At 33.0% G+C, this 72,089-nt stretch overlaps 1 protein-coding gene across 1 annotated transcript; it reads left to right on the top strand.

Annotated features, from left to right (window-relative positions):
- The first annotated feature begins 32,455 nt into the window (after nt 1-32,455).
- On the top strand, nt 32,456-58,649 carry LOC125056211 (homeobox protein B-H1-like). The gene is made up of 4 exons (XM_047659219.1): nt 32,456-32,799; nt 45,704-45,929; nt 57,312-57,533; nt 57,838-58,649. The coding sequence occupies exons 1-4, from the start codon at nt 32,661-32,663 to the stop codon at nt 58,076-58,078; spliced, it is 828 nt and encodes a 275-aa protein (XP_047515175.1). The 5' UTR covers nt 32,456-32,660; the 3' UTR covers nt 58,079-58,649.
- The last annotated feature ends 13,440 nt before the right edge of the window (nt 58,650-72,089 follow it).

Raw genomic sequence — 72,089 nt, 5'->3', positions numbered from 1 at the left:
TCACTGTCATAAGAACCTCCTGCCCGTTTGCCCCTGTTCTATATAAAAAAATCGAATGTAGGATGGAATATAAATTCTAATTAAGCTGTTTTTTTTTTATAGAACGGGGGGCAAACGGGCAGGAGGCTCACCTGATGTTAAGTGATACCGCCGCCCATGGACACTCTCAATGCCAGAGGGCTCGCGAGTGCGTTGCCGGCCTTTTAACCTATAAAACTAATATTGCTGCTAATAAAGAAATATTAAGATTTATGTCAGATAATATTTAAAACTCATGAAATGTTAAAACTTCTCCACACTGGACCATTGTTTTCAATAAAATTAACTAGGTACTTTAAAAAATATACCTACCTTTTATATTGATATTACTACCTTATATATATTGATATTTCCTTCTGTCTTTCTTCCGTCCTTATCTTAATATTCTCGCAGTTTTTATGTGTTGGTTCATTATATGTGTACTAACAATTAAATTTCCATTTAACTAATACATAGATAGACATTTTTTTAAACAATTTCATGGTGGTATTTCTTCATTGAGTAAGCATAGACGCTACACTAAATATAGGTTAATAACAAAAACCGTTTCGCAAAAGCTGGGCAAATTAACCAAATGCTTTCAAAAAATACATAATTGTTTGTGGTTTCGTTCGCATTATAAATGGCTAAGCAGACTGCGCACAAGCATTCCGACACCGCATAATTTTAGCGGCGACCCACAATAATGACAAACTGTCATTATTATAATATGTCATTTAATGATATTCAATAGCTCTTCCGTTGCTTCGGGCTATTTGTTTCAAAAGTAGTAGGTATAGAGAGTTGTATATTGTTAATTAAGTTAAAATTGGCCCAATTTAAAAATAAAAAAAATGTATTGGAGTATCTTCTTACTTATTATTCATTTCTTCAACAGGCAAGAGCGTTTTACGTTATTCGAAATTCTCGTACTACGATAGCAAAATGACCTAGTGAATAATCAACCTACCCTTTACCAAAATACCAGTGCGGTACCACTTTTTAGGTCTGGGCCTCAGATTTCTGTATCTATCCCGTGATCATTTGTCTTTTCTAACTTCTGCACCTGACACACGCCGTCGACTTTCTTCACGATGTTTTCCTTTACCGTACGATACCGTAAGATCGAGCGGTAGACACCATGAAACAAAAGAGCTCAATTCGGACAAAAAAGTTTCAGATTCAGCCTGCGTTTTATTTGGGGAAAAATAATGGGGTAATGCTTCTAATTTTTGCCAAGCAACGCAACCTCTACCCTGAATTGTTAAAGCAACCGACAGTAAGTTGACATCGTTTATAAAAACCGTAACCAGACCATCACGGTCACCACCACCATCACCCAGTTGTTTTTATCTGGAACCATGTATGGTTTCTGAACAATCCCTAATATTAAGGTTCCACTCTGTCAAACTCTGAATTAAAAAGTCTTGAGCACTCGCAAATTAGTTAAGGTTAGATTGAATTAAACGTAGATCCATATAATAATCATCAGAAGGTCACCCACCACTTGCAGAAGCACTACTGAGCATTACAAATGTAAAAAGACACGCAAGCGCTTCCAATTCAGCGCAAAAAATATGTGCTCAACAGCGGTCGTAACCGATTCAAAAACTGAACTGAACACGCCCTGAGCCCACCAGTTTTGGTCCAAGTCAGATGTCGGAAGTCCAACCGGTACCCACGCGGGACCCTTATTCGCCATCCGGGGTCGCGATCTATGGAAGTCTGGCAACTCCACAAGTTTCAAGAACAGTGTGTGTGAGCAGTGCTCTTGATATTCACCAACGCCAGATAAACAAGCTGGACATCCCAGGTGCGCAGTCAAACACACCTCTTGCCTGTAAAGGTTACTACAAAGTTCGGACCATACATTTATCCAAGGTGCTGGCTTGCACCCCAGACAACATGATACACCAAATGTCGAGCAAAAAACGCTGGCTTTGCAAGCCGGCCATCCCACGTGCGAAAATAGATGATGCACAAGGTGTGCCCTTAAAGAGCACTAATTCTACGTGCTTCACGGACCTGTTGTTCACCGAGATCCATCTATTTTAACAAGCCTACTGGGAAATGTACCATCGGTCCAATCGGCTTCCCTAAATTGCTAGCTTGTACTCAAAGTTTTCGAGCCCCCCCGCCACGAAATCGCCATCGAAAAGGGTTCAAACCCTTGAACGCAGAAGCCACTAGGCCAACACTGATCAACCTATCTCTTAAAGCTTATAATAATCTTTAATAAAACTGGACGAAAAGAATAAAGCCATGTTTGTGCTTAAATTTTCTTTTAATTAAAATATTTTAAAAGCTCTTCATAGTAGATACGCCAAATATATTAAAACATATACTACCATATGAGTTATAGTTACGACGCAAAAGTATTACAATACGTAAAAATAATATGGCATGGCTTGTAAAATACGAAAATAAAAATTCAGCCTCGTAACAAACTCATCCATAGCACAATTCAAATTTGGAACGCAATCTCCAAGGTGGTATATTACGTAATTAGTCGAAAATACCTAGATAGCGATACTGTTTATCTCTTATGCATCGTTTATAAAGTTATAGCGGTGACATCGCGTGGGCGGCGACATGTACAACCCATTTGTTTCGATGACGACCAGCACGCTTTTATTATAATTCATTTACCGTGTTTGTAACGGGTAATATTAAATCATCCAAATCAATAGGCTGTGACAATGCTCGTAGCGTCGTCTGGATTTTGATGATAAGGTTACCGCCTCTGTGGCTCACGCAGACGTTTAATTATTTTAAAATAAAATAAATTATTGTCGCGCGGTAGCTGGAACAAGAAATACGATTTAATACTAATAGCGGGGTATCACTAGAGAAGGGTACCGGGTGACAAAAGAATAATACCTAAGTGGAAAATGTAAGAGGTGGAAATGAATTATAATATGCCTGAATAAAAGGACGCGTCATCAAGGACGATTAATAGTCATGCATGAGTTTTAGATTTAATTGATTTTAAATATATTAATAAGTATAAAACAACATAAATTAAAATTAAATTAGTAGTTCGGTGAATCAAGCTTTAGTTTCATACTTTAGTTTTTAGTTTGAAAATTCTTATATTAATAAACCAACAAAGGCTGCCAAGCAGCTGTAATGAATTTCGAAGTTTAAATTATAGTTTTTTACATATATTAAATATATCAGAATAATTAAAGATCTTTGTGTTGATTATTGTGATGTGATAAATATAAGAGTCAGGCAGTATGCGCAAGATATCAGCTTGAGAATTTTAGGCGGAAATATTAAGTAACAATAATAGTTGTTTTGTGAGTCTTTATACAATTTTATTATATAGAAACCCATTTTGCGTAAGGTTAAGTAATTATAATAATAACGTATGAGTGTTATTTAAACAAAGCCTTTGTCTATATGTCCGCAGAGTAATATAATTAGCGTGTAGAAAAATAGCGGAAGTCATTAGTGGCGGTGAACGGTCACTATTCCATGACACTTATACACGCACACGGACACACTAATACACGTCATTCGCACACTTATACGCTTTACTCGCTCGTTTATATACGTACACAAAACATTTGCACACTAACATTTTAAACATTTGACATTATACCGGGATGTATATTCTGTAGTTATGACAATCCTTCTATTACACCGATTACATGTTTCTTTATTAAAAGGCTGACTTTGGCAGACATTTTATAAGCTGATAAAGGCTGAATCAGTTAGTCTCTGAAATAATTTTTTTCTTGTGCACTTTTCACTTCTAGAAATGTTTGACGCATACAATCACTTTTTGAGTATTTGACAAGGGGTCAAGGGGAAGGGGGGTTTGGTTTTAATCGATGTCAGTATCGAATTAACTACTGTAACGTCAGCGAATTAAACTCAATACCTTCCGGTATTCCGGTTTGCGCCCAACGAAACCAAACAACACAAAATCTTCTTAAATGTTTCAAAGAATTGAATGTAAAAAGGTTTAGGACAACGTTTTAACCATGTTATTTAAATCCAGAACAGTTTTGCGTCATCATTTATTCGTTTCTTCATTTGTTTAAATCATACTTATAATATACTTTATTTTTGATATACATTATGTACGGTGTAATGGGAGACAGTTTAATAAGCCACATGCCCTCGCAATTTGACATTTTAGACAATTTAATTCACTTTTAATTCGCGGCCTGAATGGCTCTTTTACGCAGTTTGTATCATTTTATTCATTAATGTTATATTATTACGGCTCGTTACACACGCACAGTACGTGTATTATATGTTGTGTAATGTATAGTAGACAGCTAATGGAAACAGTTATCTGGAATATATATCTTTCATAGTTGAAAAAAAAATTGTCGAAAGATATCTTACAGATATTAATTCATTTATATGAATATTATTAATGATTCATGGAAATTATGAGATCTTGAGACCTGATTTGCAGCAAAAAGGTAGTACCTAAATGTGAATGGTCCGATTGATCGCTCAGTGCGTCATACATTCAGAAACACATAAAACCTTTATGATTAGTCAAACCTCTAGCGAGGACGATTCATTATGGCCCATTATGCGTCGTGTTTATCGACTTTACTCTACAACCCAATAAAATAACGAACGAGCGAGATAAGAGCCGGACAGTCCTGTAATCTCTGGAACAAGGGACACTAATTCGATTGTGGTTTTGGTCGAGGCTTTTTTGGGGTTTAAGGCACAAATTGAAGTGTTAAAAAAACTACAAATTGCCTTTTTCGTGGGTCATTCATTAGTTCGACGCTGAATGGCGTGTTGTGTCGTTTTCGCTCAATTAGTTAAACGGAAATCGAGCCTCGATGGTCACACACGGCGCTGTGTGCTTGTGTGCGTGTATGACTATAAGTGTTCTACACACCTCCATCCCGATAAACAAAATCCTAGCTCTAAAAAGTAACAAGTTCATTATTTAAAAAAGATCTTTCCTAATTAACTCCTTTACAAAGACGATCTTGACACAGTAAATAGCTATAACCAGTTTTTTGATTGTATTATTGTATATCGGCACAAATGCATATTAGTTTATAGAGATTAACTACTATACATAATATGTTAGAAATAAAACCGATATGCCTGCTAGTACAACTTGATGGGTGAGATACTGTAGTATGAATAAGTTTAGTAACCTTACCATGTTACTATAATTCATGTATGTATTAATATTTACTATGAAAAAATATGTATTCATGAATGCTTTTACTGATTACACCTGATAAGACGACACACACTTTAACAAAATACTACTACGAATGCTGATTTTGATCGAAATCAAGTAAATAAGATTTGTTTTAGTGTAACACAAAAGATCAAACCAGTAATGTATAAACCACTTATCTTTATTATATAATAAAAAAGAGGATTTTTTTTACTGATAGGTGATTACGGATGATTCGTCTGACAAAGAACCTTGATCAATACAATATTTCAGTACAGTTTACCAAGATTGAAACTACTGCTGCCCACTGAAGTATTTCCGAACCAATTCGACTTAGGGTATTTTAAAAGGCCGGCAACGCACTCGCGCGCCCTCTGGCATTGAGAGTGTCCATGGACGGCGGTATCACTTAGCGTCAGGCCAGAGCCTCCTGCCCGTTTCCCCCTGTTCTATAAAATAAACTGCTTTTGAAAAATGTTCACCTTAACATATCCTGATTAATTATTATTATTAAACTTTAAAGCTGAAACTTTATTTTGGTTTTACCTAATATATTTGTGATGGTCCATTTACAGAGGAAGGCAATATAACATTATACCACGACCCAATAAACGCGTATAAAACCACACAGCTAGTAGAATACCGAACCGAATATTACGAAAATCAATTACATTAAAATTTAAGCAATCTGTCAAGCTAATGAGCGTTTATTTGTTGAGTGTCGTGGAATGTCAACGAAAGGCACAGGTGTGTCATTTCGAATATTCAAATGTGTTTTATTGAAGTGTTTTACAAGCACCTTTGAATCGCTAATATAAGTGAAACCTGTCATGTGACATCATAGACAATTATAAATTCCATTGAGATTGTTTTGAACTTTGGCCCATTAGGATAATTTACTTAAAATCCATTATAAGCTATTTGTTATGAAGATAAAAATGCACGGATTGTGCAATTTAAAAAGTGGTGTTATGATGCCATTGGAATCACACAATACTATGTTGTATTTTAAGTCATACCAATATGTCAGCGATGCAGATGGCTCAGCTTTGTGGTCATCTGCCACAATGGGACTTACTATACTTCCGACGAAGCATCATGAGAACATGATTATTGTGAAGGAGTTCTATTCGACTATTAATATCTTGTCCTTACGTATTTTGTTTTATCTTGCGCTTGAAACCTAAGCAGGTACCTACAGTATAGGACCTGCATTGCCTTTTTAAGCAAGGACAAATTTAATTTGATAAACGTTGTAAACATATTGCATTGTTGTTGTTTAAATGTATATCTATTCCGTGGTTTTGATCTTAGATGGTTAAAGCTTAGTAATTAAGTTTTTAAGAGTTGTTCGGTCTAATACCTGCAGCTGAGTTTCATCATCGGACCTCAAGGCAAAATACAAAATATCATCCGTATCACCTCGACGTCCGTCGTTCCACAACTGAGCGTTTTCTAAGGCAGTTTTTGCCGCGCACCACCACTATGTGGAACCAGCTGCCCACTGAAGTATTTCCGAACCAATTCGACTTAGGGTCCTTCAAGAAAAGAGCGTACCAATTGAAAGGCCGGTAACGCACTTGCGAGCCTTCTGGCATTGTGAGTGTCCATGGGCGGCGGTATCACTTAACATCAGGTGAGCCTCCTGCCCGTTTGCCTCCTATTACATAAAAAAAAAAGAATAATAGAGCAACGTTATTTAGTGATGTCTCAATGTTAATTCTAGTTTACGATATTCTGGAGATAGACTTTCTCTGCATTATGTTGTCCACAAAAATCAAAGATATCAATAATAAGTGATCTCATAAATAGCGACACTACAATCTCGGGACATGTTTGCGATACTGTAAAATGTAAGATGTGGGCGACCGTACCTCGCTAGACATTGTATTTTCATAATTCAACTCAATAACTTCAATAACCGCCTACACAGTTTTAAATCAATTAAAACCCAAAACCACTAAACCATTATTTTATCTTAAAAAACACAATAAGGTGATTTTAAACACATTTAGCGTATCGCGAGTATAGTTAAAAGCAATAATAGCCTTATCTGTGAGGGCCGGTACTAAATTGGGATGTCTCGGCGAGGCGCGGCACTTCTTATCAGTTTTGTCGTGTTCATCTTGAGTTGTGTTAGGTTTTACTCGGTATATTTACGTCCCTACACCGGGGTGGCAAGCCTACATGTGACAATGTTTCTAACTTATTGCATATACGTATAGGGAATCTTAGAGTTTTTGATGTACGCTTAACTTGCGTTAGACAATTGACATTGATAGTTTGCATTTTGCAATATGATGTAAATCTATATATTTATTAAAATTAATTTCTGTTCTTTTATGGAAATTCAGGGAAGGTTTAAATGGTGGAAAAAACAAATGATAAATAAAGAAAAGTATTAAAAACAAATATGTTACTTTCCAATAAAAACTGTTCCCAGCTGAAAAATATCTAATTTATTTGCTCTTTTTATAAATAAAAAATTGTCACTTGTGGTTATCATACCTTCAGAAATTTGTGTTTCATAGTATGATATTCGATATCATTCGTCTATTTAAAAAAAATTCTATTAATGTTTGACAAAACTATATGTAGGCGATACGCAGTTCACTGGGTCATCTATTATCAACTAAAGAGGGATTTTATTACTAAAGTGGTAATAAATTTGGTTCAACATTAATATTGAAAGCCTGTATGATCTTTCGCGAGAATGAAGTATGGTACATAGTTAGAACCTTATGTATTGATGTTTTTACAGATGTGAATCTTATAATTTTTAAAGATCTAAATAATGTGTCCGTACGAAAGGATACTAAAAATCCATATAATATTAAATGTTATATCTATGGCATCTTGTCATAGAATATTGTAGATAGAATGTGCAATGCTTGTCGCAGGCTATATACGATTACAGGATATGTAATATCATAACACTAGGGAGCAGTGTTTATGGCTTATCCATTTTTTTATCAGTGTCGCTACAACCTTTTTAGGTCTGGGCCTCAGTTTTCTGTATCTGTTTCATGATCATTTATTAATCTAATAGGCAAGTAGGTGATCAGCCTTCTATGCCTGACACACGTCCATTGTAGCACAGCCGAGGATCGAACCTACGACCTCAGGGATGAGAGTCGTACGCTGAAGGCACTTGGCCAACACTGCTCATTCAATATCAAACCATTTAGTCAGATATTTTTACACTATTAGAATTCTACCTGATTTCAACTACAACACTATGTAGATTCACAATTTATACATTTATTCGTGACCTTTAAAACGCCTTTTTAACAATATAATTCAGAGTTCTTGGTCCGTTACCAGATGACAAAATTATTATTGTTTGGTAAGTAAAAAAGGCTGATCACCTACTTGCATGACCAGTGTAACAGATGCTGACATGTGTTTTCCCGATGCCTTGATGTACTTCAACAACATTACGAAAAAAATACACTTTCACTGGAGGAAAATGTGTTTAATTACGGGTTCCATCAACCAAAATGTGAGTATTTATGGCAAAATATTGGCACATATTACTTACTTACTTTGACTTATTTTTCTGGTGGGGCAGAGAGAATCCCCAATGCTTCGCCAATATTCTTTCTTGAGCCACGCACTTAACTTCAGACTGTCGGCAGAATTGTTTGGGGCGGCCTTTTTTCTTGGGGAGTCTAATCTGATCTGATGTGGTTGGACTCCCTTCGAATTGGGACATATTGGTAATTTGAATTAATGTTAAACGTTTAGTGCGGCATAGTTAATCATTGTAGTTCAAGGCAGCCGTAGCTTGTTCGGTAAATTACAAGGTAATCGGAGTAATCGAAATATTCATATGTATTTATTTAAATTGTGAATTATATTTTAATACGAGCGCGTTTATTATGTACCGTTAAAATACATGTGTAATGTGTGTGTGTGCTTAACTTGGTCGGTCCAGCGAGTAGAGACTCGGCCTCGAGGTCTTGTACCTTCACCACAAGCTTCTCTAAGACATTGGGATCTCTGCATGCTATATGTACAAAAAAGCTCAGGTTCCATTGGGAATACTTGGGTCACTTGTAATTGATATACATAACTACTTGATAGTACTAAAATTATGAAAATTTCTATGACACGAAGTGTCGTTAATTGAGAAATGATTTACGAGAGCAGGACAACCCTTCCCGGACGCAATTGATAAAGCACTTTGATACTTCGTCTTTTTGTATTTTTTCTCGGTCCATTGATAAACGAACAGGTATACGTACTCAGACAGGCGCCAACATTCCTCGTACCGACCTCACACTCGTGGCGCTATAAAAACACACTTTTTTTATTAGGACTCCTTTGTTCGTGATTGTTTGTTTTGGGTATTAGAGCCATAGGAAGTGGACGCGATAAACCTATTCCTAAGCGTTTTATTGTACCAATTTCATATATCCGTCTCTTTTGAAAGATAACTAGAGATACTCCATTAGCACCTTGTCTGACGTTAAATTGTCACGTAATTTTTAAATGTGTCATATTATGTCTATAGCATAATTAAGAATATCGATTATTTTTATACGTAAGACGTTTGTTAGAAGTTATTCTTTATAAAACACTAGATGAACCGGTGAACTTAGTATCACCTACATATTATTTGTGTCAAAACTTAATACAAATTTTTTAAAACAGACCAAAGAGATCGGATCTCATACTCCAGCTATGAAACACAACCTTTTAAAGGCATCTACAAATATATGACAAAAAAGTGACAATTTTTTATTTTAAAAAAAACAAAAGACATCAAAAATTTCCCACCTAACAGTTTTTGTTGGCAAATTCAATTGTTGTTTTTAGCATTTTTATTTACTTTAGCGTACCTATACTCTGATACCTACGGAGGTTTGATTCCGGGCTATGCACCAATGGACTTGTCTGTCTGTGTGTTAGATGTGCAAGACTCGCTAGTACTGCGAAGGAAAACATCGTGGAAACCGGCTCAAATCTAAAAATCTTGTCTATGAATTAAAAATGATCTGATGCCAACAAATAAGGCTGTAGGGCCACTAGGTTATTATTATTGTCAAATATACCAAGATACCCTTATAATAAATTAGCTTATAAACAAACTATAATTTTGTTAAATCAAATTGCAACTTTAAGCTGAGTAAGAACGTATAGTCAGTAATGGCAATCAATTAAAGTCTACTAGCAAAATTATTAAATTAAAAAACGCTCATACACATCAGTAATGGTATTAAACAGTTTGATTCAGTTTTAACGACTAGGCTAGTTCAACAAATTGTACTTTCACATTGAATTTTGTCATGTGTTAATTACCGGTAATGACAAGCTATAAATGTTAAGATCGCTGACCGATATTGGCGAGTATCCGGATTAATTACCATTTACTACTAATACACATTATACTAACAACTTTGCACGACTTGACACGTTGTGTGAATTAAAGGAAGATTTATATAAAGTCATGTAATCCCTTAGTGAGTAGAGTGCGTGGGACAACATCGGGCGGTGGAGGCTTATTGGTCGGATACCAGTAGGTCGGCTTATGTACCGCTGAATCGACAGTATAAAGGTGGGCCTGCTGAAGCTGAAAGCCTTCAATTGGCGGGAGGTGGCACAGGACTGGCTGTTAGACTCATTTTGGAGACCAAGTCACTTTTTGGGACGCAGAGCCAACGGAGTTAGTTAACTGGTTTAACCCTTTTATTGGACAGATTTCTGTGTCTGTTTCATAGATTTTTCTTTTAACTTTTATTTGTATACAAATTGTACTAAGTGTGTGAGTTGTGATAAGCTAAAATAACTGGGGTTTTTAGGTTAGAGACATAGAATTTTAGATCAGCATCATGATGCTACAGCCAATCGGACGATAGTCTGGTCCAGCAAGAACCAGCTAGTTCTGTTCTGTGCTTAATTTCAGACCGCCTAAAATATACGCTATAAAAAAGTAGTTGACAGCTCATGAAACTAGATTCTAGTAGGTACGTAGGTGATCTAGAATAAAGACCTGAATGCATGTAAATAGTCCCCTATATACTTCAAATGAGAGATTATCACTAATTTAGATACAGACATTGGTTACAAAATAATTTTAAGTATATACATATAATCTAAATTTGAAAGTTTTAAATGGATCGTAAAGTTGACAAGTCGAGCTAGTTGAACATTGATTGAGCACTTTCATATTTTAGATAAATGCTAATCACCTTATTCATAAGATTATTACGAACAGACTAATTTTATTTTATTATATTTTATACTATAAGCTAGAATAAAAAAAAGTCCTGCTTTGGTTTTTTTCAAGCCAATTAAAAAATATGGGATAACATTTAACAATTCTTGTTCATGACATTTTGGCGTTCACTTAATGGGAAGCGAAATGGTTAACAACGTCATCCATACTTGAACATACTTATAATAATTATAATCTTAAATTATTAATTTATTGAGATGAGAATTCATAGTTTAGTTAGTGTTTAGTAAACGTTCAACGCGATCTATTTGCTAGATATTAGGAAAGCAGTCAGATGTCATTATAAATAGTATATAATGAGGTTGCTCTCGTAAAATTTTTATGAATGGACATTTTGGGATCGTTTCCGCAAATTTTGTGGGAGTTTGTGTAAGTAATTGGTCGTTTGAGGAATTAGTTACGATTAGCCAAATTATGGTGCCAAGTCATTTTTGGTAATTGTGTCGGCACCTTTGTCTATGGCCGTTGAAAAAAGTGCAATTTTGATTTATTTGGCGATAAGTTGTGGCCATTTCCGGCGCTTAAGTGATTCCGGCTTTTAGATTTTATATCGTTTTAAACTATGCATAAGTTTAGTAATTGGTAAAAATGGTTTACGTAAGCAATGTAACATCTTTTATAATAATTCATTTATTTAATCAGATATTAATTGTGGTAGTTTCTATATTGTCCTCAAATAAATAGTAAGGTTATATTAAAATTATATACACAAACACAATTTTACGTACACGTTACTTAGCCTATTGCAAGGGCATTTAAAAGGGCAACAATACCTACTCGTAGTAGAACATTAAAAATGTTAAATCTAAGATGTCATTCCCTTAGATGTTTTGAGTTTAGGCAGCGCTTACTTTGCACTTAATGTTTTGAGGGGTAGAACAGTCTGCATGGGCAGCTTCTGGAATTGCTTAGATATGAAATATTCTTATATTCCGGCATTATAAGGCATGCTCTGCTGTTTGCGTGGAGCTCACGAGCTCCTCCGCCAGCAATTAACGATTCCGGTTATCATCTCACTGCTTAACCGTTACAGTTCTGGTACAGAACTGAGGTGACAGGTTTGGGATGACTAAAAGATCAATGTAGGTTGCTTTATTTTTAAGAAACAAATTTTGTTAGAAGTTTAACGTAGTTTGTAAGTTAGTCTATTACAATTGGTGTTTGGAATCTATACTGTAAATGAATAAACCTATATTATTCTATTTGACGTACGTCATTCCAAGTCTCGACTCTGAATGTTGTTAGAGTCAACTTGTCTTTGGTAAAGCACAGCACTACAATGAGCGTTAACTTCCACTAAGAGGCGGCACGAAACCTCTGAAAAATAGTTTTGTTCTAGTTCCACGCCAATATGGGGACCAAAAATATATTGGTTTAGGATATCAGAGTTTAAATATTTTTTTGTTTTTAGCTGACGATCAGTCAGTAGGGTTTTGTTTGTGCGCGATTTCACATTATGACACTGGTATGCAGTATTTGGAGGTCAACTGAATATTTTTATACTAATGCAAGGGCAAATATTTCTTTTATTTATTCTAAGGGTACACAATAGAAATGATAAGGAAATGTACCTAGTGACGGTGTTATGAGGTATTCACGATATAACAATTATATGTAGACACCGCAAGGTGTAAAGCGTTATTAAACAAACCAGTTTACGTAGTAAATAGTTAATTCTAATATCATGTAAAAAAATAGTTTTTTTATATAGAATAATAGATCACTAGCAAACTCGGCGAACTCCGTTTCGCCACCAGATGGCTTCGTTTTATGTAACATTTCGTTTGGTGATCCCGCTTTTCTGATGAAATTTTTCCTGAATTTTCTTTGCTATAAACCTCACGGAGCCCGAGACCTTTCCAACGAATGCAAAACCGTGGAAGTCGGTTCGTGCGTTCTGGAGTTATAGCGTCAGGAAGGAAAACCCGACTTATTTTTATATAGTAGATTAAACCGCGTCCTGAGAAGAAGAAGAATCTCAGTAGGTCGACCATTAATACGTTAATAACGTTATAATATATTATAGATCCTCTCAAGAACTACCTTAGACTGTCTTAACTTGGAAGATGTAGTACAAAAAGGATAAAATCTATGTCTTTTAGTTTACGAAAAGTTTGTGTATACACGAATTTGTGCTTGCATGACTAACTACATGGTCATAAATAAAAATAAATAAATCAGTGGCTACAATCTATTTAGGTCTGGGCTTTAGGTTTCTGTATCTGTTTTATGATCATTTGTCAATGAAATAGGCATGTAGGTGATCACCCTCCTGTGTCTGACTCATGCCGGGTTGGCAAGCCGGTTTCCTCATGTTGTTATCACCGCTCGAGCAAATGTTAAATGCGCACATAGAATGCGTCCATTGGTGCACAGCAGGAGATCGAACCTACGATCTCAGGGACGAGGGTCAAACGGTGAAAACACTAGGCCAACATTGCTCTAAACACATCATCATACTCAAATATAAAATTCAACAAAACTTATGAATAACCTCCGTTTTCGCGGCTGATAAAATAACTTTTGATTAGTAGGTACTTTCTATATATTTCAAAGACAATTAATAGATATTCTAACATATGAGTATATAATATGAAAAACCTCTAAAACTGCGATAAGGTTAACAGCAAATATACCCACTTCATTTTACGCTATAATAATTAAGTCAGGTTTTCGTGGCAATAAACAGACAATAAAATTAAAAGGTTGCCAACGTTTTAAAAGTCTCTAAAACAAAACATAAATCACTGAATGATTTTAATTAGATAAAATGTATTCGGAAAGCCGTAAAATGGTCATAAAATGAAACTGTGATCGCGGTAATAAGTTTGATTTGCTCATGGAATTTTAATAAAACTAGATACGGACACTGTTAATTTTGGTACAAAACGTCTCTTTTTAATTTTGATACCGTATATATAAAGGTGATTAATATAAATTGCACATCAACAATGCTAGGTATAAATACATATTTTCCGTACCTAGTACAAGATTCAACCAAATGACTTATTTAGGTATCTATTCTGTGGTAATCGCGAACAAATGCAAAGACTAAATAATAAACAAGAAATATCGTGTTCATGGAGAACTCTGAACTATTTTAGGTTACGGTTCTGAAACTGGGTTTTCCGGCAAAACAAAATTGTTTTCGGATTAACATCGGACTGTTTGCCTTAAATGTTCAATGACACAACAAAAAATGTCCACACTCCATTGGGTGAGTTACTGGTTCCAAATAATCTAAAATGAACTTTTATTTAGGCTTGTAGATAATAATTTACGCTAGGAATTTTACTTATGTTTCAGTAGAAAAAGCCTACTATGCCTATGTACTACTATTATTAGTATGTTTTAGGTATGTAAAAAGGTATATAATTGAGGAAAACCGAAAGGTCGACTGTTGTGTAAATTATAAATAAATCTATTATATACCTACATTTTAATGTACGATTGTGTTAAGAACCGCCTTAAATCTATTTACTTATCAATAGATCTCTACATTGTTTGAATATATCTACTACATCATAGTAATTTCGTAAATATAATAAACAAACAATAATTATTTGGAACTTTATTGAAAATTGTATTGTCCGAAAACAAACGGAGAGAATTGAACTAAACTTATTCCTACATTGCATTAAGTAAATACTCTGTTTGAATACATCATAGTTTTTATTAAATATTTTAAACAAACCCTTATTTACCCATTACATAATTTCTGAACATATTATACTTTAATGAAAATTGTATAGTCGAAAAACAAACGGAGAGAATTAAACTAAACTTATTCCTAAATTGAATTAAGTAAATACTCTGTTTGAATACATCATAGTTTTTATTAAATATTTTAAACAAACCGCTATTTACCCCTTACATATTTCTGAACATATTATACTTTAATGAAAATTGTATTGTCCGAAAACAAACGGAGAGAATTAAACATAACTTATTACTAAATTGCATTAAAAATGTTCTTTGTTTGAATTCATCTCCAACATCATAGTTTTTTATTATATATTATAAACAAACCGTTATTTCTGAACTTATTGAACTTTAATGAAAATTGTATTGTCCGAAAACAAACGGAGAGAATTAAACTAAACTTATTTCTACATTCCATCACGTTCGCATAATAAGAAGTTCTCACAGGCATTTAATAATACGAATGGTATAATGCGAATCAAACGATTTATGTGTAAGCGCATCACGTAGGAACTAATCACCGACGGCCCGAAATACATCACTCCTATTAGGCTTTGGATCTAAATCGAATAAATCGAATGAAATCGATTCGTATCGAATATAAATACTACAATCAAGCAGTTGCAGCTGTTAGTTCGGCGTCATCCACTAAAATAATATGACACAGCCTTTTTTGAAATGTCTGAGGAACGGGCGATTGCAAATAAATTTTTTGATGCATTGAACATATACAATCCCAAGCTGAACGTTTACATTTATTTTTATTATTTCTTAATTTGTTGACAATTTCATAGTAATTTAAGAAACGCTTTATAATCTTTAGTACAGAATAATTTAAATAAAATATGTATGAATGAAACACTCCGAAAATAATGTCTATATCACGACGTATATAACTATTTTTTAAATTATTTTATTATTATAAAATAGGTGACAGGTGGTGGAGGAGTAAAATGATACCGCCGCTACACTCAAATGAGAGAAGACTCGCGGTTGCATTGCCGGCCTTATATGAATTCATATTGGTACCTACTTTTATGCCTATTTACAAGACAGATACGGGTGGAAATAAGTCTCTTATTTGTATCCAAGCCTTTTCTTGCGAGTTATAAATATTTACCATATGAAATTTAATTTAAAAACGGTTCACCCCTTTCGTTGCTATCGCTACTTTGAAAAACGACAGAGCTCATAAGTGGTTGCTCATACTCCAGGGTCTATAATTTGACAATATTTTGTGTCATTTGGGCATTATTGAAGCCATTACAGCTCTGTGCGTTAACTCAAGATACGATTAGGGTCAAAATAACCACAGGGTCCCCTAATTCAATATTAAAAGCATCCTATCGGCAACTAATAATAGGCTAATTTGAGAAAATGTCTCAGAAACGGCTGAATGTCATCCTATTTATTACTTTTTATTGCTTAAATTGGGCATTTTATTCGGTTCTGGCTGTAAAAAATTATGAAACAATTGCTGAGAACGGTCTGATATTTTCTCATCAAATACAGACGTTTAAAGCGAAGCAAACTTTATTAAAACACCTAGATCTTAGTCGTGGCTTGTTCGTAAGAAAAATAGTTACAAAAATATACATGTACTACAGAAATGTACTCTTTAAAATCACATAAACAAGGTTTGTTTGCTCATTAATATGCGATTTTACAACAAAGTAGTTGATTCGAAAACAAGCCAATCTAAATAATGGCGGTGCAAGGTTTACTAGATACTTGTAAATTGCGGCATCGTTTATGTACAGCCATAATGCGGGATGAAGGGCCCAGGGATCCCAGTCCATGCATACTAACGCGCTCCGTAATAAGTAGTCTGATTCCATGTTTATCCCTGCTTGACTTGCCTCCCTCGCGGTCTGTAGTCTGTGCTCTTTATAGTATCTATAGCTATCGACATTCTATTTTCAAATAATTTTGCGCCTAATACAGGTCCAAGAGTTTATTGTTTCTGTAATACTATGATCGTAATTTGTATACCTATGCGTAATATAAGAACCTACCTCCCCAAAATATATTTCTATTAAACTTTAATTCATTTTAATATTAATTCGATTAATTTACTTACTATATATTATTTTTTTAGTTCATTTATTTACACTTTTTGTACACTATTAAATAATAATATGAACAATAAACTTTAAATCATGTTGCAACGGACGGTGTTATCGCTACTAAGCGATCTCTTCCAGTCAACCCTAATTAAAGAAAACATTATAAAAATCAAAAGAATTCTGAAGTAATGCAAGACTGCGGAAGTTAATTTATAAATACGAAATTGTATTAGTAATAAGTTTTTAGCGTTAGTATGTAAATAGTAGGTAAAAGAGACATTGTTAATGGACGATGGATGGATGACAGAAATGGCCATCAGCTTTCTGTAACTGCCGACCTGGCAGGAGTCGCAACAAATTCATTTAAAAACCTAACGAATTGAACGCATCCACGATGGCAATATAGATAAAGTACTTACATATAAGTTCGCTCAAGTATTTGGTTATGTATTTTCATTCCGTTAATTACAATAATTGCTTTAATTAGAAACCACAGGTAGTTAAAATCAAACGTGAGTTTAACAATTAAAATTATCAAGATGAGCAAAATGTCGAGTTAATTATTTTTGATTACATTTAGTTTACATAAATGCGGAAATAGACAAAAACAATTTCGTAAATTTTAACAATGGGCAATGTAAATTTACATTAAAATTGGATGTTTATCGTTGCTTAGTGTAATGTTAAAATAATTCCCATTATGTAAGCTACACGCGGCATCACTCGCGGAACTTTGTGATTTTGATGATATTTTTGCATGAACTTAATAATATGACGTTGGTAATAAACGAAAGAAAATTATTTACTTGAACTAAATTTTTCAATTGCATATGACAATCACCCTAGAGATATTCTTGTTTTGAGAAAAACAGTTCTTACACAAAACGATATTCAAAAGATCAGAAACATAATTCTACTCAATTAATTTACTAATTTATAATAGTTATTCCGTAAAGCAAGCTGCAATTGAGAAATAAGCTGCTAGCAATCGGGTATTTTTCGGTCTAATTTTATATTAGCTATTATTATATATTTTTTTTATTATGGATCATTGATATACAGACATCGTTCGGCCATTTTTGTTTCTATGTTACCTGTAACTTTTTTTGCTCGTTTAATGTATTTTTGATGCGGAATTAACATTATTAATATAATGGTTTCTTATCAATAGCATTATAAATGTAGTTGAATTGTCGTAGAGAATGAGGTCGTTTTTGTCATCTGTTCACAATTATTATTATGTCGAACTAAGATGGCTCGTTTTATATATCTTTAAAAATATAGCTTATGTGCTCGCTATAGTTCTCAATAAAGCTTTTTTTCATGTGGAGAGATATTTTAATGTTGTTTAAGGTTGTAGTAAGTTAGTCTATATTATAATTATTGTTTGGCTATGCTGTAAACGAATAGATATATGAAAAAACTAAACAAAAATAATCTACATTTTCATAATTTAAAAATTGAATTTTTAATAATTTAAAAATAACTCTAATTTTATTGAATGTAATAATTTTAAATTTAATTTCATTTGTCTACGAGCGCATTTAAGGCACTTAGTGGATTTAGATCATTAAAAAGTATTTTTACCTAATTTCGACTAACTCTAATTAACTAGACTTAGTAACTAATTTTTGTTTATCTATTCTGTGGTTGAGTACTTATAACAAAACTTCTTGAATAACACACAACATGCCTTTATACTGTGGCCTGTTAGTGGGACCTTTGTCGTCATGTCACAGCGCGTAGCCAATGAGGAAACAGCTCTGGATTTCAAAGATAATCGTCTTGTAATTGAACGTTTCTATTCCCTAATTGTCTCTGGGAGAACTCTCCATGGTATTTTCTATAAAAACATAATGAATTGTCATTGCTCTGTAATTTTTGGGTATCAATAAAAAAATTGTACCTACCGCACTAGCAGTAAAAGGAACGTTGTATACAATTACATTAAATTAATAAATCTAGAAATTTTTTTTAAAAATGATTTTGAAGTTAAAAAATAATATCATTTTGCGAACGTTCAGTTCGCTTAACTGCGAGCACGGTCGAGGATAATTACGATAGTCATTTGTTTTAATATGGCAAGAGTGTTTTGTTTACAAAGTTATTAGACGATTATTCAATATAAGACAATGTGCCATTCTCCTAAGCTTTCAGTACGGCTCAGCTTTCTTTTTTGCTCACAGTACGATTTGGAGCGAACTTATGCGATTTATAAACATGTTTTTTCTTCGCCTTGTAATTTACAGTAGGAAGAGGGCGTGAAAATTTTATTAATGTTAGAATTAAACAGTAAGTTTAAGTTATGATGATGTGAATTTATAAAGATAGTGTTATTGCAAAAATACCTTATTCTCGCGATGTAGTTAATTGCCACTGATGGTGGAATATAATCATGATCAACGTTGCGTGAAAATTGAGTTAGGGCTTTTATACACGAAACCTATTCGTTCGCTCATTTACACATTTTAAACAGATTAAATTGCTCTGTACCGCGCTATCGGTAAAGGCGTTTTCTAGTTCCAGAAGCCAGGACTTACTTTGGGAGTCAGTAAGGATTAAATTGCGTTTATCACGGTCATTTAATTTTCCCCTCAGCTAATAAAGCAGTAATATGTAAAATAGGACATTTGTATAATGTTAAGCAAAGTATTAAAAATTGTTATCCGATAAAAGATTATTTTGTTTTAAATGTTAAATAGATTTGGAAGTTCTATCTACGTTTAGTTACCTACGTCGCTGTATATTCTTACGAGAATTAAATTTATTAATATTATTTAGGAATTAACTAAATTTAGTTTTTCACAGTTTAACAGAGTCTTAAATACAAACATTAATGCCCCTTTGAGACATTAATTTTATGCGAGTGTTGATAACGTTAAATATATAATATATATGTACTGAAAGCATTGAGCATATCTAACAGAAGCAACGAAGTCTACAATAACATATTCCGGTATCCATTTTAGACCGCAAATTCATTTTTTGCATAAATCATATTAGTTAATCTTTGTAATTCATTACAGTAGGCAATTAACGGCTTTTTGTATTTTTAATATAATTTATTTTTATAACAATTTTGATACATTAGGACCCAAGACGGTATTGGCTTGTTCAGTGCGACACGATACTCATGATATCCGCTAAACACTGCTACCATACATTACGACAGTAGGTTTAATTAACGTTAAAGCGCATTTTTGTTATCTCCAATCTCGGTTATAATGACTTTCGTTCATTATTTTGTTGCGTTTCTACATGTCTACGCTGTTTCCGGTTCTGGTGCCTCTAAACACCAATTTTATGGTTTTGTGACTATTTGATTTTTTATAAGCATTTTCGTAATTCCAAAATCCAATTAATTAATTTCCACTTGTCTAACTTTTGTTGTTTTATGTCAGGTATAATTGCTCGCATTGTTTTAATGACTGTCTAATTATACAGAATATATTTTCGTAGTCTTTTACTAATAGTGTAACATGACTGGTGTATAATTTACCGGTTAAGTCCGTACTATATAGAAGAAATGTAAAAAGGGAACCATTCTAGTAAATTTGCCGCTATTTATATATGGAGTACATATAAAATATATCTGATTTATTACGAATTATTTTAAGTTGAAGTTTTGCTGATTGTTTATAAAAAATCAATACTGCATTGCGATTCTGTAACTCACTTTTCGAACTCATACAGCGGTTTTCACAGCGGGGACTGGCTCAAAGCTGTCATTTTATGATTTGGCATTCTGATAAGCAGAGAGCTTATAGTTTATTGTTTATCAGAATGCCAAATTCGAAAAGTGTGTTACAGAATCGCAAGGCTGATAAAAAATTCTATAACATAATATAATTGATTTGTTAGTTCAGTAAACTAAGAAATGTTATTACAGTTGCATTATGTATCTATACAGCTGTTCTACCATGAGATTGCTTTAGTTTCACAGCACTCAGCATGTACATGTACCTACTGCTTTCCACATAAATATTTAAGGCGTATATTGACGTACTCTTAATACTACTGATTAACTTGCGTGCGCGTAAATGAAATCGAAATTCAATTTCAGCATTTAAAGACGTATTTTTTCTGTTGTCTTTGACATTTTTCGATAAAAAGAATGCAGAACTTTCAAATATTTTTGATTTTGGAATGTCCTTAATTGTAGAAAGTTAAGTAATTACTGTACAGTTATAATTGGGAGATTTGCACACTGCACACAAAATACAGTAGCCGTCCTTAATTCAAATTACGCTTCAAATATTTATTTAATTGTCTTTTATCAGTTTAAATGCCTTTCACTGTCATTATGAAGACCGCTCGGCTAACCTTACCTGTGCTTGTTTTTCCGAAACCACATAGAAACAATTTTGCTTTTTTATTAATAGTTTAGGGAAAAAAGTGTTTTTGCAAGGTTTCTCGTCTACCGTCTACATTGATTCGCCGAGAATCGAATGTAGTAAATGGTGATACTCTTATTTACGAGCAAGTTAATTGTAAAACTCAAGTAAAAATTAATTGTAGCAAAGCAGGAATTCTAACATCCGAAGGGTTATCACATAAGTACATAAATGTGACGGTCCGTTTTTAAGATTTACGCAAGTAATTTACATGTTACAGGATAATGATAATTGATACTAAGAAATGTAATGGTGGCTGTACACACTTGGCGAGAGCTTCTCGCCGGGAGTCTCGACCGAGAGGACCGAGAGAAGAGCGCAGCCTGTACACACTCGTTACGTTAATTGTATTTAAAACACCGTTAATAATGGACGTGGCAACCGCTGCTGCTGTTTGTCTTTGTGCAATGAGTTATTATAATTTTCTTCACGTTAACCATTAAAAAAAATACGAAGCCATGGCGAAGAAGAAGATGGTCACTATACACCGCAACAGAAATTGGTAATTAGGATCATAAAGTTTTAATATTATCCAAAATTTAATGATTGAACGAGTGTGTACAGGTCGCTCTCGTTTTACTCGCGAGACCCTTTGACTCGTGCGCAAAAAACCGACAGGCGACCGAGAGAGGCGAGACCAACTGCGAGGAAGCGAGACGAGACGAGAGCTCTACTGTACACTCTCGCACTCGGCCTGTCTCGGGGTGTCTCGCCGAGTGTGTACAGCCACCATAAGATTTTGTTCTTGAAATATGTGTACAACACGTGTAACATCGGACAGATTTATAGTTTTAAATTTAAGTTAAATAACTGTAAAATTATGTTAATGCGCGTTTAGAGTTAAAAGCGTTATAAATAAAAAAATATAAGAATAGTAAAAACTCAGCCCATCAAATAAAATTTATCTTGTTAGGTTTATGTGCGGTGATAAAAGATCTCGAAAACACTGTAACTTGATTAAATGAACAATTATCCCAGTATGCACATTGCTTACCGCCATTATATTTTCGCGCTTGAGGTATTACGATTGCCTCGTTCCCAAATTTTTGTAAAGATTTTACTTTTTAAAATGCCCATGAAATACTTAATCATTTGTAAACTTGTTGATTTATCTGTCCCTTATTAAAACGCTTAAAGCACAAATATGCTTAAATATAGATTTATAGTATGGTATATGGAATCTGTCAGAGCCTGTTGTTGTTCGGTGAGAGGTAACGCTGTGTTTCTATGGTTGAGGCGCATCATTTATGAATGTCATTCTTCGGGGGCCTCAGTTCCGCCATGATCTCACTTCGTTGGTAGAACGAACTCGCTCTGCCTAGTGTTGTTTTAGTGAAACGGTTGTAGCGTAGTTTGGTATGTTATAGTCTCTTTTTTTGAGAAAATAATGTCGTAGAAGAAGGGAGAGGGAGAGCGCGCTGTACATTTAGAGAAATGAATGAGTTGCCTGTAGAATTTAAACAATATAAAGTGATGTGAATACATTCATAATTCGATGGAATAAATTGAGATTGTTGCGGAAAAGATAAAGTCTGTGGAATCATACGCGATATAATAAATCTTCAGGGTTCTATGTCATTGGATCACTTAGTATTATAGGTACTTATTACATTTTAAGACGAACAAAGCTTGACCAATAAAAATGCGTTTAATTATCATGATTTTATATCACTGCTTAATTTATTGACTGCCAATCTCAAATTCTCGTTAAATTATCGACGTGATTCCTCGTAGTACGTAGGGCTTTATGTCAGAAATAGTTATAGTAGAATTGCGCAAGCAGTTTTACCGTAACAAAATGTAGGAAAGAGATACTATGTAATTAAACAGGTAACTGCGCATACGCACACTTAGAAAAACACAACTAATCGTTCTTGCTGATAGTGAGTAATTATGGTAATTGTATAAAGTACATTGAACGTTGTTAACTAGTTACTGCCCGCGGCTTTGCTGTTAATTGAAATACAATATTCATTATATACTACATCATCAGGCTCAGTTAATGATGAGATAAATTTATGTAGCTTTCGGGAGTAGCTGAGAGTTTCTTGCCAGTTCTGGTCATCCATTCTCCGGCCTTGATTCGAGAATTGGGAGTAAATTTAGAGATTGTAGGTATGATTATGTTTTTGCCGTTCATACGTGAAAAATACCAAGACAATTTAATGTATTTAGACTTTTGTTTGTTCATGAAAATTCATTCGTTCATTTGGAATTCAAATGCTTAAAGGTTAGTTTATAATTTATATAATAGGTCACCAGTCCTGTCATCAATGCCTCTATGTCTCCGTCATATTTTAGAGGTTTAAGTGCTTATGGGCCACCTGTCTTTAATGCAGAAAGCCTGCATTGAGCCGAGGAGCTCCAACGAACAAAAAACCAGTGGCACTACAACCTTTCCTTTACTGAGCCGCAGATTTTGTATATCTGTTTTGTGATCATTTGTTTTTTTCTAATAGGCAAGTAGGGCAATCAGCCTTCTGTGCTTGACACTAACCGTTGACTTGACTGACATGTACCTACCGTACGAGTGAGTGAATACGCACATAGATAGAAAGTCCATTGGTGGACAGACGGGGATCGAAGTTACGACCTCTGGGATGAGTCTCACGTTTAAGCTAGTGGCCTATCACAAAAGTGACATTTTGTTTTAAGGTTTATGGTATACAAGTATTAAGGACATTAGCGAATAAAAAGCCAGGAACTTACAGAATTAAGTCATGATATAGAGCATATCGTATTTGTTATTATGTTTTCAATGGGATTGATTAATTATAATCTACGTGGTGACGTGTAATAATTATTTAATTTACTTGAAACCTCATTTCAATAACGTAACTCGGTAACGTGTAGTGGATAATTGAAAAATTATGAACACTTAACGCACAATTGCAATTTGCAGAAGAAACTAGAGTTGTTTGTTCATATGCTAAGGTTTTTTGTATTGACTTATGTAGGTCTACAACGATGTTATGGAATAATGAATGATGTTAAGGAATTAAATATTATGACACTATCTGGTCAATATATTCTTGAAGCCTTGTTGTATAAAAATATAAACCACTCCTTATATGGAAATTGTATTCGTTTTTACAACAAACTCCCAAGCGAAATTAGAGAATTATCACTAAATAAATTCAAAGCCCTTGTTAAACGAAAATTAATCAACAAAGCTTTTTATAAATTTGAGGACTACTTAAATGATCCTAATCCTTGGGATTGAATTGCTCCAGTTCAAACAATTTGTATGACAATACTTGGCGATTAAAAAGTGTACTTGGTTACCCACTTGAATAAAGATATTTTGAGTTTGAGTTTGAGTTTGATGGTCTAAGTGACGTTCATAAAGTCAAAGGACAAGCAACTGATATTTTAGGATAAGGTTTTTAAGAAGGGATTAAATCAATCTCATGGGTTTTTTATATAAATTGTCTCTGCACAAAGACATAATTTAACATTACGATGTAGTCTAACTTAAGACTAATAAGCAATTTAAAACTAACCTAATTTACTTAAAAGGATATTTAACGTAAGAAAGTGTCCAATACTACTTACAGTCTTTATTAAGGGAAAGCCACTCTTGTATACTATTTTTATTTCATATGCTAAGACACAAAGGAGTTTAAGGAGGAAGTAGTGTTAAATAAGTAAAAATGTGTTGTAAAAGACAAATAATGAGTTTGGGGTAAACCTACCATATCCGTGGCTTAGTATACTCATAATAGAATCATTAGATTTGTTTTGCGATAGTATAATACATGTTGCTGATTAACAGGCGTCAAGATTTTCAATGAGAAATTAAATATACGTAATTACGCAAAATGTTTCAGAATTACAAATACTACTTTACAATACAAAAGGTTAATATAACACTTTTTATCAATTATCTATACAACATACATTAAAAGCAATGTATGACGTTTTACCTCTGTTTTCGACTTATGTTTTTACCGGTATTGTGATGTAAATAAAGTGTTTATTATAACAGTATATTTATCTACTTTAATATTCTTATCATTATTTTTTTTTCTTATACATATTTATTGATTTCAAAATGAACCACAAGCTGTGTTTTTAATAATGGTAAATTAACAATTTAAATCTTCATAATAATAATAATTAAAATAGATAAATAGAAAACTTAAATAAATTACACTTTAAATAATTGATTAGTATTAAAGTTGAATTATATTGACATTCATAAGTGTACATACCAATATACATTAAAGAATATAATGCAGCATTAATAATAATAATACATAATATATTGTTATTAAATAATAATATTGCTTTATATTCATAGTAAATATAACTTAAACTTATAGTAATTCAGCGATATATCTTAAAAGTTGGTAATTTATTTTTATAATTGTATTATGTTTGTATCATATGATAAAATATTATTATGTTAGCATTTGTAATACAACTTCAAACTTGAATTATTCAAAACACAAGTTTGAGGAAAAGTTTGGTTTATATTAATCTAATTTCAATTGGCAATGGTATATTTGTGGGTGTTGTTAACTGATTAGTTCCTTAATATATAAACTAGTCTAAAATGGACACAAAATAGGTAATAATAATAAAACATATCTTGCTTACTTTAAAGTTCAATTATTTTTTCTCATAGTATTGATTAAACCGTTTTTGAGACGAAATAGCCTGGTTTTGTCATCCCTTAAATCTTTTATGAATCGCATCTTTTGATGAAATATAAATAATCCCTATTATCATAATTATTCATATAGGTATGAGTTTATTTTCTTCAAGAACAGAGATATAATTTCAACATATTTTAGAAAAGATATATGTACGTAATTGCGTGTACTCAGGCTTTCTTAGGTTTATAAGCATGGCGATTTCCTAAATCGTGGGAGTTAAGCCCCGAGAGTATAGCCAGACGAAGGAACTCTCTTCAACTGTTACTTTGCAATAATTCCTTTCATAGCAATTAACTAAATCATGGGAGTTACGCCCCGAGAGTATAGCCAGGCGAAGGCACTCTCTTCAACTGTTACTTTGCAGTCATTCGTTTCATAGCAATTAACTAAATCATGGGAGTTACGCCCCGAGAGTATAGACAGACGTAGGCACTCTCTTTGACTGTTACATTGCATTCATTCATTACATAGAAATTAACATTTCATTATTTCGCTCATATTCTATTGTTATACGCGAGTGTTTAATATAGCGTAAAACAAAAATCTTCTATTATTTAAAGCACCCCGATGACCCTGGAACCGTACATTGCGTATAGATGAACGTTGAATCTTCGCGCCAAATTCCAATATATCATCGCGCTTGCGCCTACAGTAGCTGCTACAGATAATCACAAAGTTTTTTGTAAAGCTATGAAAATGGCGCGCTTCTTCTGGCGAAATAATATATAATTGATTTGGAATTTACAAAATTTGCCTGTAATAGTAAATAAAATATATATTTTACTGGTTTATTACACCAGTAAAATATATATTTTCCTGGTGGCCAGTGTTAAAACATAAGAATTGTACGTAATATCACAGAAGAGAGAATTTTACCGCGCATGCGTTAAGGCGCTACAGACAATCATAACATTTTTGGAAAGCCATACAAAAGGCGCGCTTACTCAATTGAATTTACTTTGTGAATTTAATTTCTTTTTAGAGAAAAAGGGAATGTGTGTATGATTGAATTATTTTTAATTTTCATGTTTTTAAGAAGTTTACTTAATGATATTATTATTATGATACGAATAATAAGTTTCATAATTGGTATGTTATGTTTTTTTGTTAGATAATTTTTACGCATATTGCATACTGGGTATACTTACGTTGAAACCATCATCTGTATTTAATATTTATAGCTCCTATTACTCACTATCAATAAAAACAATTGAATGTTCGTTTCTAACCTTCACATGAAATAACGTCAACATTGGGTCAGCATATCACAACTCACATTTATAATTATTAAAATAAGTACTGATAACTAATCTAGTTAACTAAAATTCAGACTTATGGAAAAATACAGATTCGTTCGTTATCAATTGACACTGCCCCTAGTTCTTTATAAATTGTCGCAACATTAATTCACAAACATCAAAGTAACCGCTCGTTATAATTAACAACAGTTCCGTGAAAATTGATAGCAAAAAGCGCGATATCGAACGGAAACGGACGATAAATGTTCCAGTTTGCCAGTGTGTGACCACAGAGCCATTTAATTATCATATTTGTTGCTTACGTCTGGCCAAGAGAGTGAAAATTAAATTCCCGTAACAATATAGTGGCGTATATCATTGTCTATTTGATATTGACAGGCAAGTTGGTTGCCTAGATCTATACCTACTCTAAACAATACGATCAAACCCTGCTTTTCACTAACAGTAATTATTAACACGAATAATAATTATATTTTTATTGTCTTTTATTGACATAACTTTTAGACATAGAAAAACACTTTTTTACGGATTTATAATAACACAACTTCAAATCCGTTTAAAAAGTGTTTTCCAATTATAGTTTTTTTTCTACTTTTATAGAACTAAATACTTATGTAATAGAAAACTTATAACTAATACAAAAATAAAACTATTAACATAATATCATATACCCTTAAAAAACAAGACATGGAAATAGTTCCAAACCTTTTTGAAACAAGTTATGAACGGCCCTTGTAAATTCATAATAATAATACTGGGGCTTCACTTGCCACGTGGTTATTTGGCACTTAGATTCAGTCTTATGGTGTTCACCATACTCCTAAATATAGTAAGATAGCAAGGCTTACTTGATGGTGCGGTAAAGAAATCATTGCGAGGGATTCGGCGGAATCGACGTGTCTTGGGGCTGGTCATTTATAAAAAAGTGATTGAAAAAATGAATCACGCTTATTATTGCATATAAATTTACTAAGTCACTCCAATGATATACGAATTACTAAAACCGCAGAGGAAATTGCGGAGATAGACTCTACCAAAGACATTGTCCTTGACTGTAACGTAGTGAAGATAGCAGATGAAAGCAACTTCTACCGTTGAATTGAATTCTTGGATTGGGAAATCGACTAGTTCCTTATCCAAACTACTGATTTAGGCAAAGGTAGGTACATTAACATGCTCTTAACACATAAAAAATAGAATACATCATAGAATTTACACTTATGATGGGCTTCATTCAAGTGATATGGATGAGGCGAAGGGTATATCCAGATTGAAACTTTTGGGAAGACACAAATTAATCCTTATAATTACTTACGTATACTAAGTTTTTATAATAAAAAGAAAGTTCATTTAAAATATAAAAATTTAGATGAAAAACAAAAACATACCAAATGGTAAGCATCTTGGATGTTAATGCATGAAATTGGTAGACAATTTTTGACAGAAAATTCTTATAAATACGTAAAGCAAAGGAATTTAATAATAAGATTAGGTGCCCAAGGAATATGTATCTGTCCATTAATGTTAAACCAATCATAAGTTTCACCAATTGAAGCGTAAAATTACTATAACTCGTATTATATTAAGTAGATATAATCAAGAATTGCAAAAACGGTGAAACACTCAACATTTTCAATAAGCTTCTTAAGTATAGAGTATCGTCTGTAATTAATTTTGTATTGAATAGACAGCATACGATTATAAGCGCACGCAGCCGTGAAATAAACATTTCAAACGATTACACGTACATTGCATGTATAAAGAAACGATAATTTTTATTATATTAATCTTGCTTTTTCTAGTTAAGTTATATGTGCTCATAGCATTCGGGGGTAATAACCTTTGGTAGCTGGGAAATTATTTGGATCAATTCTATTGAATGGTTCACGTTTAAAAGAATATCCTCGTATGGAATCAAAAACTGATGGGTAATTGATAGTATAAATAAAGAGACTGCGTTGGTTTTTGTATTGACGCTAGTCTGCAGTTAATAGTAGTTTCATAAATTTAATTAAAAAATAATTTTAATTAAATTTACGAACGCGTCTTTTCTTACACAGAATGTGTATAATAAAATATATATACCCTATATGCTACTAGTTCAAGTTTATTAAAGGATATTTGTTATGAACAAGAATATTATTGTGAAAACATTTGACTCCATTATAACACAACATCTTTCTCTTAAGTCGGATAGCATGACTTACTAAGTAGTAAGAGCTAACTTGTTGAGAATTCATTGGCTCTGAGGGCATTTATGAATCGCTACTTTGTGCTGGTCACGACTCACTGGTGAGAGGCAGCCATTTTGCATTTATCTCTATGAGAATACACGTAATGTGAGGGGAGATTTTTAAATGAATTAATAGCGTCTTAAACTAAGACAGTATTCAATTGAAATCAAATTTATATAAAGACTAATTGACCCGGAAAACGTTGTTTTGCCAATATATAATTTCTAGTTGTACTAGTATTTTTTTAGTTCAATACGAATAGCTATCTACAATAATAAAAAATAGGGGTTGATCGTAGAGGGGTGAAAATTTGGGGTTCTATGTATTTTTATTTGCTGTATCATAAAAAAATAAAAACAAAAAAAAATCTAAAGAATAAAAACAATTTTTTGGGGTGGACACCCTTTATCATTTAGGGGGTCGAAAGATATATAGTAGCCAATTCTCAGATCTACTGAATAAGCATATAAAATTTGATAATAATCGGTCAAGCCGTTTCGGAGGAGCATGGTAACTAACATTGTGACACGAGAATTTTACATATAAGATTTATTTCATATGAACTATTTTGTGAAATATCAAAAATACACCTGTCCATACATAACGGCCTAATATACATACTTATGACCTAAGTAATTAATATGTCATTAACGAGTAAATTCATGTTATAGTTTGCATTAAGTACCTTCCAGTATAACCCTGAAGTAAGGTTGTCACGTTTATTAATTTGCAAAATTACAATAGAGTAATAAGAGCAAAATTCATTACATTCTTGAGGTTATAAATCACAACGATATTTTACTTAATGAATCTAGTTATACCCGTTTAATGTTCATAGATGGCGCTGGCAAGTCATCCGTGACCATACAGGTGAGGCGCGTGAGTTGTCAGAATAACTTTGAGGTGCACACTACCAGTTTTATGTCGGGTTACCACGAGGTGGTCTATCTTTCTAAATTCTAATTAAATAATCTAAATTTCAATTAGAACGTGTCTGTCGAGGAAAACTTCGTAGAGGAAACCATATGTCTTAGAGTTGACGATGTCACGAAAGAGTACCTGCTCGCCTAACTAAATATAATGATTCAAATGCTCATGATCCTCTAACGCTCAAGGTCCATCATTCCAAAAATGTGTATTAACATGCTCCTGAACAGCTGCCCTTCAAGTGTTTCCAAACCAGCAAAACTTAGAAGAAACCGCATCAATTTTTTAAAGGCCAGCAATTCAACGCCTCCCGGAACTATAAGTGACCATGGGCGTTTTATGACTACAGGGGATAAGATGGCAAAACAAATGATGTATTTGACAAAAATTAAGGAAGAACGATAACAATTGCAAATACTAAAATTGAAAACCTCGTGGTTACTAGTTCATTCAAAGTCATGGCTGCCGCGAGGTATTCGGTCTTCGGAAACTGTATCAAGTCCAGAAGTTTTGCAGCTCGCTGTACCAGCATGTAGGTGGGTAACTGCATCTGTTCACCCTTTTTCTCCCCTCCATTTCCTAAATATCCTAAAAGTTGAAGTGAAAATCTATTGGCTGATCTTCAATTTAAAATCATTACGAGCGATACCTGAATCAGTAGAATCAGTACAGATGAGTATTGTCAACGAGTAAGAAGTCAGCGTACTGTGAACACTATAATTGCATCAGTTAATGCAATTTTTTCCAACAGTCATTAGAGGTATTTACGAGCTGCACTGCGCATGCGCATGCAACATTAAAACTTTTATTAAACTTGATATAATAGAGGTGTTTTGATGTGAGAATGTAATTCTATCATGGCATGACACGCTTTACGCTTTTCTTGAAAAAAATTGTGAAAAATCTGTTAATTATAAAAGCAATGTAATTAAGTAATTGTATATGTCTGTAATCATTACGGAAGATGTTCAGATGTCAATGTTACATTGTTTTTAAATCGTAAGAGCTAACGGTCATACGCATTTTTTCGTTTTAGAAATAAAACAGTAAACTACTACTAAAAGGCTACGCATTTTTTTACACATAGTAGTTACTAAAATAATTGTAAGTAAATTAAAAAAACTCAAGTAAACACAGCCTGTGTAATACTTTTTTCTTATATCTAAAAAAACTACATTTCTGGCTCATTGCGAATTGCAAGACGTCACCTTTGATTTATGAAAAGGCTTTCGCTCTATTTCACACCGATACTCATCATCATCAGTAGCAGAAAAATATATACCAACAACATTATGTCTATGGATAGAAAGAAGGTACACAGGTGTACATAGGTCTTGTAAAATTTAATAAATTTTTCGCATCAAATAACCAAAAGGTAATTTGATTTATAAACGAAAAATCTTCACATTGGTGAAACACCTACCTACCTATAGCAAAAATATAAATAATACCTACATCAAAAACACCATGCAACAAACATGTGAACTTATAACGCCACAATTTGGCAACCAATTACAAACGTATACTATCTCCAAGCCATCGTAAAGCGCGATATCCCGCGAACACTTTATTTCCTATAAAAGCGTTTTATCCACGTATAAAAGCTTAAATCCGAGCTTTCTCCAAGCAAAAAGAGCATTAGTGCCCCGCGGCCCAACATGGCAGCGGCACGCCCCTTGGGGCGGGAGGGGCCGGGACGGGAGGGGGGCAAAGCACCCATTGGCCGACGCCGCCCCCTGGCTAGCGCCCACATCGACACACTCAGTCACTCGCCACACTCCGCGCTGGCTGCTCGTGTCGCCTATGTCACGTTGCGGACTTTACGACAAGTGCGTGCTAAGTGCTATAACATTCAACTCGGATTTTAAGTGTTATAGACAATTGTAGTAGTGAAATGGTATGGTGAAGAGCGGGCGGTGTTTGCGCCTGCGCTGGATGCGGTAAGGGCGGGCGGCGCGAGCCCTGCCGGCGGCGCCGTGGCGATGACGGTGCAACGAGACGAGCGCGATTCGCGCGCGCCCAGGACTCGCTTCATGATCACTGATATCCTGGATGCGGCTCCAAGGGACCTTAGCGCACATCGGGACTCGGACTCGGATCGATCAGCAACGGATTCACCAGGTTAGCATGCGTCTATCAACCCGAACGATTAAATGGGCTGTCTAAACCTCCATATTACGTTCAAATCTTTGTATAGCATGTATTGTTGCTCATGAATCCTATTGATAAATGTTATTGTACAAGCACGATTTTTAAGTCAGAAATTTAAACTTAAGACTGACTAGGCACTTACATAGTGAAATAAACATACATCAGTTTGTCATGGGTTGCAAAAAAATTGCGTTAAAGACGTAACTTGTATAAAGGAGGAATATTAAATGAATATCTTATAAAAATCATAAAATAAGCATAGATTAAAACAATGGAGCACGATAAGAGACAATTAATATAATACTAGTGATCATTAAAAAAGGATGTATAGCTTCGTAAATATACGAAATTTTCTTATTCTTATAAGAACGTCATAGTGGTAATTTTATTTATAGTTAAAAATTAAATAACTTTTCTTTGGAAACCAAGTTAAAGAGTATTAGATATTATATATGCTCATTTGTCCACATATATTATTTAATCCAAAGCTGTATTGTAGTACCTACTCCAAGACCTAGTAAGGTATAAGTATAAAAATTACATAAATATTAATAGTGTGAAAACTTATAATAAAATATTTACGTTACCGTAATATAAAAAGGGTAACAAAACAATATTTTGATACAAGCACAGATAAGCCCATACTAATGATTTATTAAGTTTGAGATTACGTAAATATTATTTACCTAGGTACTATCGACAGTACTAAAAAAATGAGCTAAAATAATTAAAAATTATACTTTTAATATATAATAATTTTAGCTCTTTTATTTCTACAACCAGGCGCCTATGCGATATACAATTTATATAAATATAATTAATTTCCTTAACTTATTTATAAACATAGTCCAGCAAATTCTTAAGTATTTATCACTTTCGTGTCACATTAAAAACAAAACCTATGGCTTTGTCTAAAGAAGAATTAAGTTATTTCTTTTTGTCAGGTAGAAAGAAATCACATAATTAAAGGAATTAAAAATTGTCTTGAAATCTTCAAGAAAAAGACATCAACGCGACGTACCCATTCACGTAACGTATTACGTACGTTTAATTAAAATAATTGTAACAGTTTGATACAATCTCATAATTGTTATACAACATCGGGTCATGCTTTGACATCTCGACAATACTGAGAACAGTCACGCAAGTTTATATCTTACTGAGAAACCATTGAACAATAGATCTATCGAGTTATCATATTACAGACACAAATTATCACAGCCTCGTTATAATTTATTTAATGCAAGCATAGCTACTTGTTTAAACTTTACAAAGGAATACTTGAAAACAATTTATGTGACTTTGTTTTCTTTTTTGTACTTTCTCACAATAACATAACTATGTTTAGTCAAGAAGGCTTAGTTTTTTAAGGCTTTACATTGTAGTTTAGCTATATTTTCAGCGATCCTATATTTGTATTTGTTTAAACAATAGCAATATAAAATAATCGTAGCTATAATAAGCTATTTCAATTAAATACTAGTATTTAATCTCCGTGGCTTAACGTACATTATTAAAAACCCGTAGAATTTAGGTTTGATTTTCATGGAAGCTAGTAGTGAGTAAACACATGCTACTCTAAAACCACTAATATTTCATCAATAGATCCCATTTACCTTGTAACAAGAATTAAAAATTAGAAAAGGTATTTTTTACATAGTTAATTTAACTTAAAATAATTATAATTGTTGGTACTACGAACGTACTAAGTAACCTCTACATTGCAAATGCAACAATTTAATTCAATGATATCTATATAGGTTAATAATAATTTCATTCAATGAATGGAATGGCTACATTTGTTTCTTAATAAAAATTTAAATACTGCGAGTAAATAATATTACACTGCAACATTGTTATTTGAATAGCTATAATATCTAAATGGCCGAGTCTTCCGATCAAAGTATGATGAAGATTTAATAGAGGACAAATATAATATCTACTAATAATTGAGCATATAAATTATGCAATTGAAATTTTGCAATAATAATTTCTTTTAATCAATGTATGCAAGAAAGCCGCTGAAGTATTTTCACTTAGTTATTATATGTTTTTCTTGTATCTCGCTATATGTATATAGGTACCTATAGAATTCACGGGTTTTTACCAGGACTGCCTGGTATTCTAAGCCTTACGTGCACACTTAAAAACTTGTTTATTATTCTGGGGTCATTGTGATTAGGCTATATTATAGGATATCTATCTATCGATCTGCTATGAACTTGATAATAATACTCCATAGGCTAAAATTACGGTAAATTTTATAAAAAAAACTTGAAATCCATTTTTGAAACACTTTTAACTTTTTATATTAACTCTTATATGCAGAATGTAGATTAAAGATGATCATATCTAATAAAGTGTAGGAAATATTGTGAAATTAAATAATATAAAATGATTATTTTATCATTTTTCCTAATTATAACTGTATTAATTAGCACTGCATTATTTTGATTAGCACTTTTAGAACATAATTTCGTAAAAATTTTATTTTAATAAATTGTATCGTTTTTTACTAGGTATTGTTCGAATATATTATTTTAATTTAATATTATCGTAATAAAAACTTAATAATAAGCATTTAAATTTTTTAACTTACATAGTATAATAAAATTCAAAATATGTAATTATTAAAATTAAAAATTAATAAATAGAAAATTAAAACCAATTTAAAAAAGTTTGGTCCCTGTGGCAATGTACCTCTAACGCTGGCAGCATTTTCTCGCTGTATTGCGATACTTATTCGTTGAGCGAAAGCACCAGCTGAGGGGTCTCCGGTTCTATCTACCAGGTGCCAACTTAAATCTTTAATTAGCGCCTGTGCACTTGATCCCCACGGCCCAAGAGTCTCTACTCCAAAGGGAACAAAATATAAGTTGAAGGAAAGACTCTTACGTTTGAGCCGTTTAATATGTTCCGCCTGCTCTGCGGCCGCCCCAACTTTTATGCTTTGTTTCGAATATATTAATTTCGAACTCCGTAAATAATAATTATGACCAATACTGGCACCAAATCCCCTCTTTTATAAACCATTTAAATAATTTTACCACTTAAAAGCATCGAAACTGTTCGTTATATGTAGGTATAAGGTAGATGACTCAAATATCTATATAATTTAAAGTTATATTAGTGACCTCAGTAAGGTCATCCGTCAGGTGGAATTTAAAGAAATCCGATCCGAAATGAATCCGGCCACAGATCCTGTCAACTAAACATAATTTTGTGTGACGTGTGTTTAGTAATCTATGAAAATTTAAACAAATGTTAACACAATTCAATGTAATTAATATGAAGGAGATACAAGTATTTTAATTAATAATGTTTAGACATAATAGGAGTTTATTCAGTATTAGTGTATCTATTCAAATAAAGTGTCTTTCTATAGTCTATATTTCATTGTAAAGAAAATACTTTTATACTTGACAGATTATAAGTAGTTTTGGGCAATACCAAATTATAGGCTTTAAGAAAGACTTCCAAACAAGAGATACTTGCAAATGTGAAAGAACTCATTCACAATAAAAAGTAGAATATAATCTGTATCTAACTAGGATAAAACAATTCATGCCAATTCAGATTTATCTTATGTCCGTAGCTTTCAGATATTTCAACTTATCAAAACTCAAAGATTCATGTATAAATTTGAATCGCATTAATCTATCGTCGATTTAATAGACAAGTCGATAAGCCGAGCGTTAAATAAATTAAATAATAAAACGTATAATGGGCGCGATAAACAACCCGTTCAACTCTAAGATAAACCCTTAAAAATACAGAATTAATCCTGGATGAAAGGACTCGGGGAAACTGACGTCATAATCAGCTTTTTGTCAAATGTCAAGCGCTTTAAATTTTAAAATAGCTCGAAATCATACGCTGCGATGATGTTACGTATTGTACAATCACGCGCAAAGTTTTTAAGTATATTTTAATTTACGGATTAAAGTTATTAGCATCACGGCTTAGCTTTTGTAATTTGAGTATAATACGCTTTACGTCTACAGTATTTCATTGTAAAATAATTTAACATTTAATATAAAATTCTTAAAATATTCTTTACGAATGTATAGTTAGTGTAATAGAAAATGTAGAGGCAGGAGGCTCATCTGATGTTAAGCGACAGAAACTGCCGTAAAATTAAAAAATATCGTCAATTACAAAAGCGGTATAATGATTCATAAGTCATAAATATCTAAGTATTAAATATTTTTACTACAGTAATTGAATGTTACAAGTAAACGAAGAACATAAATATGGCAATAAAATATTAGTTTTAGAATCACTTTAATACTCTTTAGTCTAGAGTCCAGCCAAGTTATCTAATGCCCCCCAATTACCATCAACATCCGTTCACAATTAAGAAACTGTAAATACAATTCTTGCATTGTTATTAAAAATCCCATTTACAAAGAATGTGAAAAATACAGCATTTATAGCAATTAGTACTCATATAAACTCTACTGGCAATTTATCTAAGTAATTAGTCCGGTGTTTAATTGCGGGGTCGTGGTCATAGTAAAATCAATTACTAAGTTACAATGTAATGCAATTGAGTTATAAATTATTATTTATGGTTATTGTCTATATGCATAAAGACAAACAAGGTGCGTTGTTCTATTCTTAAATTGTTTTTAAAATAAATTCGAATAAATTATGCGAGATTAAAATAAGCTTTGTTCGTGAACAAAAATAACTACAGTAATATTGACTGACTGAATATTTTAATTAATTCTTTTTACTAACAATCAGGCACAAATAAATTAAACAATTTTGTCATCGTCTGTACTTTCGAAGCCAGTGGGTCGTTACTTGAAACGTCAAACGTAACCTCAAGCGCACATTGCTAAGCTGCTTAGAACATTGACCGCTCAAAACTCAATCTTATTACAACTGGATAAGATTGATATTCTAACAGGCATCTTTTGGCATAATAAGCCGAGGTGACGATTCTTTCGTCAAGTAGATAAAATCAAAAGTTTTTGTATGACAATAAATAGATTACGATTTATAATAGGCCCAGTTCTACCGTGCTATAGCTTCAATCCCGGCTTTGCGTCGCATTTGACAGGCGTTGTGAGCTGTGAAATCGATTTCGTTTTAATGTATACGTCTTAGAAGCTTTTTTATTTGTATTACTTTGTTAAGCGGGTGTGGGGACAAATTTAATTTGGCTTGAGATCCCAAAACGTAAAAGTGTTTTGTGTTGTTAATTAAATTTAAAGTTATTATCACAACAAATATTATTTAACGTTTATTTCAGTGACAAATTGTCCGGCCGAACTGCTGTTTAATATTTATTTTCTCGGGAATACAACTGATGACGACGCGTTTAATGAACTACTCGTAATTACCAGACTAGAGATACGAAGACCATTTACAGGCAGATATATTATATTAACAATGCGTAAATATATCTTTTTTAACGGAATAAAATATAATAATATAGTAATTATTTGTATATGGTTTATTAAAATCTGCACGGCGTACTTACAGCCGTCTTAAGACCCTCAAGAAGAAAGTCAGATATTTTTTAAATAATGATTATAATTTATTTTAGTCTATTAGTAGTGTTCTGTAGTGTTGTGATGGAATGTAAAACGCACTCCAAGCACTTTATTGGAGTTGAGGTGTGTAGGTCATAGAAATTATAAAATAATAACTTAAAAAGAATAATTGTGACACACAAAACTAATCTTAACAGTCGATATGGATAACTTCACTTTTCCGATACAAATGTTTAGCATTTTCCTTTCATATCTTTTCCCTCCATATGTCAAGGCGATTTCAAAGATTTCCCTTTATAGCGAGCGTGTAATGGCCTATTTATGTCTGTGCCCACTTCAATGAACATATATTGGCACACTGTTTCAAATAAAAATACCGTAAAGTCATTGCCATCAATGGGACATACAAATATATCTTTTAAATTTTCTATGGGCGTGTTGGTATAAATCATGGCTATCTGCATCTAACACAGGGCAAGGCACTATAAGCGACTGACGGCCAACTTCTAGTCTGAGGCACCACAAAAAGGACACATCGTCCATCTGTGGGACCCGGGATTTTCCTTCACTACAGGAGTTGCTCACAAAAAAACATATATTGCGCTCAGCGGAGATTTGAACACGTCTTCGAGCAAGCAGGTTTAACCTAGGTATATAAAAATCTGAATTTTCTCTTCATAAGCAAGTTTCCGTTTCTCTGGGTTAAATGAATTCGTAAACGAATATAATAATAATAGAGCGTAACCAAACGTAGCAAAGAAATCACAAAGGACTGATTATCCCAGCAGAAATGATCAGATAAGAATTTCATATTTGTCATCTTACAACACTTTTAATAGTATATCGATATAGTGCGTGCGTGATTAAAATCATACTTCGTAGATGTTGCTTGTCAAAAGATGGGATTCAGACCGGACAAACTTCTAATCTACTGTGGTCAACTAACACTAATAATATTGAGTGGTATCATCACTCCCTAACAAAATACCCAAATGATGTCATCTAAGGACGAAACCCAACTTTGATATCATTTACAATATAGCGCTGAGGTATCTAACTCAATTACTTGAAACGGAAAGAGAACTTTGATATTGGAATCCGTTACGTTGTAATTTACGATACAGGGTAAATTGATAATAAATTTTAACAATGACAAAATATGTAATAGTTAGGTATTTCGTAGAAACTTAAACGGAATGAAACAATTATACCAAATTGTATAGCTGTAAAGTTAAATTTATGAATACGAATTAATGTTTTAGCATTCAATTAAATAAACTCCGTTTTTGTTAACTCTCGTTAAGCACAATTATAGTTAATTACTTCAATTTAGAATCGCTCTAAGACGTAATCGCATAATTTAACATCAAAAAACACTAACCATTTTGAAATTAATTATTTGCTATTGTGCTGAAAATAGTGCTTTGAGATTAACTTGAATATTCCCAAGTTACATGAAAACTGTTAATTTATCCATGAGAAAGACGCCATGTTGTCAATTTTGCGCCAAAACGTGTTGAGACGTCATTAAATTGTGCGTCACTTTTCCACTTCTTAAAACATGAATATTCGTATGTGTTCGAATATTTATTTTTAGAATCTTGAGCATTAAGAATCGAACATTATCTATTCTATTTTTAAAAATTCAAATTATAAGGAATAAATATCATAACTTCCTACAACTGAAATCGTGTATCTGTAATCATTCGAAATTCGAAAAAAAAATCAACTGCGTTTACAAAGCATTTTTATTTGTTATCTTTTAAGTTGTGACAAAAATACTTTTTTAAATAATTTTCCTATAGACAAGCTCGTGAGTAATAGAATACTACGTAATTCTTCTTCCAAACAAATAATTATGTTGTAACATTGCCTAAGTTTGTGTTTACATTATGCAATTGTTTGCACTAAAAATAAACGATTATATTTGTCCTGCTTCCGTTCTCAACAAATTAGATCTATGCATGTTAATAAGAAACCAAATAAATTAAGACTTTTTATCTATAGCGCACGTCCAATTATATACATAAGTATTAATACAATGGCTTTATACATTTAACCATATACCTACTGTGATAATTTGATATTGTTGTTACCAATAGTGTGTGACCTCAGCGTCGTTCATTCAGGAAACGGTAAAATAATAAAAATACGTCAAAAATATTGAACACTTGAAAGTAGTATTAGTAGTACATTTTAAGGTTCCTACGGTTTTAAAAGGTTTAACGTTCGACGGATTTATTATTTTTTAATATGTGTATAACCATTTTAACCAACTTAAAAAATCCAAAAAGGAAGTTTATTCGACTCGTATATATTTATTGTATTGAAATAATATTTGTTTAAATAAATACGAATAATCAAAATGGCCGACACTCAAGAAAAAAATGCTAACACGTTTCAAACGGTACATTATGTAAGTTTATATTATCATTTAAAAAGTAATCTAAGCCCACGCGTTATCTCATTACATAGTTAATTAGTAATGAATAATCTTATAAGTAAAATTATTGTTAGGCTGCGTCTACACTGAATGATTACTGCTCGAAATTATTTTTAACCCACGACAAACGAGGCTCTTATCTTATATTTGCGTATAAGATACGTTATCACGTTAATATTTATATATATTTACAAACTATTATATAAGGAAATACAAATGTCACGAACGAAAACAAAATATAATCTAGTTACTGATTTGTCTGTGTGTGAGTCTGTGACTATTTATTTGAAATTTTGTTTTGTTTATCATTGTAGGATGCCTTCGGGTTGTTAATAACGTCAACATGAGGAAATAACTCTTTTTACAAATTAAATTTAAGACTTCTGTGTTAAACATACGTGCATTTAATTTATTTATTCACACTTCGTTTCAGAAAAAAATTAATAGGAAGAGCGCAAGTAATGCAAATCTATATAATAGGTATATACAATTACTTAGACAAAATCAATTGAACAAATCTAAGCAATTAAAACAGTTGTAGACAATGAAAGTAACAATAAAAAAGGACACATGAAAAAGAAAAGAAATAATATATAGTAGCATTAGCTATTTCAATATTTAATTAAATATTTTCATGTTTCTGCTTTAACTTAGAAGTGCCAACCGCTCATGTTGGCTTTTGACAGAAGGGAAAATATGACTTTAATTATTTTTGTATACGTCAGTGTGGTCATAGCATAAGCGCATTAATATGCCAAGGTCAGACTACTAATTACAATTATTGTAATTAGATCTAAAAGGTAACGTGAAAGTCGTTCATACCTCACATAAACCAATTAAGAAATTATGGATAAATATGAATTAATTACTTTCAAATTTTAATAAAAAATATTACGAAGATCATTTTATTTAGTGAAGAGCCATAGCCGCCCATGGTGGCTAGAATAGACTAGACTAGCAAGCTTTTTGTTTTTTACTTAATTTACAAATTCTGTATGAAAACAATCCAAATCGATAATTTTAGTAGGTACTTCGTTACTACTATACGACATGTATTGTCAAGTAAGAACAGCACAGTGCCGGAAATCTAGTAAGAAAAAATGCGATTCAGGCATAGGGGTTTAGTTCGGGTAAACTGAAACTCAAACTCGAAATATCTTTATTCATATATAAGTAAACAAGTACACGTCTAATGAACTTCAAAAAAAAGCTTAATTAATTGTAAATTTACATTTACTACCAGTTCGCAAGTCAAGGGCGTAGAGCGGGCAAGAAACTTTCCGCCACTCTTTTTAATATAATATAAAGTATACGCCACTCCTAGACCTTATAAGTCCCTGTAACATTGACTGTGTGATCCCTTACACAACTTCTATATCCTTGGTATTAACAATTTAACGTTACTGTCACTTACATTCCACCCGTGATAATAGAATCTATAACAAACGCTATACATTTGTTTAATTTTAAAATTCTCTCTTCTATAATGTGTAACCAACTTCCTCCGGAACGGCTTGACCGATTTTTTAAAAATGTTTGCCATAATTTATTAAAATGTTAACAATACCTCAGATTTCTGCTTCGAAAAGACATCATGTTTTTTGACAAGAACGTACGTTTTATTAGGATTAATTTTCTGTACACGACACATGTCATTGAATTTTGGGTGTAAGACGCGGCTTCCTCTGGATATTTACCTGCAAATTGCGCATATAGAAATAAAAAGCCATAGCAATGGCTGTGCTGTTGCACGGAACTTAACTTGGAACCTGAGGGTTTACAAGCGCACGCCATGCCAGCAGTGCTAGCTTACCGAAGGTTATAACGAAAAAGATCCCTTCTTTAATACGTTAACACCTCAATAAGGCCCTTAACAAATCTAACCCTAATAGCACAGATTAATTCTATTACTTAAGTGTTTATTGATCAATTAAATTCTTAAAAGCAATCAAGCGATAATATTCACTTAATGGCTTAGCTTATCTATTAAATCCGTGGGACGGACAGACATACAAATGAGGTCGTATTCGATTATAAACATATTAAGCCTTCCCTTGAATCGGTAATAAATGCTAATTTAATTATTGTTAGCTTTGTACGGTGGCTTTACCGTCCCGGCTTTGCTTGAACTATAAATGAATTATACATTTTATGTGCAAAGTATTGGTTATTACAGTTTATATACAGCCTTGCGATTCTGTAACTGACTTTTCGAACGATTTGGCATTCTGATAAACAATAAACTACAAGCTCCCTCCTTATCAGAATGCCAAATCGTAAAATGACTGCTTTACGACTGATTTGAGCGCGACCGCCGCTTTGAAAACCGCTGTAAGAGTTCGAAAAGTGTGGCCCGGAGTGAAGTGCGTACCGCCTCGCCTTGCTGAGCACACTAAGCTTCTTATAGGGTAATTTAGCCTTCCCTTCCAAATGATAAAATAAATAATAAGGGTGACTATCTGGAGATGAGAACGATTTTAGTTTAAAAAATTGCAATTAGAGCTTAGTGTTACATAGTGGTAGTGTCACAAAACAGCATTTTTACGCGAAGTTACGAAGTTGCGTTATCAACAAAGGGGCTTAGGATAGACATATTCCAGTGATCAATTTTCTTTAGGCAAGTAATTTTCAGCCGTCTTAATTTGCGTTCGTTCTTTTAAGCGTTAATTACGATTAACAAGAAAATTCTGTTGGTGTCAAACGGGCTCCGAACTCAGGACTTCGGGGTTGAATCAACACTCTTAACATCAAACATAATTTTTACATCTACAAACTACACGTAATAAATCTTTAAAATATTTAAAAAAAAGAATGTCACTTGTCGTAAATCGTAAAAGCAACAAAGGATTATGCGCACAGGCGTGGGGTATTAGGGCAGCGAAGTGTAGAGGTTGCGGTTTGCCACCCAGGCACTACCTACTGCATATTAACGTGTATTATACATTTTATTTACACCGACTAATTACTTAATTACTTCAAGTTGTCTCGTGGATAGAATATTAACGACTTGATTTAAGAGTAACCTTTTTAAATGAGAAGAAATTATTGAATAAAAACGACATTCTATACTGGAAATGAATCGTTCTTATGCACGGAAATATGAATTTAAGCGAAATGTGTATTTTATGATACTATGAATGTGAATTCATATTTGTATAAAAAATTTTGATACTTTCAAACTGTCAGTGACACACACAAATACACACCCCAATGCCTTCTAATTGGCGTTTCGATTTAGAAATTAGTTTTGATTTTCTAAATAATTAATTTGTTTGGCTTCTACGTACTTTGGTCGTCTATATTCGCGAGTACTTCAAAGAAAAAATACCACAGATATAGATATTCACGTTGTTGGAATAGGTTTAATGTTCGTCTGATTCAGCCTTGACAACACCTTGTCTATTAGCGATTTTTCAACGACCCCCAGTAATTACGAGCCATTAGGGTCCTGCCGTTAATTTATTATAATAAGCTCCAACTGCCGAGTTGCTCGACCGTGAAAATTATTATCATTAGTGGGCAATAATGTGGCTACGAGAACAAACGTCATTACCCTTATCAGACACGCCTTTAACTTGAAACCTATTTGGGACATTGCACATTCTACGAATTCTCATAGATTATACTCATTAAAGTTCGAAGTTCAATTCGGTTTTGTCCTAAATAATTATTCTAATTAACTAAGTAATATCTAAAAGTTATTTCCAGTTTCAAACTTAACATCAGGTTTAAACTAATTAGTTATAAATAATGCTAGAAAATTGGTGTTCATTTACCAATGACAGCTGAAATAAACTAAAAGAGCAAAAACTGTTTATGAAAATAATATAATAATAATATGAAAGTTTGTTTTAATTATTGGTAGTGAGTTTAAATGAATAATATAGCAATACATTTTTCAAAGCTTTCATACAAGGGCTAAGCGGAGGACTGTCTACACTAACAAAGTAGCCATTAACCATACGTTACCCGTTTAAATCGCAAATCGCATAACAAAGGTAGAGAAATGAGACTTCTTAAGTATGGTTAAACGTGTAAGCCGAAGCTTTGTAACCTAAGTAAGTTTAGCGTAAGGCTTCTTGTGGTCTGCGCACTTCCTTAGCTTGTCTCGCAACTCCGATTTACTAAGTACTTATCTGGGGTATTAATTACGCGTGTTTTGTTTCCTTTACTCTGTATTAAATGCAGACGCAATTTTCAATAATACGTTAAACTTATAGCCTGTAGAATACATACCCATTTTGAAAAAAAGATTTCTTAATCTGTGTCTCCACCAACGTCATCTGTCAAAATATGTACGAGTTGTCACAAACGCGCGCGTACATAGCTGTCAATGCTTTGCTGCAGTCTGAGGCTGTGGTAATTGAATATGTCTTTAAATATTTATGTCTATAGAAGCATTTTGCTGATCGTTTAAATAAAACTATAATATTCTCTTAGGATGAAAATATCAAAAGAGAAACTTCAGGGGAAATAACGTAGGTCATAGGATATTATTATTTTACTTTGGAAATCGCAAATCGAACGTATTCCAACTTCATAATTACAATCCATAGAATAATTTGTTAATTATATGCTGTGTTCAGCATACTATGTACGCAATCGTATAGTTAATTAAATTTAATGTACTTGTCTATAGGATAAAAACGCTCCCGTTTCTACCCGTTACTTTATAATGAGCAGGTAAACACTCTTTTTCTGGAAACAGAATAAATACCTTCATACATTGTATTGTATTATTCAATAGTTTTCCTGCTTAGAGGTACTGAACTTATCTTCATAGCAGTTAATCTCTACATTGTTTTAAACAAATAAGATATTCGACGCATGTCGTGAACGAAATTGCGTATACAATATAAACTCTTATATAGCTATAGCTAGTTATATTTCTATTATCGATGGTGCATTCATAAATGTATCCTTTCAGGTGTAAAAGACGACTCAGATGACGTATCAAGTAAAAGTTGTGGGGATGCCTCTGCGTTGGCGAAGAAGCAACGGAAAGCGCGGACGGCCTTTACAGATCACCAATTACAAACTTTGGAAAAGTCTTTCGAGAGACAGAAGTACCTTAGCGTGCAGGACAGAATGGAACTGGCAGCGAAACTTGGCCTCACGGATACGCAGGTCAAGACCTGGTATCAGAATAGACGGTATGTATTTTATTACCCACTATTTGTCACCTATATTCTATTTGTTCAGAATAAATGTTTAACGAAAACATATATGGCGTACATTTAAACCAGACAAGGTGTGCAAACATAATTCTAAGAATGAATGAAATGTTGAGTTGCAATGTTTTAAAATTTAATTAAATAATAATAATGCTAATACTTGATTTATATTTATTATTTAATTATTTAATTTTATTGATTATTATAGAAAAAAATACTTAAACAAATGATAATAATAGGAGGTTAAATTTCAATTAATCTAAACATATTTAAAACACTCAAAGTAGTTCTTAATTCCGAAATGTTTTAAGTGGGTACAAACCTAATTAGTAACAATAATATTAGAAAATGGTGAAAAGAACATTGAAGTGTCAAACTGACATTTTATTTTGATTCTGTATTTTTGCCTGATCGTTGCGAATGCAAGTTCCTATACTTTAATACGTATATAAAAGTGTGGTTTACACATTAAATAATTCAGAATAAATGGACTACTTCGCGTTTTTGACGCTGAATCTTAGGGAAACAAAAGAGAAAATGTGACATAAGTGATGATCATTTATAAAACGTTTATCTACTCTTCATAAAACAATATTTTTGGGATATGTTTTATTTTCGTACATGCTGGCAAAATCTTGTAATACTTAGTAAGGGAAACGTTTGTGTACTTAGGGTTAGGGTTGGTGGACTCAGTTTCCGCACTTAGACACTTAATTGGTCCGTTTTGGGTTAAGTCCTGGCTAATTTAGCCAGCCCAGCTCCTTCCAGAAGCACAGAAGTCTCCTGGGCACTTCATAGGCTTCACGGAGCGACCTCACTGTTCCGAGGATTTCTGTACGTTGATTAGCCACAGTCTCCCATTCCAGGTTTACGTGGGTGACTGATTCCTCTGCGCTGAAACAGCCTGCACAAGGGGCTGTCTGTCAGAACAAGGACAAAAAGATGTTTATTAGATGTTTATTAGACAGATGTTTATTTAGGAGACAATGACCCGTAATTGTCCCTATCATTGTTTTAAGATTGGTTCTATTTAAGCTTTTAGCTTAGTAGTCGCTTTGTCAGTTGCGGGTTCACTGCTGGCAGTTTGTGTACTTGTCGAAATATCTTCTAATAACTCCTCGGACAAGCATTGAAACCGTGTAAAAAATAAAAGTGAGAACTTTTATTCTACTGTACTGAGAGTCTCATAGGAAATGAGTTCTTGATTCTTAGAATAATTCTTCAGTGGCATCTGACAGTATAAATTGTTAATAATTATTATAAAAACAGAGCAGTGTTGGCGTAGCGGCTTCAGCATACCACTATCATCGCAAGTCGTAGCTTCGCCCCCGGCCAAAAGACTTTCTTTCTAAAGGAAAACATCGTGAGAACACCGGCCGCGGCATGCCTTAGACCCTAAAAAGTCGACGGTGTGTCAGGCACAGCTTGATCACCTACTCGCCTATTAAAACTGATCGGAACAGATTGAAGAATTTGAGGCCCAGACCTAAAAGTTTGACATCAGATATTAAAAACAGCCTTTATCTCAATAAATGAAATGTACGGTTTAACGATTTAAAAATATGAAGTTTTAAAACTAGGTTCTTTTAAAGATTTTGAGAGCTTTATAATCGAAAATCTCGGAGTGTTATACTTGGTTCTTTGTATCTACGTGTTTGATTACAATATTAATACGCTTCTCGTGAGACCGCCGGGTCGCGCAGATCAATGCTGAGTCAGCTATGCAGTCGCGCGGTAAAGTGTATCAAAAAATGAATTTAATCAATAGTAATGTAATAATTATCCGCTTAAATTCACACGGATAATAACTTTATTACCATATAAGGCTTCCGTCAGTATACACACATAACTATATATAGATACATAAATATTATTGTTAGCTGCCAAATATGACTAATTGCAATACAGATAAAATTGTCGCTAAATGTTATTTGTATTTGATTTAGTTTGTGACAATAATTTTAATAATAATTACTAAAAATGTAAAAATAAAATTACTAAGCTATGGAACTCACTTCCAGTCCCTATTCGCTTAGCTCCTTCTCTATCTTCCATTAAATCTCTTCTTTACAAACATTACCTGTCCACATCGTATCCCTAACTTTAATAATAGGTACCTACCAACTGTCGTGAGACTGATCTTAATTTAGGAAATTGAAAATGATTCATGTGCACTTTTTATTATTATTATTTTTTTTCATGTATTCTTTATTAGTTTAGTTTGTTTTTTGTTCCTGATAAGTTTCTTTTTCTAAACAACTAAATGTAATACATGTATTTTTGCACTTCTTGCCTTTCTTATGTAATTTAATTTTTTTTTTCTCACAGTGGTTGCCTGGAAGAGATCGCTCGAAAGCGATAAGGCCGCCAGTTGCTCTCCTTTTTATTTAATAATGTCAATTGTACTATATTAATGTATATGCAACGAAGTGTTAATAAATAAATAAAAATAGATACTAATACAATAAAACGATATTTCTAACCTATTTTAAAAAGGTTGCTATGGAAACCTAAAGAAGGTTCTATATATAATCTAAACTAAATTAATTCCTTATTAAACATAATACTATTTTTTACATGAATATACCAGGAGCGGTGATTTAAAAAACAAACGGTAATAATTAGGGTTTTAACTGCCACCGACCGCGGCACATTTAAACGTTACTACAAAAACTATAATGACTTAAAAACCGACTTCCACTATGTTTAAAAGTATACAAATTAATACCTCGATATTGTTTTTTAAGTATTTTTTTATCAGCTTTTGTGGGATTACCTTGAATCTGTTACTGTGTAGTTGATTGTAATTGTATTTGTAATTAGATTAAAATCAAGAGGTGTGTTCTTGAAAACTTCCTTTCTTCCGACTGGAATAGCGGTTCATGAACACATAATGTTAATAGGCATTTAAAAGCTGTTGTTTACTTTTTTTGCTTGTAAAAAAATACAAATATTATCAGAAAATATGAAATTTTTGCCATTATTTAACGGATATAAACGCGTATCTATTATATTGTTTACTTTCCTCGTTCACCAATGTCGAGGTTATGTAAATAATGTAATGGATTTGAGTTTTAATCTTAGAAGTTTTAATTAAATGTGTGTTGCGTAAGCCGAATACAATATTTGGCCATATCAATAATAAAAAATGTGTAATAATTTTCTATATTAGCAGTTTCAGAGATTACTCCGTAAAACTTACTAAGTTTAGGACTTTATTATTTTATAGGTTAGTTAAATGAAATACAAGTACAACAATTAAAAAAACATCATTGATTTTTGACCGAGTATCGTGATTGTTGCCATGGTAACGATATTATTTGGTTGTGCTTACGTGTCCGGTACTGGCATGAAAAACACAAAAAAATCTTTTTAAAGAAAGTCAACTACGGTTGTTAAAAAAATTAATAGTTATGATAAAATTATCAAAGGTTTGATACTTCTGCCTCTCATGTCTTACTGTAAAATTCGAACACTGTATAGGAAGTAAACTGTGGCAAAGGCGCCGCTGTCATCCGCCCAGTCTAAGTTTTTCTGCCGTTTTTTGCCTGGGTTTTTGTTGATTTTCTATAATTTTGGTTAAACTAATGTTTGGTCTACAATTTTTCGGTTCGTGAAAGGGTGTGAAATCGGAGTTAATTGAAGGATGTATAGCTTTTGTGTGCGGTCATCTTGTGCCGACCAATCTGAGCTTTTTATAAATATGTAAGTTATGTAAATAGAAAGTAGAGAACAGAGAATAATTTTTTAAAGTTACTAATATACAGAAATACATATCAACTGCGTTGTTAAAGTCTGTGAGATTTTTATAGTAAAAAATTAATGTAAATTTTGCATCAATATATTTTTAGCTTTTCTTCTTTTTTTATGCCTAATAACAAGAAACCTTCAATTTTCCTTTCGATGTTGCTGTTACGCCCTGTAGAAACAAATTTTTGTATTCAATATTTACGATTTTTTGCGAGAACGAGCTTGTCTATTTTCGATGTCTATGAAATAATTTTACAAAAATATTTCGTTTTGTGTTATAGTTGGCCTTTTTGTCCTGCTTCGGTAGTAGAATTTATTTATTTAAAGGACTCTTCAACAGAAACAGTTTTATCTACTTTTCATTTAGATTGGGGCGTTTATCTAAACAAATTCTACTACCATTATAACCTAAAGATTTATTACCACAGTTCTCAAGTAATCGATCATATAAGTACGTACAGATTATATTCTTTATGTGACTTGAGGTTGAAGATAAATAAAATGAATGTAATCCAAGGTTAGGATTATGATAAAAGATTCTGGATGTGTGAATCGTCGGCTCTTGACCAAAGAGTTTGCAAGTCACGGCCGAGCCGGCGCCAGGCATTATTACCAGCTAAATTGATACTTTTAACAATACATTTTGTTTACTTAATTGTTTTAAAATATACACTGCCACTGAATTTTATATGAAAAGGTTAGGGAAATGAAAAAGCGTTTTTATAATTTTACCTACGTAAGTTTTTTAGTTTCAATTTTATAATCATTTCCTCTTAGATTTTGCTTAATACTGCTTTATTTCTCTATGCTGATGTTTATCAAGCAGTATTGTTTTTTTTGTATTCGCCATTCAGCGGATATAAAAAAATGTAACTTTCTCAGTATTTATAAGACATCTTGTATCCGATTTCTTTATTTAAAGTACCAGCAGTATTTTTTTTATTTAATAGGAGGCACACGGGTAGGAGGCTCACCTGGTGTGGACGCTCACATTGCCAGAAGGCTTGCAAGTGCGTTGCCGGCCTTTTAAGATTTTTACGCTCTTTTCTTGAAGGAGCTAAGTCGAGTTTTTGATTTAAACTATACGTAGATTTCTACAAAGCCCATTAACAGTACAATTAAATGTTTTAGACGTAGCATGACGGTGGCATGATTCTCAATCGTCATCAAAAATTGTTATTACCTTAAGTCTATTTTCATAAGGAACATATTATTTCTTCGAGCTTTATCTGTACTTATTGTATCAAAAAATATAAAGTATTTTATTCCATCGTTTAAAGCATTTCATTCAAGGGTCATTAATTGTACAGAATTACAATAATTTATTACATAATAATAGTTCTTTTTGCTATTCAGTTTCTTATACTCAATCATTATTGGCAATTAAAATGCAGCGTTATTGAATTTATTACTGTCATAAAATTCATTAGCATTTTATATTTACCATATATAACTGCTGTTCTAAAACCATATAATACAAAATAATTATAATATAATTAACAAGAGAAAAGATTTGATTGTTTATCTGCATTGAATAACCTCAGAAATATTTCACCATTAGGAATCGTATATTATCCCTATGTTAGGTTATAGAATATTTTCAAGAAATTGCGTTTTTTTTAAAGATAGCTATTATTGACAAATTTTAATTTAAAGTTTAACGAAAATGGATTACACCATATATAGGAAGAATATTATTTTCTAACAAAACCATTTAACTAATAATATTTATTGGTTGAGGTGTGAGGTCCTTTGAAAAGAGGTGTTTGGACATAATATGGAGTTGACGTTCGCTTACTCCTTATTATATATAATTAAAATACGTGTACGTATTTTGTGCATAGTTAGTACCAAAAATTTTGTTAATAATTTTTACAAATATTTACCGTTACTCGAGGCTATTCATCTTTTTGACGCCACGGACTTACTGAGAAGATTGCAAAGGACAAAACCCATTGAAAACCATAGTGTTAGTGCTAAACAAGTTAGTGAAAAAATTGCATACAAGAACAGAGTGTCTTCCCCTTAATAGAGACTGACTGGACAATTTGAATAAAAATATCCTTATAATTCAATTAGGTTAGACTTAAATTACTTATTAGTCTTAAGTTATTGTAGATCAATATTCAATTATGTCTCAGTGAAGAGACAATTAAAAAAAAAACGTTACTCTAATACAAGCTTTAAGTAACTTTAAGTTGTACAAATAATATGTATGAAGTGCGTATTACTAATGTAAATCAAAGACAATATTTAAAAAATCTTTATTGGAGAATCGTTTGTACTAATTCTTGTGACTCGTTTTATTCAAACTTATAAACAAACGAATAAAACACTACAGACAAAGATTGTCGATTGTGGGTTTTTAAAAGGTTTATATGTAATTTTTTACCATTACACTGCAATATTAGCTTTTTGCATTAAACTAAAAGTTAAAACGGTAATTATACCTAACTATAGTGTTTATTTTGGACAATGCACTTAACTTTTTACATTTACGTTTAATTTTTAGTATAATTCTATTGCGAATGCGCGTTTTGATCTTATAGGTAGGTACGTATAAGCACAAAGCCATATTTGCCTCTTGCCTCGAATCTACTTATATTTAACAGTTTTTATTTGTCTCGTCAAATCAATGCATATATATGTATATTTTGTAATATAAACATAATTCCGAAATCCGAAATCTTGCTTAAACTTAGCTTAGCCACATTAGATACACAAAATAGTTTAACATTGAAGCACTTAGTGCAAAAAAGAAATCCTATAGAGATTAAGAGAAATCACAAATGTTATTTATATATATACTAATATTTTCATCAAGTAGACAAAAATATTAATTAATTTATTGGTTTACTAATAAAGGATTAGACTACTATTTTACAATATTATCGATAAGACAACAGTGTCGGACTAGTTGCTACAGAGTGAGGCTTTCGTCACTGAGGTTGTAAGTTAAGTCGGCCGTACCAATGGACTTTCTGTCTATGTGCGCATCTAACACTCGGACTTGTCTATGAAATAAACATGATCAAATAAACGAATGCAACCGATGTGCCGCTGTATTTTTATTATTTCAAGACATAGAACAGTGAAATGATGCAGTTACATCGATTTATTTATAAAAAAAACGTGTGTGTACTTATGTACACGCGATAAAAGTTATACTTCTTTGGCGTAACAAGATAAAAATCTTTTCAAACATTTTATCTTTCGCCTTTTTCTACGTTTGTAAAAAAAGGGTGCGTGTAGGTACCTACTTATGTACGCGCGTCAGAAGTTATACTTCTTTGCCATTATTTAAATAATCAATTAAATAATCAAAGACTGGAAAAGGAGTCATTATAGTCAATAAAGTTCAGTTTACATTTGAGAAATTAATTAAATAAATAAATATTTATTATTATTCTCTTACATTAAGTGTAACATAAATTCTATTATTATTCGAATGTTGTTTTTAAATTATGTCCAATGCCGTAGCATCTTCCGTGGGCAACTTCATTCTGTTAATTTTGTGTCACGGTGCGCGCGCATCGTAAAATTTCACTCTCATAAATTTTTCATAACGCGCCTAAAGAAGTATACCTTCAAAAACGACACTAAAAGTAGCATAAAAAAGCTAACTTCAGGGTGTCGGTTTTTTGTTACGGTGTATCGTAAGTTCATAAATATTAAAACAATTCGAAAGAATAACATTAATGTCACGAGAAACGCCTAGTCCAAGAATCTTTTAAGTAAACTACAATTATGGAGACAATTATATTTTTTGTCAGAGCTATACAAGGACATGTCATTTACTGACGATTATTGTAATAAAGAAAATTAGTGCTTATGCACAAGCATAAGAAATTTTATTACCTGAGCGAATCAATCAGGAACATATGTTAATTGTTTCGTTTAATCATTTATAATCTTTGCAATTCAGTATTTTTTGCTAATAAATGTTTGTTTTCTGATTGAAAGGTTGTGTATCCATAACAACGCCTAAAAATATCCATTGAAAAACGTTTTATAACAAGATATTTTAATCTTTGTCTAAAATTAAATATATAATACAATTAATTTCTGAGCGCAAAGGTTAAATGTTTGCGATAAAATCTACTGGCTTTTGATACATTATAATATTCATAATAATCATATTTAATACCTATTTTGTCTTACTATTACATCAAAAATGCTAACTCCTGTTTCTATATCTCACCCTAAGACGTAAGGACTATATATATATATATAAAAGCTCAGGTATACCTTGGAAACGGGCTTCCAGCACCTTATGTTTTATTCTGAAACCGTGTGACTCGCACCTAATGACATAATATCGGTGGTAGCTACCGAGAAACAGTCTAATCGTTTATAGGGAACTTCCAAATTACACCCAACAGAGACAAGGACGCCGAGGTCACTAGGCTTATCATTTTGTAACTAATCATCATTGCCATTTTGGATTTGGTCGAATTTTGATTCTCTCTATAATTTACCAGTTACATATTTGGTCTCTGATTATCTTTGAGAATGTTGAATTGATAGTTAGCTCATGAGAAATAAATACAAAGTGTCGTTCTGAATCATGCAGGCTCGGATGCGCGAACGACATAGGTTATACCATTGTTTAATTACTTAATTTGTGTACTAAGAAAATGTTTAAAAGAGATATTACAAGTAGGTAGATGAATAACGTCATTTCTACAATTTTTGACTAGCGTACCAAATAGCTACGTAGGTATACAGTCTTAGACAATTTTTATCAAGGCGATATTCCAGTCTGTAATATAATCTTCGATCAATACAAAGCCGCAATGTCTAAGGCAATTCCCAAAAGAACACTCGCTCACTAAAACTTTCTAAGCAGCGTATAAATAACGTTCGACTACGCTCAAATTGGGCTCGCGTACAAAGGGGCTTAAGTGTATCGCAAACGTTTCAGTTCGATGAGTGTTCATGTTTGTTTGGTACAAGCCGAATTCGCATCACGTCGTCAAAATACTCAAATCGAGATAAAAACTCCCTGTAGGAGGTCGTAAGCGACCGTTTTACCGGACGACTTTAGTCTTTAAGGCAACCGCTTAAGGCGTGTTTTAGGATGAGTTCGGCAGACAACAATTGAATCAGTTCACGCAGCATCAAATCACTAAACCACGGGGCGGAGCGTAGTCTCCGCTGGGGCTGGGAGACAGAGACGGGTGATCTACCTTTCATATCTCGTATCTAGAGTTGGAAAGAGACAAGTAGCGTCTCAAGATGTCTTGAGACGGTCGAAAGCTCGAAGCTTTGTAACCCGCGGCGAAATAAAAGAGTGTCATTGAGCAGATTGCCTCTTATTCAACACTTGACAATTAAATAAGTGCTCTTGAGTGTTCGCTTTCGGAATAACCCGTCACAATATATGATTAATGGGGTCTGAGAGGCTTTCTATCAAATGTCAGCTACTGATAATTATTATAAACTTAATAACGTTGAAATAAAATATATTCGTGTATCAAATGATTAAGTGTCTCGTTTTATTCTGTTTATTGATAACAGTTGTTTTTCATGATAGTACGGTTTAAATTTTAAAAATTAGAATGATTTAATAATAAATTAAATCATTCTATAAAAAAAATCCTACTTTACAGACGTATACTTTTTACTAGGTATAATTTAAATAGATGAAGGGATTGTTTTGTGAAGTAGGTATTTTACGACTAGTACCTACTAACATAAGTCTTCGGATTGTAAAAGATTATTACCGCTATACCGGATAAATTATTTTATCATCGGAATTAAATCGTAATGAAATCAAACAGTCCTTGTTTTTTTTGAATAAATTTTCAACACACTAAATAATAAACTCGTTTTATTGTCAGTTAATAAATTAATCTTGTCATTCATTAGACGCCTCGATTACAAATTAAAATTAGTATACGCAGCCGTCGTAAAATTTTGATTAATATATAAAAACGTAGGGAACATCTGAAGCCCTTTTACATTTAATAAAATTAAATGATGCATTTAGAGAAATTAATTAACGGGATTCAGTGAAGCGTCTTGCGACCGCAACCCTCGAAAAATGGCTTCCCCGATATTATAAGCTCATCCCTACACAATAATAAAAAGCTCACTTGATAACAATGACAAACCACTTCGGAACTAATAGACAACTGCAGGACGGAATTTAATTTCGCTACGCAGGGGAGCCGCACTCCAAATTGCTTTTATGGTGTATTGATGAAATAAATTATGTCAAAGTGGATTTTGTACAACCCTATTAGACGATAGAAAAAATATGCGAAGTCCCAATGAATTTGGCATACTAAAGTATGAAAATAGTGAATATAGCTGACATTTTTTTTGCCCACAGTCCGCCATAGTTATGCAGTTTTGTTTTACGACCATATAAATAAATTGACGACTCATTGGACTAGTGGTTAGTACCCCTGACTGCGAATCCATGGGTCCCGGGTTCGATCCCCGGCTGAGACGAACATCGATGTGATGAGCATTTGGTGTTGTGCTTAGGTCTTGGGTGTTTAAATATGTATTTATATGTATATCTATCTATAATATGTATGTATATCCGTTGCCTAGTATCCACAACACAAGCTTCACCAGCTTAGCATGGGACTAGGTCAATTGATGTGAATTGTCTTGAAAAAAAAAAAAGTATATTTTTGGAACAAAATAATTCGGAAAATTTATAAATGAGATTGGGCATTAAATCGTAATTTTTTCTACTTTTTTTTTGTTTCGGATAAGATACAGTACAATCTGAATATCATTATGTAAATTCAAAAGCAATTTATTATTACAATTCACGACTTTCAGTGAACGATAAAAGTTTCGACCGGAAACTTGAAAGATAAAATAAGATAATTCGCAAATCCACGATTCATTGGGTTAAACGCTTCATTTGGTTTCGGCAATAAAACGTGATAAATGAAGCAAACACATAAGATTTAAAAAAACAAATTTATACGAATCTACCCCTTCATCATATATCAAATTAAATAGTTACCGCATCAGCGACTATGTGAGTGCTTAAGACGTTTTGTCAAATTTTATTTATTTATTTTTTATTAGCGTCATCTCTTTTGTATTCTAGAGTGGCCTGTGACAAATTTGATCACGAGGGTCATTCGAAGGGTTATGATCTATAGATATAAGGGTAATAATAATTTTAAACTCCATTTGAGTTTACAATGTGTGAATCCTTATTTGTACTAAGTTATCCAAATATTAAATGATCCATGCCATAATGGTTGGTTTGACTAATATTTTTGTCAGCTTGGCTAATGTGCGGGATCTTTTTAACCCTGGTTTTTTTATAATGCTCTTCCAACTTACTGCTCGCTTTTAAGCTCATTTGTTTTTAAATATATATATATTACTTCGTAGTTTAAGAGTTTGTCTGATAGTAAAATATATTGAAAAAAAAAAAATAGAAATTCTTATATAACTAGGTTAACAATTAGTTAGTTAATAATCTAACTCTGATTAATGATATAAGCCTCTAAAAGGTACTAAATATTTTGTCTTTATCAGTCTAACGTCAATTTGAAAAATAAAAAGCGTGACAAAATATTGCTAAAGAGGTTACAGTCCAGATTTATATTTATATTTAACCTTTTTTTATAGGACAAAATGGAAACGACAAACGGCGGTTGGGTTGGAACTTCTAGCAGAAGCCGGGAACTATGCAGCCTTCCAGCGACTATACGGTGGTTATTGGGCGGGCGTCCCAGCTTATCCCGCCCAGCCGGCTCCCACCGCTGATATGTATTACAGACAGGCGGCTGCTACTGCAGCAGCTGCGGCTTCTGCATCAGCGAATACGCTGCAGAAACCTTTACCCTATAGGTAAGTTTACACTTGAAGTTCTCTACTCCGTATCCAAGGAAAAGCACCTATACTAGACTTCATGACGTTGGTTTTATTTTTCAAAAAGTAGGTTCTAGATTAAACTTAGAATAACTTTTTTTTATTAAAAAAGCAGTTTGTCTGTGTTTAGAATATATTGTCGCGAAGATGAAAATTTTCTTTCGCGGAGTTTCTACTGAGAGTATAAAAGTATATCAGTATTTAAATGTTGTCTTAAGTTTACAAATTTAGCATTTTGTATTCAATGTTAAAATATCAAACTAAATTGAATTTTTGTCCATAGGTTATATCCCGGTACGCCGTTAGCTGGCGTTCCCCCTCTCGGTCTAGGGCTCCCTGGCCCTTCAGCCCACCTTGGCTCCCTGGGAGGACCAGGCCTTGGAGCTTTGGGTTACTACGCCCAAGCCAGACGTACTCCTTCGCCCGACGTCGATCCGGGGAGCCCTTTGCCCCCTCCTAGATCTCCCGTGCCGTCCGAAAGACGATCCGATGATGAAGACGACGATGAAACAATTCACGTATAAAAGTGATAGAAAACTCTCAAGTGACGGTACTGATCCGTGTGCATAAGTGTTTGACATTCTGACGCAGGACGTTAAATTTTGTGATATTATAAGCTCAGTTTTATAGGTTAGTTGTATATTCATCGATGTTTAGCTATAGATTATGCTTAATTTTAATATTGAAAAGTTCTAAACGAAATTTTCTATTTATTTCTTAATTTATACTTATTTTCTGCTTTCGGTACTCAAACTTAGATGTTGAATTAAAATATGTATGATTAACTGATGTTAAGGTACTCAGTATAAATGGTGTAAATGATACAGTTTTCGGGTCCTTTTGGTTTATTAAAATCAGTTACAAATAAAATTAAATGTAAATTACACTAATAAAATAACTTGTGTATAGTATTATAATGTATTGTTGGTATGAAATACACATAACACGACAAAACTTTAAATTTTTCTTTAACTATGTTGTATTTAGAGATAGAAAAGACGTATTATTGTGGCAATGTACTTAAGCAATCCCAGATGTGACATTTTATGTCAATACATAGATGTGGTGTTTTGTAATTAAAATGTTGTCAATTAACTCGTGGTTTTAATTTTTATTTCAGTTTTTATTTAAGACCGACAATGCTTATTCCAAGGGCTTATCCTAAATATCAAGAGAAAATAATAAATAGAAACTAACAAAAACTGTCCTTGTGGCAGTATACCTTTAAGGCCCTATCCCAGCACGAATTGCAGTGTCTCGGGGTGGACTGCGGTGCGCAGTGGAGAGCGTGGAGCACTAAGGCGCGCCGGCCCGTAATAACAATTAGTTATGTAAAACATTAAATTAATGTAATTTTATCAATTTGTTTTTCTGAAATGGATAACTTGGCTTGCGATAAAATATATCGTGTAATTTTCAAAATCATGTTCTATATACATTTTCGTCATAAAATGAATTCAAAGTGTCAAAAAATGGCTATGTTTGGATTTTTTTTCTTTCGAGCAAAGTTATTTAAATCGTGTATAGATCTTTCAAAATGGATACATAAACAACTCTACTCCACCATATATTTTTTCCATTTATCCTACTTCAAGAAACGATGACAAAAATGGAAAGAAACCATGTACTTTTTTGGAGATTGGCGACCGGATGGGTCCATAAGTTCCTGGCAGCATTTCCTCGTTGCATTGCGATAGAAAAGCATCAGCGCTGCGGTCTACGGTAATATGTACCAGGTTTCATCTTAAATATTTAATTATAGCATGTGCACTTCTACCGCACGGCCCAAGAGTCTCTACACGAAGTACTAATTCTAAAGATTCGCAGCTTAGTACACTTTGTGTATCTACGTGAAATAGTAATAAATCAAAGATCAGGATTTAGCACTTATTATAAATATCAACCTTATCCAATTTATCCACAATGTTAAATATACCAACATATAAATAACTATACGAGTATTGCGCATTTCACACTCGCTAGTACGGTGAAGGAAAACATCGTGAGGAAACGGGAATGTTTCAAATCCAAAAATCGATGACGTGTGTCAGATATGATTATCACCTGTTTGTAATAAAAATTATAAAAGGAAGGGAATCTGAGGCCAAGGGATGTATTGGGATGTAGTGCTACTGGATTATTATTTATCATTAGACTATGACAAATCTAAACATTATTGCCTTGCTTTTCGTGTTCGCTGTCTATTGTCAAAACCACTCGAAACGTAATTTAAATGTTTTAAACTTTTACACTTAATAATAATAGCCTTTTAGTACAGATACTTTTACACTGAAACACATTTATTCTACTGTGTGCCATACACAGTTACCTTAAAAGAATGAGTTTTGATTAAGACCTCTAAATCTCGCCATTCCTGTCTGCACTGTACCACTCTCTGCCATGTACCACCTCCTGTTTCCTTAATTTGGTCCACCATTTAAATTGTCTTCCTATTTTCGTTAATTGTACTTTGGGTACCAGTTTAGTACATTCTTGCTCCACCTATCTGTTCCTCCCCGGGCGAATTCCACTTGAATGTTTCCAAATAAGACGCATAACTTAGGTTTGTAATCAATAAAAGTGCAAAAGGAAAACAAATGTAATACGATTGATACCGTAAATAGATTAATGTATGCTTACAATCCATTTAGGCAGTTAGCAGTTGTTACAAATACCAAACGGTAGCAATGACGGTATAACTCCGCTTAGTCACGCCATGTTTCTACTTTCTTACACGTTCTGTGAAATCGTTTAAATGATAAAAAATCATCAGAAGACTGTTGAAGTAATACATTAAGTAATATTTACCTCAGTTGGTGTTATTACAAATTTGTAATTTATTATTTAAAAGGTTTACAAAACTCAAAAAATCACGTGTTTCACGTATATTATTACACTATCGTCCCTTTAAATTCAGATGAGTTAATCATCTCATAGTATTTTTATATTTTTCCTTACTTGCCTGAAGAAATCGTTTAGTAAGCAATAACTGATTATTTTCTATTCAAAATTAAAGTTTTCCGATCAATTTCTACTATAATGAAATAAAATATTATGACTATCGCAGAAAGAGAATAACACTATTTTTTGGTTTGTTACTACGCGTTCCTACAAAAAGAAAGATCCTGCCTTATGTGGACCTGTGGATCTAGTGCTTTATTTATTATATAAGCAAACCTCAGAACGAATTGAAAACAAAGTTTTATTAAAGCTAGTCGATACAGATAGACCCTTGTTCATAATGATTTAATGAAACGCGTGTCCAATCCAGTTTGGAATAATGAGTATATGCATGAGCTTACATTATTTACATTTAACACCTATCAGAATTAATAAATAATTTATTATAATTAAAACATAATTCAAGCAATTAGAGTTATATCGCAACAGCATAAATAAACTAAAAAGCCTTTTATTTCATGCAAACGGTATGTACAATTATTCGTTCTGTTGTCACTATTTCTATATTAAGATATAGGTAACACTGAGAATGTTTAGAAAATGAAAAACGGCTTAGTGTAGAATGTTGTTAATGACTCATTATCTCGACACCTGCCATAGTCAAATAATCAACAGTCCGTTTTGCGGAGTGCAGAAGTGCTGTAGCATTGTCGTGGTGAAGGAGGATCCTGCTTCGAGGGCGCTGCTGTCAAATTTTTTCCAAGACAACAGGCAAACAGCGATTGACATACCAGTCTGCAGTAACTGTCCTTCCATCTTCTAGCATAACTGTCGCGAAATAACCTTTCCGACCAAAAAATGAGGTAATCAACTTTTTTCCATGACTTCTTCCTTTCTTTACCTTAGTTGGCCGATCCTCGAAATCAAACACCCACTGAGTTGATTGTTTTTTGGTTTCGGATTCGTAGCAATATATCCAGCTTTCATCACCTGTGACGATGTTAAATACGGCATTTGAGTCACCGCCGTTGAAATTATCTAACATGGCTACACCAGTTCATGCGAATGTGTTTCTGGTCGTCGGTTAAAGTATGCGGAATTCATCTGCTACAAAGCTTCCTGACGCCTAAATGTTCGTGTAATTTTTTTTAAACTTGCCTCATACCAATGCCTAGACTTGTCCGTATCTGCTGATAGCTCACTCTCTTATCTTCCTTTACCATGCGTCGCACAGCACTGATGTTATCTTCAGTAGTCGCGCGGATAATTGAGACGCGACCGCGCTTATACTCGTTAAACCAATTGTAAATAGTGGCATGAGATTGAGAAATGCTAATCGCAGTTGCATCGTTGTTGAGTAGGCCCACAACGAAAGTCATAATAAATCATTGACCGAAAATTATCTCGAGTTCATTTTCACGTGTAACAAGAGATTTACATTTGCCGCCAATTCACAAAAACACATGACAAATGAATGCAATATACTATTTTCAGTGTTACCCACGTATATAATAAAGGGGTAAATTATATTTTTGTTAGTTATAATAATATAGACAACATAATAACAAATATTATTATAATTTAACCTACATAATAACTATTACTATAATCTCTATATTAAATATATTCAAACTTATAATAATAGTAACTACATATAATAATCTGAAAGGAATTAATTAAAAACTAAGAAAAGTAAATAAAATCATATTAAAAGTTTAAGAAACTACTACCTACAAAGTAATAATAAAAATTATTAAAAAGAAAATTGAAACAAATTTAAAAAGTTTGGTCTCTGTGGCAGTGCACCTTCCTTGTAGTTACGAAATAGTTATAGAATAGATTAAGCAACCTATATCGTTTTTACCTAATCATTAATTTAAATTACTGTTGCGTCCAACTTCCAAGCTAGTATTGACAACAATGTAAAGAAGTAACAAAAACAAGTAATCATTGCCGTGAAGTAGGTTATAACTAGAAAGTTATAATTAAGTGGATTCAATTATTTTTTGTTCAAAATTTCATATAATCTTTTATTAATCAGTGTTAACATATTGGCAAGCCTTAAGTGATTCTCAAGCTTGAAGTTTTGGTTTTGGACTTCTAGATAGGACTAATAGATTTTTTAAGAACGCAATTTATACGATAAAACAAAACATAGTAAGAAAATTTGTAAGTCTTAGTCCCACTCGAAATAGGGAAAAAAATATTATGAAAATACATGCACGAATATGGGGCGCATAATCGTAAGGTTGTAGCATCGCTAGATGTATGTATATTTTCATGAATATTTTAAATATGTTATAACTATAAAGCATAAAAATATCTTGTCTGCTGTGTCATTTCGTGTTGAAACGGGCTCTACGGATATTATTTTACGTCTGAGCGGGGCTAGATCATCATTTAACTATCATTTGTAGAATACATCTTTTTACCCTAAAAATGTTGTGTATTTTGACTTAATGTAAATTCGTCACGGACCAGAGGTCATCAGTTAACAATCGTATCGCACGAACTTGAAGGGCTTTCCATGATTTCCTCCATTTTTAGCATAAAACCTATTTAAAAAGCAATCAGTCCGCACTGATTACTGTGCGAGCACGCTAGTGCCGTGTTCACAAAACGGAGCAATTAACAACCCCCCTCCCCCCATGATTTTATCGCAAAACGACCGTTTTCTGGAATCGCCTTAACAAACTATTGCATGTCACGGCTTGCTTCAACAAAAACTAAAAGAAATTTATTAACTAAATATCGCGCTTGACTAATTGATGTTTGGCCTTTGAGTTCGCTACGAAATTAGAATAATAGAATTTAATAACATTTCTAACTCATATAACAAGGAATTCCTAATACAAACTTCGAAATTGATATTATATAAGTTAACTAATATGCAGTAGAGAAGTACCTGCATCTGAAAGCCCGAAACTGACAGGAAGTGAACAGAGAGTGTTGAAAGATTCTCGTTTTGGAAACAAAGAAACATTTTGGGTCGCAGTGCCACAGGATTGAGAAGAGTGGAACTTATGTATAAAGTGTTACAATTTAGAAGAATATCTACATCATAAATACCAAGATTAATAAGTCCATCTACTACATAAATTACCTTATTAAAAAGAATGAAGTATATCACTCTTAATTTCATTAAAAAAAGATATAACGCTACAAAATAGCATGTAATTATACAGACTATACAGTGTAGTCTCATTGTTCCCAGTCTACTGTTCCATAATCATATTCCAATCAAATAAAACAGCAACAGTTATTGTAATCAGACGACAATTAAATCATCTTGTTCTACTTCAGTTTTTGTCCGTTAATTGAGTGAATTACCATTGTTATAACAATTTCTCACGCCTAACTCCATTGATTCCGCAGTTTTATGTAAACGTTACTGTGGATATTTTCGATTACTACATTGTAATTAGAATGAGAGTGAGTGAAGAAGAATGAGTCAGGTTAAGCATTTAATATAGGTTTTCTATAAAATTACGTCTATCTGTGATATGTATTGTCTATGTGCTGGTCAAAGAATATTGTAGTTTAGTTTAGCGTAGTAGATATTGAAACGTTCAAATTGGGCTTTACATTGGATGACGTCATTCAGGTTCTCTATATAAGGGAGTGCTAATTTTAACGTATAATTGTTGTTGATGTTTGATTTCGGTTTTGGTGTTACATAGAGGTCGAATCTGTTTTATTCTGTTGTTTACAAATACTATTATATATTAAAGTGGTAAAAGCGCGATTGTCGTACGTAATAGCACTTAAGTAAGGTACAAGTAGTATTTTATAAAACAGTAAGCAAACAGGCAAAAGGCTTAATTGATATAATTGACAATCCGTCCATAGACACTCACTCTGCGATATATCTTCTGAAGAGCAGTGTTGGCCTAGTGGCTTCAGGGTGCGACTCTCATACCTGAGGTCGTAGGTTCGACCCCCGGCTGTGCAACAATGGACTTTCTTTCTATGTGCGCATTTAACATTGTTCGAATGGTGAAGGAAAACATCGTGAGGAAACCGACATGTCTTAGACCCAAAAAGTCAACGGCGTGTGTCAGGCACTGGAGGCTGATCACCTATCCACTTGCCTATTGGCTATTAGATTTAAAAATTATCATGAAACAGATTCAGAATCTGAGGCCAAGACCTAAAGAGGTTGTAGCGCCACTGATTTATTTTTATTTAATAAATAGCTTCTATTTCTTTTCACTATACTTATTAAATGCAAATTTATCAACATATCCATGCTCTCTTCCTATGACTATAAAACTTATGGCGCCAACTACGTTTCCGCCAATCCACAGATTAAAAATGTGCACAAAAATTTTAAATATTAAATGAAGGCTATACGATTGTTATTACATTTTAGCGTTTGTATAAATTATAAACACCCTTTGTGGATGTAGATAACTATCGCCTTCCGTCCTCGACACCGGCTATTCATAATTACTGGACAGTTAATTATTTTAAACTATTTTTATAGTATTTATTTTGTTGCTATCAAGTTTAATTGCGGAATTAGTTATCGCCATGCTGATTCTCAGTGGTTTTATTATAGAGTTATTTTTATTTGTTGCGTTTTAAGTGAACTGCCTGCGGAGGCCATTTTGATTATGAAGTTGTTGTTCAATGCCGAGAATGTCTTTGGTTCTGAATGCTTTGTATTCTTTTTTAGTTGACTTATTGTCAATATCCACTAAATTTGTCGAATTAAAAAGATTTTGATTTTGTATTGTTATATTTAATAAATTAATTGATATAGATTAACATAATAAGAGGAGATTTGTTTAAGTATCAGACGTAAATTTTAAATAGCCAATTTTTTATTATAGGCTAGGCCTAAACAAGACGCTTCGCCTAAACCTACGCCCAAGTCATCGCAGCCCATCTACACCCATTTTAGTGGGTCAGTTGCCAGCCCTTGAGAGTCGAGTATGCTCTTTTTTTAAACAATTGAAGGTCGTATCAGCCAGGGAAAAACCTCATCAGGAGACAAGAGTCATACGATCCTGAACGAAACGACAGTGACATTATATGACTTACTTGATCAAGAACTGCTGCTAATTATAATTGAGTAACCACTTTTCATAGAGCTACCAATCGCAGAATATCGTACAGGCAATTAAACAGCACACATTGAATAGCAAAGCTATTTAGTTTAACACGAACTAGGCGGTATCAGCCGTTCCGTTTAGTTGCAACCGTAAACGAATTTAACATGCTAATTACGTATAGCTGCGCTGCTCATACATTGTTGTGTACAAGGTGTATTATAAACGTTCATAATTTAAAGTATGAAATTGCGTAAGTGCAAGAAATATTAATTTTAATTGGGCAAGACTTCTTTTATCGGATGTCATCTACGCATGCGTCAAACTAAGAGGAAAATCTCAAAGAATCATCAAAATGAGGGTTGGACACAACTTTGAGTTGACACTTATTACTTATTCTCTCTCTGTAAAACGGTAATTTAGAAAACTTACCACGTTACTGACGTAACAATAAAAATAAATGTACCTCCTAAGAAAATCGAGCCTACAAATAAATCTATAAAAGTTCAATTTGCATGCAAAAAGTATTAGTTCATGAAACTTCTACTGTGTAACACATCATACATATTAAAGAAGATCCGCAATGATGCACAGAAATAATTAATATTGATTAAATCAATTAAATATTTACTTAAAAAAATGTGTGCAATCAGACAGAAAATAATGCACATATTAATGAAACATCTGTACAATTATGATTCAATCAAAATAGTAAAAAGTATCGTACAAATTACAGATACAGTTCGTGATATTTTTTATTTGTTGACTTCAAATATTTCAAGGATTGATATTGGTGTGTAGTGCATAACAGGAAGCAATAGCGCGTTCCATCCAGTTTCCAACTTCCCAATCATTTTTAAATCTTCTCGGGAAATTCTGAAGTTACCGCTCTCACGCGAGTCATCTTCTACAACTTCGACAAAGGTGCAAGAACCAAATAAAACAGACCAGAACAGAGAAAACTCTTGTTTTTTTAAGTAATAGGCAAACGGGCCGTAGGCTGCCTGATTTTAAGTGATAGGAACAAATTTTCGGATATATACGGACAGTAAAATTAATTTCTACATTATCTCGTATAATATGTGTTAACGCTGGGAAATAAGATCGATCAGTGCTTTAGTTAATAGACTGATTTTGTGAAGGAGAGAATATCTAACAAAACATTACCATGCATTCTTCAGTCGGATAAAGTGCAGTAAAGCGTTACAGCAGTAGTCGTTATGTCCGGCACAAAATGCCCGGTCGTTCAAGATTGTATCGCGGTCAGTAATTATTCGTTTCATTTAAACACTGTCGCGATAACACTGCACGCTTTGTATGCACTTTTTTATAATTAATTCTTTTAAATCGATTGATTCGTAATTGCCACTGAATTTACCTACGGGCATTCAATTACTTTTTATGCTACAATGTAAGCTATAATTGTGAAAGCTGGCTTAAACTTTAAGGTTATTTGGTTATTTCTATAAGCATAACTGGAATTATCATTGCAGTTAAAAAATGTAATATAATTTGGGCTTAGATTTGCATTTATAAAGCCATTGTTAGCCTCTAAATTCTCTAAACTAAACTTAACAAAAAGTATTTAAATCTAAGCTAAAGTTATAAAAAAGGCCGTTTTCATATATAATTAATCTAATTTACATATATATGCAAATTAATTTAAAAGGCAATAAAGTGCAGAGTGTTTTACAATCAACTCCATGGGCCTATTAGATGGTTACGAATATCCTATATAAATTTATAAAATTTACATGTTATACCTACTTATCGCTGTGAAAACTTTCTTTGACTAATCTCATCAAACAGTCATAGAAATACTCGATTACCTAACACTTATGTATTAAAGTTAGTATTGTTAATAAATAAGGTTTTTAGAATTCAGTAGGGCAATTACGATGATTTTCAAATTGTGTTTATGATCGTGAGCAACATTTTTGACAAGCAAATTGGATAATGCGCGGGAAATACGGCGTTCATTGTTCTCTAATGTCACTCGTTTGTCATCGCTCTTTTCGAATTTTAATCTGTAATTTTTATAAAATAATGGAAATGGAACGTTTCGAAATTAAATTAGTTTACTGCTATTGTTCAACATTAATTTGTTTTGAATGATACCAATTTACGCAATTGCTAATGTTTGCTTTAAAAAAAACCGTTTTGATATCCGTACCTATTGTTAACGTCAGCGGGAAATAAAACTCTCAAACATAGAACATACAAATAACAAATTTTCTGTGGATAATGAAAACTCTTCATATATTTATACTATTCCTGGCACTAATCCCTAACCTCCCCCAATTTCCTATTAACTAACAAGACCCCCTCCCCACCCCGGATGACTCGTAAACTTATTACGATTACGACGAAATTATTATAAATATGTTTTAAAATCTCGAATAGATAAACAAATAGACATATGCTGTTGGTGATTTTCTTTTGTATGCATTATCAAGCTCTATAACTTTTCTCTAGAACTCAATCATAACTTCCATCGTTAAGGCAGCGTTCGTGAGAAACGTTTTCAATCGATTGTTTTTTTTTCAACTACGCAAATCCGATTACTACGAAAAAATTTTTTAATTAAGTATAAAGTATATTTTAAATAACTATTTCTATTGCTTAAATACAGTTCTGTAAGACTGGACAATACTACTACATCACAAACTTGGGCGACCGACGCATTAGACCAAAACAGCTATCAACCATTACTTCAATTTCCAAAAGCAATACAATAGTTACATTTTAAACCCCTTTTTTCATACTGTTTCCAACTGTGTAATATAGGCTGAATTACTAAAATCGGGATTTCACTGAATTTTCAAATCATTCTCTTCTTCCCTTCTAAGTTTAAATTTGTCTCATTCAAAGAAAGTTGTTTACAGCGTGCGTGCTTTATTAATACATTTCGTTTGATAAAAGTAACTTTGTAAAAAGCAAGCGTAATGAGGCCGTAGTATCGGGCGTTTTGTTGCGCATAATCGCGATGTTATCGTGAACCCGCTCCCCCTCTAACGGACCGTGGCCAGGTGCCTAACCACTAAACATTTCATTTTTTTATTCCATAAGTTATGCTTAATTGTAAGCTTATTACTCATAGTAAATGGCAAAGGAAGTGGACTGACTGTAGTTTTTTAGCACATTCAAGATTTTAAATTTGTTTTTTCTGCACCAGTACTGAGTAATTAAAATGGTCTATGATTATGTTACCTACTCTATAGAACAGTGTATAGAATATCATTCAAGACTATTTAAAAAATATATAACTACATAAAGTTAAACAAATTCTCTAACCACTTTGAAAATGTGTGGTTACACTACGATGTAAGACCGTTTTAGAATTAGTAAAGTTAACGTTATAATTGATAATTATTAATTAATCTCTGCTATGAACAAATGCTCCCCCTAATACCTAATTAACATAGCCGGTTAGTAATATGTTAATATGAATAATGAGTTTGAATTTTAAATAACTGTAATAGATTTTGTCTATTTCGTAGATATACTAGCAAATGATCGTTCTTTGGCTGCGAGGTGTAGAAAAAAAATAATCTTACAATTCCTTCTTGCGATATCAAGTATGACCTCAGATTGAACACGGGCAGATTTCTGGGTACGTTACATTGTTAAATTCTAAGGATGTGTCTTAATAATAAATCGATAAAAGGTTTAACAATTATGGCTGGATTAAAATTAATCTGCACTGTGAAACACGCGACATTACGACCAGTCACAATTAAATGTTTCATTGATACTGCAGTGACACCTACAATCGGATACAAACAGTATAGCGGGCCATAGACGGACCGCATGTTGCAGTCAAGACCGACTGCAACATGCGGTTTCCTCAGGAACTGCTCGAGCGGTCCGTGTATTGCGAATATGAATTTTGTATGGAAACTGCAGATCGCCGTGCGACCGCATGTTGCAGTCGGTCTTGACTGCAACATGCGGTCCGTCTATGGCCCGCTTTAGATGACATCATACCCTGAATCTCTCGATCTTAGCCACTGGCGCCTTTGGGCCGACCAACCAATGGTTAGACAGGTCGTGGATCCTCTCCTTGGGTCGGATGAAGAGCACGAAATCCGACAACGTATACCGTGAATGCATTATCCATTTTAACGCAATATAAGTGCTTATGTGTACAATTTTGCCTTTAAAAAATGTGTACATACAGAAGTTTATTATTCCTTTATATATATGTAGATCATACAGATAAGGGGATTATTTAACGTGTAGACTTAATTTTTTAAATGTGCTAAACATTTTATTACGTAACTAGTTTCCGCTTACGGATTTCTCGCGTTCTGTTGTCGCATTTTGACAAGTCCGTTGGTAAACATCTTTTGTCATTTCATTTATTTCCATTGTCTTAACCATAATTACTATGACAGATCTGTCAATTTTATAACTCGTATTTTTTATTATATAAATTACAGCTATCTAGCATATAACAGAACACGTAACTCAGAGACCGCTATATTATGACCACAAAGACCGTGAAAGAACAGTAAACGTTAATATAAAATGCACTTTAATATAAAGCGATAAAGTTGTTATTCACGAGAAGTCAAAATTAAATACAAAGTTCTGCTAATAGCGGTAAAGGTTTTGGTTGTGAAACTTTGTTATTTTTAGAAAGAATTCATTAAATTTAATTAAAACTTGTTTATTTATTACACTTACTTATTCACTTCGTTGGCATATTAGCACGAGCAGTCACGTGGGCATTCCCATACAAATTCGTTAGACGTTAGCGGATCACGACTGTAGAAAAGTAAATTTCTTTCAAGGCCTTCGAGAAACTTCCAGCGATCCCTGTCCTGTGCTACTTCCCGCCATGTTCTGGCTTTCAGCTGTAGCAGGTTATTTATTAAAATTATTTGTATATATACGCATGGTCGGGGTGACTGGTATAAAAATATAAATAAGAAATTATACATACTTTTGTCTTTATTTTGAACGCTGAATGGACAAAATTTAGTACAAAGTTTCGTGATACAATATATACGTGACTCTTAGTCTTTTTGGAAATATAAATTCTTATATATATAACTAGCAGACCGGCCAAGCGTTGCTGTGGCTAAGGTTTTTTTTATATTTCATAGTAGCAAACTATTCAAGGGAAACGGTAGTAGAACACCAGTCATGGGGACCACCATGCTTTTTTGGTGGTTATGCCGTTAAATTGTAGCTTATTTCAAACGTTGGTACTTTCAACACAGCGCCATCTGTTAGATTTGTGACTATCAAATAATAAACAAATATTTTGCAATAAAATAATATTGCGGGTATAAATTGAGATGTAAGCTAAGTAACTACACACGGTGTGCAAATTTGATTGAAATCGGTTCGGTAGTTTAGGAGTCCATAGCGGACAAACAACGTGACACGTAATTTATATATATTAAGATTGGCGGGAAACTAAACTGTTGAGCTATGGAATTTGGGTGTTATTGTCTATGCCTGCGTCACTAATTGTGTCCGGAGGAAGTGGTCGCAATAGTCAGGTGACAGATCACCTGTGATAGCATTACACACATCACTATCATATTAAAATAGTGATTGTTAATTATAGTTTCTCATTTGAATAAATTCGTTTATAATAATTAGTTTTTTGTTATCGTAGTGGTTTGGTTTCATCCATATTAATTGTTGTAGATATTAGACTTCTTCGATGAACACAAAAATTATTGAAACTAGAAGTTCTTTTAGGCTAATGCGTTCAAGCAAACAAAACAACACTTTTGTAATATTTTTATAGTGTAAATGTAAGCAGGTATTCCGTATTACATATAATTTTTACTCAAACTCACCTTTATTTATAAACTAATTAAATCAATTTTATTTCAAGACATTTTCTCAAAAATCCTAATAAACAAACAACGTTTTAGGTCTGGGCCCCAGATTTGTTTATCGGTTACGTTATCATTTTGTTTTGACCTTCTGGGCCTGACACACGCCGTCGTTTTTAGTCGTTTTTTCCTCACGATATTTTCATTCACCGTGCGAACGAGAGTTAAATGTGCACATAGACATAAAGTTCATTGGTTTACAGCCGGGGATCGAACCTAAGACCTCCCTAACAAAAGTCGTACATTGAAGCGACGAGGCCAACTCTGTTCTTATTGATCTGTTTTTGTTAATTTTTGTTTATTATGAGTATGAAGAGATCTATGGAGAGTAAGATTAATTAAGCTTGTAACAAGATGTAGATAATATTTTCCAATAGCGATAGTTTTGATTTTTGTACAGGTGTTTGCAACATTATAAAATAATGCAATGTTGAAAGAACTTAAACGAAATTAAGTACGAGTACAATCGCTCAATATTACCGCTGGATAGCTAGGAACCTACTCTATAACTTATAATAACGACGTTATTACATTGATATTATATACATTGATAAGTATAATACTTTGATATTTTCAATCATTTTTATAAGTCAACTTTTAGTATGAGAAATGGGAACCAGATTACCGCAGGCGTCCATGATAATGTTGGAAAGGTTATTTCATCAAATATTGAAGAAGGCATTTAATCTTCATAACGATTGAATGTCATCGAAATGCGAAAT

The sequence above is a fragment of the Pieris napi genome, chromosome 14, assembly GCF_905475465.1.
Source record: "Pieris napi chromosome 14, ilPieNapi1.2, whole genome shotgun sequence".
In the NCBI taxonomy this organism is placed as follows: Eukaryota; Metazoa; Arthropoda; class Insecta; order Lepidoptera; family Pieridae; genus Pieris; species Pieris napi.
The sequence above is the reverse complement of the archived record's forward strand: the minus strand, read 5'-3'. Positions and strand labels throughout refer to the sequence as shown.

Bases quoted from the DNA above. Each gene is read 5' to 3' on its own strand.
- LOC125056211 (XM_047659219.1), top strand. From the start codon at position 32,661: ATGACGGTGCAACGAGACGAGCGCGATTCGCGCGCGCCCAGGACTCGC. The intron at 32,800-45,703 runs GTTAGCATGCGT...GTATCCTTTCAG, and splicing joins ATCAGCAACGGATTCACCAG to GTGTAAAAGACGACTCAGAT. The intron at 45,930-57,311 runs GTATGTATTTTA...CTTTTTTTATAG, and splicing joins ACCTGGTATCAGAATAGACG to GACAAAATGGAAACGACAAA.